This window comes from Pagrus pagrus (genome assembly GCF_965226575.1).
Source record: "Pagrus pagrus genome assembly, contig: HAP1_SCAFFOLD_98, whole genome shotgun sequence".
Lineage (NCBI taxonomy): Eukaryota > Metazoa > Chordata > Actinopteri > Spariformes > Sparidae > Pagrus > Pagrus pagrus.
In genome coordinates, this window is record NW_028175365.1 from 135415 (window position 1) to 207503 (window position 72089).

The 72089-nt window shown below is 43.0% G+C and overlaps 3 long non-coding RNA genes across 4 annotated transcripts; 1 reads left to right on the forward strand and 2 right to left on the reverse strand.

Moving 5' to 3' along the window:
* Window positions 1-7776: 7776 nt before the first annotated feature.
* LOC311253967 lies at window positions 7777-11570 on the reverse strand. The gene is made up of 3 exons (XR_014622103.1): window positions 11499-11570; window positions 9916-10059; window positions 7777-7934 (listed from the first exon to the last, which is right to left on the reverse strand). It is a non-coding gene; the product is annotated as an uncharacterized lncRNA (long non-coding RNA).
* Window positions 11571-13177: 1607 nt separating this feature from the next.
* Window positions 13178-14768, reverse strand: LOC311253964. The gene is made up of 2 exons (XR_014622100.1): window positions 14456-14768; window positions 13178-13743 (listed from the first exon to the last, which is right to left on the reverse strand). It is a non-coding gene; the product is annotated as an uncharacterized lncRNA (long non-coding RNA).
* Window positions 14769-31579: 16811 nt separating this feature from the next.
* Window positions 31580-36228, forward strand: LOC311253965. Of its 2 annotated transcripts, XR_014622102.1 has the most exons (4): window positions 31580-33253; window positions 34405-34550; window positions 34673-35783; window positions 36089-36228. It is a non-coding gene; the product is annotated as an uncharacterized lncRNA (long non-coding RNA). The 2 variants fall into 2 exon arrangements; XR_014622101.1 differs by having other exon boundaries at window positions 34405-35783.
* Window positions 36229-72089: the final 35861 nt, after the last annotated feature.

The following is a 72089-nucleotide window of genomic DNA, read 5'->3' on the forward strand; positions in this document are numbered from 1 at the left end:
CTTTTCAGCCTTAGGCGACTGTACAGTGCTAAAACAGCCTGCTATCGCTCTGAAACGCTCATTTTTGACATAAGCCACTTTTCAGCCTTAATGAATTAAATTCCAGGTAAAAACTCCTTTGCCATGAAGAAGATCCAAATTCAACCAGTTCAGGCTAGTAAACCTGTTTGAAAGACCTTTTTTCAGTGAAATGCAGCTTAGTGCAAAAACAGGCTGCTCTTGCTCTGAAACGCTCATTTTTCACATAAGCCACTTTTCAGCGCTAAAACAGCCTCCAATCGCTCTGAAACGCTCATTTTTGACATAAGCCACTTTTCACCTTTAATGAATGAAATTCCAGGTAAAAACTCCTTTGCCATGAAGAAGATCCAAATTCAACCAGTTCAGGCTAGTAAACCTGTTTGAAAGACCTTTTTTCAGTGAAATGCAGCTTAGTGCAAAAACAGGCTGCTCTCGCTCTGAAACGCTCATTTTTCACATAAGCCACTTTTCAGCGCTAAAACAGCCTCCAATCGCTCTGAAACGCTCATTTTTGACATAAGCCACTTTTCACCTTTAATGAATGAAATTCCAGGTAAAAACTCCTTTGCCATGAAGAAGATCCAAATTCAACCAGTTCAGGCTAGTAAACCTGTTTGAAAGACCTTTTTTCAGTGAAATGCAGCTTAGTGCAAAAACAGGCTGCTCTCGCTCTGAAACGCTCATTTTTCACATAAGCCACTTTTCAGCCTTAGGCGACTGTGCAGTGCTAAAACAGCCTCCTATCGCTCTGAAACGCTCATTTTTGACATAAGCCACTTTTCAGCCTTAATGAATTAAATTCCAGGTAAAAACTCCTTTGCCATGAAGAAGATCCAAATTCAACCAGTTCAGGCTAGTAAACCTGTTTGAAAGACCTTTTTTCAGTGAAATGCAGCTTAGTGCAAAAACAGGCTGCTCTCGCTCTGAAACGCTCATTTTTCACATAAGCCACTTTTCAGCGCTAAAACAGCCTCCAATCGCTCTGAAACGCTCATTTTTGACATAAGCCACTTTTCACCTTTAATGAATGAAATTCCAGGTAAAAACTCCTTTGCCATGAAGAAGATCCAAATTCATCCAGTTCAGGCTAGTAAACCTGGTTGAAAGACCTTTTTTCAGTGAAATGCAGCTTAGTGCCAAAACAGGCTGCTCTCGCTCTGAAACGCTCATTTTTCACATAAGCCACTTTTCAGCCTTATAGGCGACTGTACAGTGCAAAAACAGCCTCCTCTCGCTCTGAAACGCTCATTTTTCACATAAGCCACTTTTCAGCCTTAGGCGACTGTACAGTGCTAAAACAGCCTCCAATCGCTCTGAAACGCTCATTTTTGACATAAGCCACTTTTCACCTTTAATGAATGAAATTCCAGGTAAAAACTCCTTTGCCATGAATAAGATCCAAATTCAACCAGTTCAGGCTAGTAAACCTGTTTGAAAGACCTTTTTTCAGTGAAATGCAGCTTAGTGCAAAAACAGGCTGCTCTCGCTCTGAAACGCTCATTTTTCACATAAGCCACTTTTCACCCTTAATGAATGAAATTCCAGGTAAAAACTCCTTTGCCGTGAAGAAGATCCAAATTCAACCAGTTCAGGCTAGTAAACCTGTTTGAAAGACCTTTTTTCAGTGAAATGCAGCTTAGTGCAAAAACAGGCTGCTCTCGCTCTGAAACGCTCATTTTTCACATAAGCCACTTTTCAGCCTTAGGCGACTGTGCAGTGCTAAAACAGCCTCCTATCGCTCTGAAACGCTCATTTTTGACATAAGCCACTTTTCAGCCTTAATGAATTAAATTCCAGGTAAAAACTCCTTTGCCATGAAGAAGATCCAAATTCAACAAGTTCAGGCTAGTAAACCTGTTTGAAAGACCTTTTTTCAGTGAAATGCAGCTTAGTACAAAAACAGGCTGCTCTCGCTCTGAAACGCTTATTTTTCACATAAGCCACTTTTCAGCCTTAGGCGACTGTACAGTGCTAAAACAGCCTCCAATCGCTCTGAAACGCTCATTTTTGACATAAGCCACTTTTCACCTTTAATGAATGAAATTCCAGGTAAAAACTCCTTTGCCATGAAGAAGATCCAAATTCAACCAGTTCAGGCTAGTAAACCTGTTTGAAAGACCTTTTTTCAGTGAAATGCAGCTTAGTGCAAAAACAGGCTGCTCTCGCTCTGAAACGCTCATTTTTCACATAAGCCACTTTTCAGCGCTAAAACAGCCTCCAATCGCTCTGAAACGCTCATTTTTGACATAAGCCACTTTTCACCTTTAATGAATGAAATTCCAGGTAAAAACTCCTTTGCCATGAAGAAGATCCAAATTCAACCAGTTCAGGCTAGTAAACCTGTTTGAAAGACCTTTTTTCAGTGAAATGCAGCTTAGTGCAAAAACAGGCTGCTCTCGCTCTGAAACGCTCATTTTTCACATAAGCCACTTTTCAGCCTTAGGCGACTGTACAGTGCTAAAACAGCCTGCTATCGCTCTGAAACGCTCATTTTTGACATAAGCCACTTTTCAGCCTTAATGAATTAAATTCCAGGTAAAAACTCCTTTGCCATGAAGAAGATCCAAATTCAACCAGTTCAGGCTAGTAAACCTGTTTGAAAGACCTTTTTTCAGTGAAATGCAGCTTAGTGCAAAAACAGGCTGCTCTTGCTCTGAAACGCTCATTTTTCACATAAGCCACTTTTCAGCGCTAAAACAGCCTCCAATCGCTCTGAAACGCTCATTTTTGACATAAGCCACTTTTCACCTTTAATGAATGAAATTCCAGGTAAAAACTCCTTTGCCATGAAGAAGATCCAAATTCAACCAGTTCAGGCTAGTAAACCTGTTTGAAAGACCTTTTTTCAGTGAAATGCAGCTTAGTGCAAAAACAGGCTGCTCTCGCTCTGAAACGCTCATTTTTCACATAAGCCACTTTTCAGCGCTAAAACAGCCTCCAATCGCTCTGAAACGCTCATTTTTGACATAAGCCACTTTTCACCTTTAATGAATGAAATTCCAGGTAAAAACTCCTTTGCCATGAAGAAGATCCAAATTCAACCAGTTCAGGCTAGTAAACCTGTTTGAAAGACCTTTTTTCAGTGAAATGCAGCTTAGTGCAAAAACAGGCTGCTCTCGCTCTGAAACGCTCATTTTTCACATAAGCCACTTTTCAGCCTTAGGCGACTGTGCAGTGCTAAAACAGCCTCCTATCGCTCTGAAACGCTCATTTTTGACATAAGCCACTTTTCAGCCTTAATGAATTAAATTCCAGGTAAAAACTCCTTTGCCATGAAGAAGATCCAAATTCAACAAGTTCAGGCTAGTAAACCTGTTTGAAAGACCTTTTTTCAGTGAAATGCAGCTTAGTGCAAAAACAGGCTGCTCTCGCTCTGAAACGCTCATTTTTCACATAAGCCACTTTTCAGCCTTAGGCGACTGTACAGTGCTAAAACAGCCTCCAATCGCTCTGAAACGCTCATTTTTGACATAAGCCACTTTTCACCTTTAATGAATGAAATTCCAGGTAAAAAACTCCTTTGCCATGAAGAAGATCCAAATTCAACCAGTTCAGGCTAGTAAACCTGTTTGAAAGACCTTTTTTCAGTGAAATGCAGCTTAGTGCAAAAACAGGCTGCTCTCGCTCTGAAACGCTCATTTTTCACATAAGCCACTTTTCAGCGCTAAAACAGCCTCCAATCGCTCTGAAACGCTCATTTTTGACATAAGCCACTTTTCACCTTTAATGAATGAAATTCCAGGTAAAAACTCCTTTGCCATGAAGAAGATCCAAATTCATCCAGTTCAGGCTAGTAAACCTGGTTGAAAGACCTTTTTTCAGTGAAATGCAGCTTAGTGCCAAAACAGGCTGCTCTCGCTCTGAAACGCTCATTTTTCACATAAGCCACTTTTCAGCCTTATAGGCGACTGTACAGTGCAAAAACAGCCTCCTCTCGCTCTGAAACGCTCATTTTTCACATAAGCCACTTTTCAGCCTTAGGCGACTGTACAGTGCTAAAACAGCCTCCAATCGCTCTGAAACGCTCATTTTTGACATAAGCCACTTTTCACCTTTAATGAATGAAATTCCAGGTAAAAACTCCTTTGCCATGAATAAGATCCAAATTCAACCAGTTCAGGCTAGTAAACCTGTTTGAAAGACCTTTTTTCAGTGAAATGCAGCTTAGTGCAAAAACAGGCTGCTCTCGCTCTGAAACGCTCATTTTTCACATAAGCCACTTTTCAGCCTTAGGCGACTGTACAGTGCTAAAACAGCCTCCAATCGCTCTGAAACGCTCATTTTTGACATAAGCCACTTTTCACCTTTAATGAATGAAATTCCAGGTAAAAACTCCTTTGCCATGAAGAAGATCCAAATTCAACCAGTTCAGGCTAGTAAACCTGTTTGAAAGACCTTTTTTCAGTGAAATGCAGCTTAGTGCAAAAACAGGCTGCTCTCGCTCTGAAACGCTCATTTTTCACATAAGCCACTTTTCAGCCTTATAGGCGACTGTACAGTGCAAAAACAGCCTCCTCTCGCTCTGAAACGCTCATTTTTCACATAAGCCACTTTTCAGCCTTAGGCGACTGTACAGTGCTAAAACAGCCTCCTATCGCTCTGAAACGCTCATTTTTGACATAAGCCACTTTTCAGCCTTAATGAATGAAATTCCAGGTAAAAACTCATTCAGGCTAGTAAACCTGTTTGAAAGACCTTTTTTCAGTGAAATGCAGCTTAGTGCAAAAACAGGCTGCTCTCGCTCTGAAACGCTCATTTTTCACATAAGCCACTTTTCAGCGCTAAAACAGCCTCCAATCGCTCTGAAACGCTCATTTTTGACATAAGCCACTTTTCACCTTTAATGAATGAAATTCCAGGTAAAAACTCCTTTGCCATGAAGAAGATCCAAATTCAACCAGTTCAGGCTAGTAAACCTGTTTGAAAGACCTTTTTTCAGTGAAATGCAGCTTAGTGCAAAAACAGGCTGCTCTCGCTCTGAAACGCTCATTTTTCACATAAGCCACTTTTCAGCCTTAGGCGACTGTACAGTGCTAAAACAGCCTCCTATCGCTCTGAAACGCTCATTTTTCACATAAGCCACTTTTCACCCTTAATGAATGAAATTCCAGGTAAAAACTCCTTTGCCATGAAGAAGATCCAAATTCAACCAGTTCAGGCTAGTAAACCTGTTTGAAAGACCTTTTTTCAGTGAAATGCAGCTTAGTGCAAAAACAGGCTGCTCTCGCTCTGAAACGCTCATTTTTCACATAAGCCACTTTTCACCCTTAATGAATGAAATTCCAGGTAAAAACTTCTTTGCCATGAAGAAGATACAAATTCAACCAGTTCAGGCTAGTAAACCTGTTTGAAAGACCTTTTTTCAGTGAAATGCAGCTTAGTGCAAAAACAGGCTGCTCTCGCTCTGAAACGCTCATTTTTCACATAAGCCACTTTTCAGCCTTAGGCTAAAACAGCCTCCTATCGCTCTGAAACGCTCATTTTTCACATAAGCCACTTTTCACCCTTAATGAATGAAATTCCAGGTAAAAACTCCTTTGCCATGAAGAAGATACAAATTCAACCAGTTCAGGCTAGTAAACCTGTTTGAAAGACCTTTTTTCAGTGAAATGCAGCTTAGGCGACTGTACAGTGCTAAAACAGCCTCCTATCGATCTGAAACGCTCATTTTTCACATAAGCCACTTTTCACCCTTAATGAATGAAATTCCAGGTAAAAACTCCTTTGCCATGAAGAAGATCCAAATTCAACCAGTTCAGGCTAGTAAACCTGTTTGAAAGACCTTTTTTCAGTGAAATGCAGCTTAGGCGACTGTACAGTGCTAAAACAGCCTCCTATTGCTCTGAAACGCTCATTTTTGACATAACCCACTTTTCAGCCTTAATGAATTAAATTCCAGGTAAAAACTCCTTTGCCATGAAGAAGATCCAAATTCAACCAGTTCAGGCTAGTAAACCTGTTTGAAAGACCTTTTTTCAGTGAAATGCAGCTTAGTGCAAAAACAGGCTGCTCTCGCTCTGAAACGCTCATTTTTCACATAAGCCACTTTTCAGCCTTAGGCGACTGTACAGTGCTAAAACAGCCTCCTATCGCTCTGAAACGCTTATTTTTGACATAAGCCACTTTTCACCCTTAATGAATGAAATTCCAGGTAAAAACTCCTTTGCCATGAAGAAGATCCAAATTCAACCAGTTCAGGCTAGAAAACCTGTTTGAAAGACCTTTTTTCAGTGAAATGCAGCTTAGGCGACTGTACAGTGCTAAAACAGGCTCCTCTCGCTCTGAAACACTCATTTTTGACATAAGCCACTTTTCACCCTTAATGAATTAAATTCCAGGTAAAAACTCCTTTGCCATGAAGAAGATCCAAATTGTCGGGGTTCGATACTTTGAAACGCTGGTTTGGAAAGATGATGGCCCAGTCGGCAAACTTTAGTTTGGTGATTTTCTTTTTATTACACCAACAACCCAAAGACAAAAATACCCACAGGTGGCAAAGCAACAAAAAAAACGCAGGAATATTTACAATATGACAGAGTAAAAAAAATATTTACAAGGAACAGGCAGCAACTGTCATACACATGCCACTCAGCCGAATCCTTCCTTCAAGTGAGCCGAGCTCTCTTTAAATACCCCCTTGGCCCCTCCCCCGGGCAAACCAATTAACAAAACACAGGGGTTAAGAAACATAAACTGGGAAACAACCCAGATAGCAAAATTCTTTTGGCCCATATCTGGCCCACACCTGACATGTTCATCCGGTCCACATACCGCATGGAATGATGTCACTTGGGAGGTCCGCTCCTGTTTGCCAAAAGTGGGCCACAACCAAGCCATCACAATGCCAGATGTCAACCAAAAACAGGCCAAATAAACCAGCAATCAACCGAATGTGGGCCACTGTACACTTTTATTCTGGCCCAAGTACGGCATGGGAAGATGGCACAAGGGTGGTCCACAGTTGTTTGCCAGAAGTGGGCCACAACCAAACCAACACAGTGCCAAATGTCAGCCGACACGCAATAAACCAGCACTCACCCAAATGTGGGCCACCACTGTACATTTTTATTCTGGCCCACATCCCACATGGAATGATGGCACATGAGTGGTCCACAGCTGTTTGCTAGAAGTGGGCCACAACCAAACCAACACAGTGCCAAATGTCAGCCATGACCAAATAAACCAGCACTCACCCAAATGTGGGCCACCACTGTACATTTTTATTCTGGCCCATATACCACTTGGAATGATGGCACAAATGTGGTCCACAGTTGTTTGCCAGAAGTGGGCCACAACCAAACCAACACAGTGCCAAGTGTCAGCCAAAAATAGACCAAATAAACCAGCACTCACCCAAATTTGGGCCACTATGCATTTTTATTCTGACCCACCTACCACATGGAATGACATGAGTGGTCCACACTTGTTTCTCACATATGACCCACAGCCTAGTCATAATGCTACATATTAACCAAGAGCTGAATACATCAGAACTGGTTTACAGTCTATGATCTTGTCTAGCCTGTACACATTGGAGTCACAACCAAACCATGACAAAGTTCTATGTCAAATATGAACACATCATATAAATAAACCAGAACTGGTCTGAATTTGTGGCTACTGTACATGTCATTATGGTACCTCCAGATACTGTGTTAAATGGTGGCAATGGTCCAGTCTTGTTGGTCTCAGTCAAAGATGAAGATACCTACTGAAGAATTGAAGAAAAAACCAGACACGAGAAACAACTTGTGAACAGTAGAGAACTATTTTATTTTTTTAACATGTGCCACAAACAACAACACAACACAAACAAAACAAACATGAAGATGAACATGAAAATTCTGACTGCGGAACACTGTTGCGGAACACGCTCACTCATGGCCCCACCATTGTCTCCTCTTCATCTGGCCCTTTAAGAAATGCACAAAAGAACATATTTTGTTGACTCAGTAAAGCAGTACTGTGGTTACTGTATATGGTTGCAGTGCAAAACACAAAACCTTATCAGGAGACCAAACAAAAAAGGCCCTGTAAAGTGATATAAAGTTATACAATATTGTGTTCATCAAACACTCTGACAAACTTCACATTTAACCTGAAGTTACAGTAATAAAACATAATGTATATTTGAGTTTGTCTTCATGTTAAAGGGGAATAGTGCACAGCCATTTGATTTTTTGCTATTTTGCTAACCTTTCCTCAGCATTTGTTGGTTCACTGAAGCCAGCCATAATGCAATTAATGGAGCATATCATATACATGTTGCAATGTGTGTATTTGTGTGGTTCTATCCTTTCATAAAAAGATAATGGATACAGGGTGTTTTGGTGTGTCATGATGCTGCCAGCACGAGAGCTGGGATACTGGGTCGGAGGGTCTGATCTTACAAGGTTGGTTTTCAGCCAAGTGACGCTAGGTGGAAGGCAGAGAGCCTCCATTCTCCCTGGAACAAGCCAGCAACATTACTCTGAAGCTGTTTCATTAAAGCATAAGTAAGCGGAATGTTTGTGTTAATATAAGTCTTATATAGTTATATCTTCCGACAGCAATCACTTATATAGAGTGTTTGGTCCGAAACACGGGTCTGTCAGTCACCCTGCTCTGCTGTAAGCCGAGGAGAAAACTTTCCTTGTATCCTACAACCTTTATCCAATGAGGAGAGAGAACGGCATAAAGGGGCGGTCCTCTCTGTGTGTGCAGCCAAGGGATGCACGCGCATGTGTTGACGTAGGGAAGAGGGCGGGGACTGCTAACTCCATCCGCTGACAGGAAGTTAGCCAAAACGACCGGATCGCTTACTTCTGCTTTAAGTAAAAAGTAGGTAAAAATCTTGAATATTTCCTCTTTAATGACTCTCCATGGGGACCCCCAAGATAGCTGTCAGTCTGGTGGTGCGTAATAGGTATCCACAAAACTGGACATTTACTGGACCAGAGGTCTGTGTGCTATGGCACGGTGCTCTGGCGGAACACTGGGGCCATACTCAGATCTAAAAGCCCTCACAAGAGGAGAGAGTTGGGATAAAAGTTGAGGTGAGGTCTCTCTGTCCTGGTTTATTCTTTATATATTATGCCAAGGTAAGTATTATATTCCATTGCAACATGGCTGAGGCTCTCAGTTGGAAGCAACTCCATCCTACATATTAAACCTATCACATATCAAGTCTGAGATGACAATGAGTCAGCTAGCCTCACTCACACAATCGCTGTGTAGTTACATCAGACCTGCCCACATGGTGGAGCTGAAGACCATGAATGCAGCAGTAAAGGGAAAAGTTTGAGGTTAGATAAGACCACATCTTAAGACTCAAAACTTCATCCACTCATGTTAACATTAGAAGTATGTTTTTGTGTTTGATAGGGGGTTCTTTCATTCCAGCTCAATTTAGCAGGGAGATGGCATGTAATATTAATATATTTAAAAATATATTTCAGCTGTTGCTTCATATTCATTAATTTATTTTGTAGATAGAATATTATACTAAAGTCAAATACAGTTTTCATTAAAGATGTGTTTCTAACTGAAATGTGATTTCCCTACTTTTCAGACCCATGTACTGGCTTTTAAGAAAGGCAATGGGTGACAATTCCAGTTACAGTTTACATTACTGTCCCACCACTGCCAAGTGAAATCTTTACATTTACAAGAAAATGGCTATGCTTGCTGCATGGTGGCTGAACAAGCTTCTAATTCCTAAGTGACCATAGCGGAAAAAATGGCAAAAATCACAACACTGCCTTTTTTAATTGTATTTGCTCATTTAGAATTGGGGAGATTTGTTCTGTACTTTGCGCTCGTTTTTTTTTTACATATGCTGACAGCTTCATCTTGATTTCTGCTGTAGAACAGTATCACACATATATTGCAAAATAGGTATTGTAGCTGACTTACGTGCGAGCTGTGTGGCACGCCTTTTCTCCTCTCTCTCTCTCCTCCCACCATCCCTGTCTCCAGCGAGATGAAGCCACCTTTTTATATAAGCCTCCACCTCCTGGTCTGTTGCAGTGGCCGTCAATTGATTGTTTCTGACCGTTCCTAAAAATTGAGAAAACTGTAAAGCTTTGGATAGATTGCACACAATGGTGAGAAATGGCTAACTGCATGACATGCTATATCCTGCCCATAGTTGGGCAGCAATGAATGTAGTTTGAAAACAGTCTAGCCATGACCAGCCAATTACTAAAATTGTAGGAGGAAAACTCTCGCCTTCAGCTGACGAACTGATTGCAGATTGGTGCATCTTAGAGCAGGGGGCAGATAAATAGCTGGAGAAGATGGTGAAGCACATAGTTTTAGATATTTTTATTATGGTGCAGGTTGCTGACATTTCGGCACAGAGTATGTCTTCTTCAAAGCAAACAGAGCAATTTAAGAATGGCAGCTTTAAACTGGTGCCTTATAAAATGTGATTGGGTGTATATGTTGTTGTATTATAAGTATTTTATAACGAGTATTAGACTATCAGCATTTTTAATTAATTGTATTACTTAAAGCTATGGTCTAAGGTCTGAAAGACGATGAGAAGCCGCCATTAGCAGCACCGTGGAGAGCTCCAGAGCTGGAGGGAGACTCGTCGCTCTGGGCGACCCAGCACAGGGTGCTGTATGTGGGGGAGAGGAGTAGGAAGACCGGGGCCTGTAGCTCCGCGGCGCCGTAGTTCGCAGAGCGACCCCGCTCAGGTTGCCGCTGCGGCTAGAAGCGGCTGTGTGTTGGGGAGAGGATCAGGGAGACTCGACGCGGCACCGGTACCAGTAATAACGGCAGCAACACATTCTGTGCTTCTGTACTGTGCTTCTCTGAATCCTAGTGGGGCTTTCAGCGGCATGTGTTTAAACATGTACCCTCTGACTGTTATAATCATATGGATGCTGTTATAATGTGTTGTGATTGAGATCCTGACCCACCAAACAGCCTGGAAAGTGACAAAGTTACGTTTTTCGTACAAAATTACATAATCACCATCAGTAAACAATACGCTGTCTGACTATTTCACTCGCGGGGAGGGATGCTGTTTTCTGGAGGGAAAGTTCACTGCCACAGAGATTTATTTTTCTTGTCTCACACAGAGTCGTTGAACATGGGTCGGCATGTTCTCTGACCACTTTGCCACCACTTCTCAACTGCCTGCTCTGCATTATAGTCCTCAACCTCAGGGAAATGCAATGATATACGGAGGAGGGAATTGAGCATTTTGTTTGAGAGTGAGCGTTTGACATTTTTTTTTTCACTGTCCCGTAATTGTCCCGGACAAAATATAAGTGTGTCCCAGCAGGAATTTTTATGGTCCCCGCCGGGACATCGTTAATTTCGAGCCCTGCTGCCTGGTCATATTAACCTTGTATAAAAACTGAATGTTAACTAGCTAACATTTTTCGCAGCACTGGCAACCTGACAAAACAATGTGAAGTTCCAACAATAAGAGCTGAATGTTTCCCACAGAAATTCATTCATTTATTTTTCGTTCAGGGACTCACCTCACCGTGACTTCTCTCCTCGATCTCCGGCTCGCGCACTTTTTGCTCCCTTGCTCCCTTTCGTCAATTCGAATATGATGCATTCAAAAGACTCGTAATTTGGAAAACTCCAACTTAAAGCGGAAAAAAACATAACGGAAAGTAGAGTTTGAATAAAGATACGATCCTTACAGACTTAATAGCGTTGACTTAATAAAAAAAAAAAAAAAAAAAAAAAACACTGTCACTGTGGGTGATATGTTCAGGTAAATGTAGGTCAATACATTTTCCAATGTCGACCTGCCAGTCATTTTCTATGTGACACAGAGAGCAGGTGGGAGCGGTTTCTGTTCACAAATGAACTGTCACTCTTGGCCTAGGCTATGCTCTTATTGGCACACTCGGTCAAGGAATGTACAGTATGTTGTGAATTTAATGAATTGAATTGAATTTATTTATTTAAAACAGGGACAATGCACAAAAAAACATTAATCTTGTAAGACAAGAAGAGATGCTTTGAGCCAGGTTATAGTTCCGCCTGTAGTCCCTGGGCAGGTAAAGTTAAAGCAGATACAGTATTAAAATCATTGAAATATGAGTGACATGATGACCATAATATTTTAAAAATAGACAGAATACACTAGTAAAAGCAGGGAACAAGAGCACCAAATCATGAAGTGCACAACAGCACATACTCTCTTACTCTTATCACACATTCAAACAGATAACAGTCCAACTATCCTCCTCTAATAACCACATTCATACACATATTAATAACCAGACACGTATACACACATGTAACTCAACAATGTGTGCAAACTCGCTTCCTCAGTAACCAGCGCTTTGACAAGCATGAGAACATGTAGGGATTTGTACATACACTGAAAAAAGGAACATGTTGGATTAACTTAATTCAATGGTGGACATTGGTTGCACACAGATGTTTTGCTTTGGCAGCAACTTAAACAATTGAGTTAAATTAACACAAGTTATTCATGTTCAATAAACCTGTATATTTTGTGTTGATACAGTGTGATTAAAACATGTTTTGATAAAGTAATTTGAGCTCTTGGAACATTTAAATCCTTCACAATTTCATCACTTCATTTCAACACTATTCAATAACTTTTACTCCAATACTATTTGGTAGCGTAAATACTACATGTTATTTTCATTTTACATGTTCGTATTATAGTCTAGTGTCAATTACACAATTTTACAATGGAGGCCTAAAAACAGATTGTTTGTATTGTTCTCTGAAGATGGTTGCCTGTACCACTAGTAACCTTTCAAAATAAAATGTCTAATTTCACTGCAGTGACAGTAGGTAAAGAATTGAACTGACATTACTGTTCTACTGTAATACAAATCAACAGTGAACAAGTAATGTCAGTTTTTCAGTGTTTTACCGACTCAGCCACAGAATGGAAATTAGACCTTTTCTTTTGAAAAGGCTACAGGCAACCATCTTCGAAGAGAACAATACAAACATTATGTTCAAGGTCTCTATTGTCAAGATTAAATTAAATAACAATTGTAACTGTAAACAATTCGATTCAACTATAGAACTGATTTGAAATGCAAAAACGTTAGTTGCCATTGCCATTTCAACAATCATTTATTTTAATGCCTAATACCTTTCTATTAACTCTCTTAATCATTGACATTACCCATTTTTACCCCAATTAAAAACAGAAATGAACAGTTGCATGTCAAAGCCTTTATTCAAGAGCCATAGGATAAACAGCAATGACTGACCTCATTGTGACATCTTGGTTCAAAACAGAACAGTATCTTAGAAGTATTTAAAATTCCTTACTACAACTGAAACATCCCATGCTGTTGCTGATTGTTCACCTGGAAATTCAACCTCCAAAATGCAGGAGAGCAAGTGTGAGCTTTAATTGTCCTCCTACCTGGAGCTAACCGCCTCACGTGCACAACAACAGTGAGCTCTCCTTACTGGAACAGTTTTGTCTTTAAGCTTTGGGCTTTCCTCGAGAGTTGAGCCACATCCAACTCCATTACCACCTTTTGAATCACTTCAAAAGTATAGCGGAGCTGTGACGGATACCTCATGTTCAAAGAGTAAAAAAGTCCAAACAGGAAGGCTGTTGCAAGGGCTACATTATCCAGATCTTGAAGAACCACCACACCCTCGATGATGATGCCAACATCAGAAAAGTCATTGCCTGGCGTCTCTCTGGTGACATATTCCCACTGTCGTTTTCTCAATGGCACTCAGTGCAGTGGCCTCAGTCATGTCCTGGTTAAAGATAAAACATTTCTTGAAGCTTTTTAAAAATAAATAAATAAAATAAAAAAATTGATGCTTTTGAATGCAGCAATTCTAATGCAATAGTTTATTTAAACCCATGTAAGCAGCATAGCAGATTACTACAGCCAAAGATTGCCCTGCCATGCTGCCATTCATGGTCAATTTCTGAGAGAAAAAATAAAATACAGACATAACAAATTCCAGATCAAATGAAGAAGAGCCTTCAAGCTAATGTAAAGACTGAATTCTCGTCCTCATTTCTTCTGGAAGTTGTTTTCATGTTCCTGGATGATTTTTTATTATTAACCTTGATTTACTCCAGGGCTGTATCCCAGTCCCAATTCTGCCCTTGTCAGATGAGGGTCAGTGCAGTGTAAGAAGATGGTGGATTTTTCCTTCTTTCACTAGATTCACAAATTTGAAGTGTTTTCACACTAGTGTAATCCCTAATGTAAGAGAAACAATATTTTTTCACTCTGTGGCAGAGGGGTCAATATAGGTGGTTTTTCACTTTCATAATGGGGGATTATGGAGAAAAAATGGACTGTTTGGACCATTTGTTTTTAATCTCAGCACTGGAATCACTTTGCCAAGGTGATAAAGATGGCAAATGGACCTAAACGGTCCAAGTAGGATCACAGGGTTAACTGAATACGTTTGGAAATGTAGCAAAGCCACAATCTACTCACAAAACACCCACCATGTACTCCTGCACCAAGACGTCGGGATTCTCATTCAGATAGATGCAGAGTCCTTTAATGAGGGACTCCCTTCCGGCATCAATGTCATCCTTAAGAATTATAACAAAGACAATAGAGATATTTGAACTCAAATTTTCAGTAGCACAGAAGAAAGTGATCAAAGACAAAAACTCTGACTTTTTTAAACAGTCAGCATGTGACACCAGTATCTAAAAACCAACAGTAAAACTACCTGTTTGGACCTGACCTTTATGGACTGGACGTTATATAATCTCCGGAGATGATATAAAAAAAGATACATTTCTCATAGTGCAGTGCAGTGACAGTGAATGCATGATAAAAATGACTGGGTCCTTTCAGTGGAATCAGTACTCACAGGTTCTCACATGAACACCATATCTATGACACAACTAGTCAGGGCATCATTTTTTAAATTACCTCCATTGCATCAAAAAGAGCTGGCCATCTCTCTTGTACATTGCTGATCATGGGAGCATCACAAAAAAAACATAAAAGCTGCTGCCAAACTGTGCTCGATTACATCTGGGTGGTCATTTAGAACACCAGTACTGCTACCTGGTTGAGCATCCTCACCAATGTCATCATCAGACGTATTTGAAGCAGATTCTGGGGAAGCGAGGGTGGCTGATACTACAATTCCTGGTTTAAAATCTTTTAGTGAAAAAGACCTGTGTTTTCTGCTCTTGTGGGATTTAAAAGATCCTAAGATGTTTGTTTGAAATTTGCAATCCAAGAACATGCACGTTACAACCTCATTTATCTTCAAATGTGCATTAACGTGAGTCCAGTAATCCCTCTCAGACACAAGATCCTTACAAGGACACAAATGGCAACTAAATGTACATTTCTCTGACTGATGACGACTAGTTTTAATAACATCTATTCAAATGAATTAACAATGCATTCCACGTTCTAAAAGTGCATGGGCAGCTTGCATGCACACATGGAATACGATTGTTATTCCCATAATGTCTATGTCTGACTCGATAGTACTTCAGAATATGGGACCTACTTGGAAAAACTGAAGGGCAGGTCTTGCATTGCCACATTCACTCTGTCACTGGAACACTTCTAGCTGTGGAAGTAAAAACAAAGAAGGATTAAAGGTAGGGTTGGAGATCCTGGAAAAACAGTTTGAGCAGGACACATTTTAAAAATACACAGACAAAAGTCCAAGCCTAAATTAAGGCTTTAGCTAAATTAATTACATTAATCACCTGTCTGACAATATATACAGGTAAAAGTTGAACCTATGACAGAGTTGTCGTATAAGATACCACAGATGTATTAATGAGGTGGCCAGTGTCTGTGTATGCATGTGCTGAGGGATTCATTAAAATCTGTAATGCATTAACTACTACTAATTACTACTAATTACGGTAATAATAAGAGCAAATACAACATCCTGGTCTCACCACAAAAACTTGAGCCCATGATCCATCAGCTGACTCCAGGTGATATGCAGACTTGAGTTTGCATTATGAGGCATTATCTAGGCATTATGAAAACTGTATTTTAATAAACATACATTAGATGTACTCTCACCGGCAACTTTATTTAGGTACACTGCATAAACCATTGTAAAATATCAAATAATTAATGTGATTCTTCTCTGATGAGAACAGAGACTAATCATGTTCCATGTTCAAACACTGGGCTGACTGTGCAAAGCCAGCAGCTTGTATCCAAGAAAAAGTTAAGTTGCCATTATGAACATTAGGCAGTGGCAGGCCATGGCTACGTGATTATTGCTACCACTGCTCAGACAGAGCAGACGCACACCAGTTAATGTGTCCTTTTTTGTTTGAATTTCCTCTCCTTCTGCTCATGTTCTCATTACACGGTGTTTGGGGGGAGGGGGGTCGCTAACTTAATGCCGCTGATGACATTAGCTTTGTCATCAGCGGTGTTAGCTAGTGTGTTAGCTAGTTAACACAATGTAACTGAACAGTCAGTTGGCAAACCAATTCAAACAGAAGACTAAGGAGCGCCGCAAAGTTAAGTTGAATGTAACATGGACGGCTCCCGCTCAAAAAACAAATTCAAATAAAACATAGTGATAAAATAGCGCGAGCAAATAAGCTCATGGGACTTTACCGAACTCACTTAGTTCAACGTTAACGTTACGTAGTGACTCTCAAGACATTAAACTACATTTGGCTGAGATTTCGACAATATTTAATCAGAAAATCCAGACTTACCGACCGAATCGTGGCGTGGCGTGGCGGACCGTACGGCGAGCTCTTGGACGTGACTGTAAAGTGCGCAAGACGAAATCGCGTGCGGTATCGCGATAATTAACATCGCTACTTTATTGACTCACTTCATCCCAACATGATCTGAACAAATTAATGTACCCTCTCTGCATATTATGTAGTTTCTACACTATATAGTTACGTTTAACTTTAAAACATGAGGCAATTGTGTTCAATACACCCAAGATGCTGACATAAATCCAAGAGTTGGCCAGTCTCCTTTTTTCAGTGTAGAATAAGTTCTGGAAGGACATTCCATTGGCCACACATGAAAATGCATATACTCAAATCAGAGAAAACACAGAATTGTTGGTCAATATATATATATTTTTATAAATTAACTTTCATCAACAAACAACAAATTCATCACAGTCAGCATATTATTTATACTGACAGATAATATTGCACTAAGAGAAGAACAAGTTAAACTTGACTATGCCTACTGTATGTAATTCCTGCTGGTATCAGACGGATAACAACTCTCAGAATTCACCATCCGCTTGTTGTGTTAACTTTTTTCTCTCAGATTTTTATGAACGGTTTTGTTTCTCTTTGTATCATGGGTGCAACATCCGGGCTTGCCATGGGGATGTGTTGTTCATGATAGACATTAGCTTGGATAAAATTCTCACCTCCATAGTGGAGAACACAATTAAGGCAGTTCAGGCCTAAAAGTCTTCAGTCCTCTAACTGCTTCAAGCTCCAGCAAAGAAGCTTGACGGGGGCTCCATTAGTGGCGAGCTTCTTCCAGAATGAGTGAAGGATCAATATTGCAGGTCGTTCATGCTGCAACATTGCCAATCATGCCCATCATGGAACATTTCCACCGAAAAAGGAATATCTACTTGCACTTTGCACTTTGGATTCCTTGTTTTTTCCCCTGTCCGAGACTTAGGCTCGTTGACTCTTTTGTTGCTACTTTATTTCTGTTGGACTTTGATTACCTGTTTATTTACCTCTTTCTAAAATAATAAACTGTTCCATTTGAGTCTGCATTTGGGTCCTGTTATCCCCTATACCCTGAATAGTGGACAGCGGTTCAATGAGAGAAGCAAACTAACTTAACTTAACTTGTCTTGTCTTTTCTTGTCCTGGCACATTTGTACTTCACAAAGTATGGACCCCACAATGTTACTGAACCATATGTGGGCCACTTTAGGCTCACATCCAGATTAGTCGATGCTAACTTGCCGTCTTTCGGCCAAAAATGGCCCAAATGTGTTTCAACAAAGGTGGGCCACCTGTGTGGAACCACATGTGGGCCACTTTAGGCTCACATCCAGATTAGTCGATGCTAACTTGTCGTCTTTCAGCCAAAACTGGCCCAAATGTGTTTCAATAAAGGTGGGCCACGTGTGTGGAGCCATAAGTGGGCCACTTTAGGCTCACATCCAGATTAGTCGATGCTTACTTACCGTCTTTCGGCCAAAACTGGCCCAATTGTGTTTGAGCAAAGGTGGGCCACATGCGTTTTCTCATAAGTGGGCCACATAGGCTCACATCCAGATTAGTCGATGCTAATTTGCTGTCTTTCGGCCAAAACTGGCCCAATTGTGTTTCAGCAAAGGTGGGCCACTTGCGTTTTGTCATATGTGGGCCACTTTAGGCTCACATCCAGATTAGTCGATGCTAATTTGCCGTCTTTCGGCCAAAACTGGCCCAAATGTGTTTCAACAAAGGTGGGCCACGTGTGCTAAACCATATGTGGGCCACTTTAGGCTCACATCCAGATTAGTCTATGCTAATTTGCCGTCTTTCGGCCAAAACTGGCCCAAATGTGTTTCAACAAAGGTGGGCCACTTGCGTTTTGTCATATGTGGGCCACTTTAGGCTCACATCCAGATTAGTCGATGCTAATTTGCCGTCTTTCGGCCAAAACTGGCCCAAATGTGTTTCAACAAAGGTGGGCCACGTGTGCTAAACCATATGTGGGCCACTTTAGGCTCACATCTAGATTAGTCGATGCTAATTTGCCGTCTTTCGGCCAAAACTGGCCCAAATGTGTTTCAACAAAGGTGGGCCACTTGTGTTTTCTCATATGTGGGCCACTTTAGGCTCACATCCAGATTAGTCGATGCTAATTTGCCGTCTTTCGGCCAAAACTGGCCCAAATGTGTTTCAACAAAGGTGGGCCACGTGTGCTAAACCACATGTGGGCCACTTTAGGCTCACATCCAGATTAGTCGATGCTTACTTGCCGTCTTTCGGCCAAAACTGGCCCAATTGTGTTTCAGCAAAGGTGGGCCACTTGTATTTTCTCATATGTTGGCCACTTTAGGCTCACATCCAGATTAGTCGATGCTAATTTGCCGTCTTTTGCCCAAAACTGGCCCAAATGTGTTTCAGCAAAGGTGGGCCACGTGTGCTGAACCATATGTGGCCCAGCCTTGGTTCACTTAAGGAATAACCATTCCCTACTCTGCCACGTATTTGCCAAAGATGGGCCATATCTGTTTTGTGATATAAGGGCCGAATGTAGCATTTACCACATGGGCCAGTTTAGGCTCACATCTGTTTTGTGCGGGCCAGAAGAATGCCTACAGTGCCGGATTGTTGCCTGAAGTGGCCCACATCCGTATGCTATCTGGGAAAGCACAAAACTAACAGAACCCCTTTAAATCTAACCCCAGTACTGTGGCACTAATAACCCCTCATATGGCTGTGCCACTTTTCCCACAGAACACACACATTAACAATATTTCAAAACAATTAACACACATAGTTTAGTCCATGGTCACCTGACCCATGGAAGCGCGCCACAGTGCGCTACTTATGACGTGGCCCGGAACTGCCTCGGTTCGGCCCGTGAACCCGAGACAGACCTCTGCAGCAACAGCAGGTGAGCGTGTGTGTAGGTGTGTGTGTGTGTGTGTGTGTGTACGTGTCGCGTAGGCGCCGAGTGTGCACCCTCGACGACCCACGGAGGGGAGAACAGAGTTCAGGGTAAAAAGTTTATGTCACTGCTGGACCGCGACATGCGGCCGGCGGGGAAACAGGTGATAAGGAGCTTGGCTCCGCCGGAACAATGAGGGCGCAGCGCGCCCCACTGGCACTCTCTGACAGAGAGAGCGCGCCGGTCAGGAAATGACGGGCGTTCAACAGCGCTCCGCCACATTATCCCCCTCCTCCCCGAGGTTGACGATGTGCGGCAACCTGGAGAGATAGTCTGCCACAACATTGGTCTTGCCCGCTCGGTGTCGGATCTGGAACTGGAACGGCTGGAGAGAGAGGTACCAGCGGGTGAGACGACTGTTGTGGTCTTTCATGGAGTTAATCCAGGTCAGAGCCCTGTGATCAGTCTCTAAGTCAAACTCTCTCCCCAGCAGGTAGTACCTCAAACTCTCCAGGGCCCATTTGATGGCCAGGCCCTCCTTCTCCACAGTGGAGTACCTGGTCTCCCGTGGCAGCAGCTTCCGGCTCAGGTACAGCACCGGTCGCTCGTCACCAGGCTCACCTTGGGCCAGGACTGCCCCCAGTCCCACCGCTGAGGCATCGGTCTGAACCAGGAACCGCTGGCTGAAGTCAGGGCTCCTCAGAACTGGCGAAGAGCACAAACAGGCCTTGAGAGCTTGGAACGCCGCCTCGCAGTCCTCGTTCCAGATGACCGGGTTCCTCTGGTCCTTCGCCGTCAGTGCTGTCAGAGGTGCTGCGAGGGTGGCGAACTGTGGGACGAACCTCCTGTACCAGCCGGCCAAGCCCAAGAAGGACCTCACCTCCTTCTTCGTGCGAGGGCGTGGGCAGCTACGGATGGCCTCGACCTTGTCCACCTGTGGTCGGACCTCCCCTCGTCCAAGCCGGTACCCCAAGTACTTCGCCTCCTCCCAGGCCCATTGACACTTGGCTGGATTCAGCGTCAGGCCTGCCTGCTGGATCTGGCCCAGGACTCGCTCCAGATCATGCAGGTGCTGCTCCCAGGTGGCACTGAAGATGACCACGTCATCGAGGTAGGTAGCACTGCAGTCCTCACACCTCCGCAGGACACGGTCCATCAGCCTCTGGAAAGTTGCTGGTGCTCCATGTAGGCCGAAGGGCATCACCGTGAACTGGAAGAGGCCAGCAGGTGTCTGGAACGCTGTGCAGGGACGACTGGACGCTTCCAGGGGTACCTGCCAGTACCCTTTACAGAGGTCCAGGGTGGTGATGAACCTAGCCCGACCAATCCTCTCCAGCAGGTCGTCGATCCGGGGCATCGGGTAGGCGTCGAACTCTGACATGGCGTTGACCTTCCTGAAGTCCATGCAGATGCGCAGGGAACCGTCCTTCTTCCCCACAATGACCACCGGGCTACACCACTCAGACTGTGACGGCTCGATCACCCCCAAGCGCTGCATCTCCTCCACCTCCTTCTGAAGTTTGGCCACCAGGTGCTGGGGCACCCGGTAGGCCCTCTGACGAACCGGCCCCTTGTCTTTCAGCCGGACCACATGCTCCACGAGGTCAGTCTTCCCCGGGTTGGCCGCGAAGAGCTTGGCGACCCGCTGGAACACCTGGCACAGCTGGCTGGACTGGGCGGCAGAGAGGTGCCCGAGAGCAGGCTCCGCAGACTGGCTCAGGTCGGCGAGGGTAGACTCCTCCTCCCCCGCGCTGTCCACCGCCGTCACCAGCAGAGACGCCACGGGAACCCGAGCCTCCCTCCACTCCTTCAGCAGGTTGACGTGGTAAACCTGCTTTGCCCTTTTCTTGTCCGGGTGGTGGATCTCGTAGGTCACCGGGCCCATCTTCCTGAGGACGGTGTACGGGCCCTGCCATTTGGCCAGCAGCTTGCTGTTGGAGGATGGCAGGAGGAGTAGGACCTTCTGGCCAGGCTGGAACTCTCTGTGCCTGGCCTGTCAGTCGTACCACGCCTTCTGGGTCTGCTTGGCCTCACGAAGGTTGACCTCGGCCTCGTCTCGGTACCTTGCCAACCGGTCCCTCATCTCCAGCACGAACTGGACCACACCACGGTCACTGGTGCCGGTTGCGGGAGACTCCCAGGTCTTCCGCAGCAGATCCAATGGCCCCTGTACCTCCCAGCCATACAGAAGCTCAAACGGGGAAAACCCTGTGGACGCTTGGGGAACCTCCCGGTAGGCGAAAAGCAGGTAGGGCAGCCACTGGTCCCAGTCTCTCCCAGTGTCGGCCACAAACTTCTGCAGCATCTTCTTCAGGGTCTGAATGAAGCGCTCGACCAGGCCGTCCGTCTGAGGGTGGTACGGGGTGGTCTTGATCGCCGAAATCCCCAGTGCCGGTGGAAGAGCTGCAGGAGTCTGGAGGTGAAGTTGGTCCCCTGGTCTGTGATGATCTCGTCCGGTACACCAACCCTGGAAAACAACTGAACAAGACAACGCAGAACAGCAGGAGCAGTGACCGTGCGCAGGGGGAAAGCCTCTGGGAACCGTGTGGCGTAGTCACAGAGCACCAGGATGTACTGGTGCCCCCCACTGCTCTTCACCAATGGGCCCACAATGTCCATGGCCACACGCCTAAACGGAGTGGAGATCATGGGCAGGGGTTGTAGGTAGGCTCGGTCGGACTGGCAGACATAGCAAGTTTTCTGACAGGTGGGACAGGTTTTGCAGAAGGTTTGCACATCAACATACATGGAAGGCCAATAGAACCTGGGGGATATGCGCAAATAGGTTTTGTTGCGGCCAAGATGACCTGCCCAAGGCAAGGTGTGTGCCAGGTGCATTATCATCGGCCGGCATGACACAGGAACCACAAGGCGTTTGACCCCCTCCGCCACTGCATACAAAACATCACTGTCAACAACAAAACATTCTTTCTCCCCTTTTGACATATCCAGCCCCCCAACCACCTTGGCGAACAAGGACTTCAGAGTCCCATCCTCCCTTTGCAGGGCCCCAATGTCCTCTGGCACCTCCCACATGCCCTTTGCCAGTCCCTTTGCACAGTCCGGCTCCCGGGACTTCAGCCCCTTTTCAAACCGCCGCTGGCGGCGAGACTTCCTGGGCCCCTTCATGGGCCCCTCAAACAAACTGCTGTCCAGGGTTGAAAAGAGTTCTGGATCGGGCCCCTTTTTCGGCCCTGGGTCGGCTGTCACCCCCGCCCTGGCCTGGGTGCGGGTGATCACATAACCGGACAAACCCTTCCCCAGGTCACTGTCTTTGGGGCCGGCCTCCAGCAGCACGTCCAGCAGCACAGGTAAGTCCCACCCCAGGATAGCAGCAACAGGTAACCTTTCCACCACCCCGACCGTCAGCAGGTAAGGTTGCTCATCCACCACCACCGTCACCTCAGCTGTGGGGTAGGAATGGCTGTCCCCGTGCACACACAAAATGTCTTCCTGTCTGCTATAATCCACCACGCCCGTTGGCACCAACTCCCTTCGGACCTGGCTGGCTCTGGCTGCTGGTCTGGGCTGCGACGAAACCTGGCGACTGGGACCACCGTGATAAGCAGGCGGGCCTCCCCTCTGTGCGTTGAGGTACTGCAGCGCTAGCTTGCCTGCAGCTAACCCATCCGTTGGCTTGTGCTCCTTCACCCAGGTGCGGATGTCTGTTGGGAAGACTCGCAGCAGCTGCTCCAAGATGACCTGCTCACCGATCTGCTCCTTGGTATGCTGCTCTGGGCCGAATCCATCGACGGTAGAGACCCTTTAAGCGGTGGTAAGTTTCTGTTGGGTTCTCTCCCGGTGGAACTGCCATGGCCCGGAACTGCTGGCGATACGTCTCCGGTGAGACGTCAAACTTGGTCAGGAGTGCCGCCTTCAGGTCCGGGTATGAATGAGCCCTCTCCTCGTCCATAGCGGTGTACGCCTCTAGCGCCTTCCCAGTGAGTAGCGGCACCAGGCGACACGCCCACTCACCATCTGGCCAACCACACGTTCTGGCAATCCGCTCGAAGCGAAGCAGGTAATTTCCAATGTCCTCCCCAGCCAGGTACTGGGGAATCTTGGGGTCACCAAAGGGTCTGCTCTCCGGCCTCGGAGGTTCTGTCCCACTGCTCACCCCAAACCTTGCCGCCCTTAAGGGTGAACTGCGGCGCGGTGCAGCAGGTGTAGGTAAGTCCATTCTAAGGCTCATCAGCGACCTCTCAGATGGTGATAGGGACCCAGGTGCAGGGACAGGTGCTACCGGCCTCGGCCCTGCCACTGCCTGATCCAGTTGCGGGGCTGGCCACGAAGCCTGGAGTCCCCTGAGCTCTGCCAGGAACCCCTCCTCTCTTCTCTGCTGTCCCTCCAGGAAGGTCCTCATGACCGCCACCAGCTCCTCTCCTGGACTTGGAGCTCCAGGGCCGGCCTGCCGGACTGGGGCCGCCGCACCCCCTTCGTCCTCCTCGGCTGTGGACCAGGCTCCCTCCTCGCCATCTTTGTCCTGCACTGGTTCCTCCTTTTGTGAGCGCAACCCAGTACCCGTCTTCCTGTGTACCGGATGCGCCCTCGTCGACTGGCCATCCCACTTCTGACACCAAATGTCGGGGTTCGATACTTTGAAACGCTGGTTTGGAAAGATGATGGCCCAGTCGGCAAACTTTAGTTTGGTGATTTTCTTTTTATTACACCAAAAACCCAAAGACAAAAATACCCACAGGTGGCAAAGCAACAAAAAAAACGCAGGAATATTTACAATATGACAGAGTAAAAAAAATATTTACAAGGAACAGGCAGCAACTGTTATCCACATGCCACTCAGCCGAATCCTTCCTTCAAGTGAGCCGAGCTCTCTTTAAAAACCCCCTTGGCCCCTCCCCCGGGCAAACCAATTAACAAAACACGGGTTAAGAAACATAAACTGGGAAACAAAGCACAAAACTAACAGAACCCCTTTAAATATAACCCCAGTACTGTGGCACTAATAACCCCTCATATGGCTGTGCCACTTTTCCCACAGAACACATACATTAACAATATTTCAAAACAATTAACACACATAGTTTAGTCCATGGTCGCCTGACCCATGGAAGCACGCCACAGTGCGCTACTTATGACGTGGCCCGGAACTGCCTCGGTTCGGCCCGTGAACCCGAGACAGACCTCCGCAGCAACAGCAGGTGAGCATGTGTGTAGGTGTGTGTGTGTGTGTGTGTGTGTACGTGTCGCGTAGGCGCCGAGTGTGCACCCTCGACAACCCACGGAGGGGAGAACAGAGTTCAGGGTAAAAAGTTTATGTCACTGCTGGACCGCGACATGCGGCCGGCGGGGAAACAGGTGATAAGGAGCTTGGCTCTGCCGGAACAATGAGGCGCCCCACCGGCACTCTCTGAGAGAGAGAGCGCGCCGGTCAGGAAATGACGGGCGTTCAACAGCGCTCCGCCACACAAATTCAACCAGTTCAGGCTAGAAAACCTGTTTGAAAGACCTTTTTTCAGTGAAATGCAGCTTAGGCGACTGTACAGTGCAAAAACAGGCTCCTCTTGCTCTGAAACGCTCATTTTTCACATAAGCCACTTTTCACCCTTAATGAATTAAATTCCAGGTAAAAACTCCTTTGCCATGAAGAAGATCCAAATTCAACCAGTTCAGGATAGAAAACCTGTTTGAAAGACCTTTTTTCAGTGAAATGCAGCTTAGGCTACTGTACAGCGCAAAAACAGGCTCCTCTCGCTCTGAAACGTCTATTTTTGACTTAAGCCAGTTTTCACCCTTAATGAATTAAATTCCAGGTAAAAACTCCTTTGCCATGAAGAAGATCCAAATTCAACCAGTTCAGGCTAGAAAACCTGTTTGAAAGACCTTTTTTCAGTGAAATGCAGCTTAGTGCAAAAACAGGCTCCTCTCGCTCTGAAACGCTCATTTTTGACATAAGCCACTTTTCAGTCTTAATGAATTAAATTCCAGGTAAAAACTCCTTTGCCATGAAGAAGATCCAAATTCAACCAGTTCAGGCTAGAAAACCTGTTTGAAAGACCTTTTTTCAGTGAAATGCAGCTTAGGCTACTGTACAGTGCAGAAACAGGCTCCTCTCGCTCTGAAATGCTCATTTTTGACATAAGCCAGTTTTCACCCTTAATGAATTAAATTCCAGGTAAAAACTCCTTTGCCATGAAGAAGATCCAAATTCAACCAGTTCAGGCTAGAAAACTTGTTTGAAAGACCTTTTTTCAGTGAAATGCAGCTTAGGCTACTGTACAGTGCAGAAACAGGCTCCTCTCGCTCTGAAATGCTCATTTTTGACATAAGCCAGTTTTCACCCTTAATGAATTAAATTCCAGGTAAAAACTCCTTTGCCATGAAGAAGATCCAAATTCAACCAGTTCAGGCTAGAAAACCTGTTTGAAAGACCTTTTTTAAGTGAAATGCAGTTTAGTGCAAAAACAGGCTCCTCTCGCTCTGAAACGCTCATTTTTCACATAAGCCACTTTTCAGCCTTAGGCGACTGTACAGTGCAAAAACAGGCTCCTCTCGCTCTGAAACGCTCATTTTTCACATAAGCCACTTTTCAGCCTTAATGAATGAAATTCCAGGTAAAAACTCCTTTGCCATGAAGAAGATCCAAATTCAACCAGTTCAGGCTAGAAAACCTGTTTGAAAGACCGTTTTTCAGTGAAATGCAGCTTAGTGCAAAAACAGGCTCCTCTCGCTCTGAAACGCTCATTTTTGACATAAGCCACTTTTCAGTCTTAATGAATTTAATTCCAGGTAAAAACTCCTTTGCCATGAAGAAGATCCAAATTCAACCAGTTCAGGCTAGAAAACTTGTTTGAAAGACCTTTTTTCAGTGAAATGCAGCTTAGGCTACTGTACAGTGCAGAAACAGGCTCCTCTCGCTCTGAAATGCTCATTTTTGACATAAGTCAGTTTTCACCCTTAATCTATTAAATTCCAGGTAAAAACTCCTTTGCCATGAAGAAGATCCAAATTCAACCTGTTCAGGCTAGAAAACTTCTTTGAAAGACCTTTTTTCAGTGAAATGCAGCTTAGACAAAAATAGGCTCCTCTCGCTCTGAAAGGCTCATTTTTGACATAAGCCAGTTTTCACCCTTAATGAATTAAATTCCAGGTAAAAACACGTTTGCCATGAAGAAGATCCAAATTCAACCAGTTCAGGATAGAAAACTTGTTTGAAAGACCTTTTTTCAGTGAAATGCAGCTTAGGCTACTGTACAGTGCAGAAACAGGCTCCTCTCGCTCTGAAATGCTCATTTTTGACATAAGCCAGTTTTCACCCTTAATGAATTAAATTCCAGGTAAAAACTTGTTTGCTATGAAGACAAGGGCGCAATTTCCACTGGGGACAGGGGGGACATGTCCGCCCCACTTTTCAAAATCATGTTTTTGTTCCCCCCCACTTTTTACACTTTGAAAACTAACAGTAGGCACAGGCTGTAATTGCAAAACAACAAGAAACCCTGCGTAAACTGACCGCTCGGAAGCCCCCCTCACACTACGTGCTCAATCAAAGACACAGACAGGACGCGGCACAGCAGCAAAAAGATGAAAAGGAGCCGACAGCTCAACTTAAAGTCCTTATTTGGAACGGGACTAAAAAGGAAGAAAGAAAATGTGGGTTGATTAGTCATTACTGGTATTTCTAACTTTACTCTATACACTATTGTAGCTAACGTTAGCTAACTAATATGTTAAACCAGGCGCTTAGCCATCTCTGTTTAAAACGTGTATGCAGCGCACTGATCACACAAGGAAGAGAGGAGGTGAAAAGAGACAACAACACCGTTACCTGTTGTATACTGGCCTCAGGCTGTACGATCGCTAAAACGCTGACGACCAGTGAGTAACGAGTTTGAAAGTAGCCTCTAACTTAATCAATCAATCAATCAATCACATTTTATTTGTATAGCACTTTACAATAGCCAGACGGTACCCAAAGTGCTTTACATCAAAACAATAAAATAATACATAAAAGCAATACATAAAAAACACAGGAAAGTGCTACAGTGCTGCAAGAAAACACAAGAAAGTACTACTAGTGCTGCAGGGTGTTAAAGGCCCTCCAAAAGTGCATTAAGTAAAAAACAGGCAAAATAAGTACACCTAAGAGCAGGACTACCCTAGTCAGAGTTAAATGCCAATCTAAAAAAGTGTGTCTTCAGCTTCGATTTAAAAAGGCTGAGGTCAGTAGTGGTGCGAATGTCAGGGGGCAGTCTGTTCCACAGCCTGGGAGCTGTGACAGCAAAAGAACGATCGCCCCACTGTTTAAGTCTTGACCTTGGTACCTCTAACAGGAGCTGGCCGGAAGAACGGAGGGCCCTGCCATGATCGCGGACAGTTAAAATCTCTGACAGGTAGGAGGGAGCCAGGCCATTAATGGAGTAAAAAACAAACAATAAAAGTTTAAAATCAATTCTAAAACGAACTGGAAGCCAGTGGAGTGACGACAGCACAGGGGTAATGTGTTCACACCTGGACGTGCCTGTTAAAAATCGGGCAGCAGCGTTCTGAACAAGTTGGAGACGCGAGATTAAAGACTGGCTTCATGAACGCAGCTCAAACCAACCCGGTGCCTCAGCAGGATGACCAAGCCTTGATAAATACACCGGATCCGCGCATCCTCATGCATTTCAGCCGGGTCGCTACCGGAGCTAAATTAAAAAAATAAATAAAAATAAAAATAAAAGCGCTCCTTGCGGTGGAGCTGAGAACAGCGGAGTTTCCTCTACTACAGCTGAACAGCTGACATGTGGTCAAGACGTACAGACCTGTCACAGTCTCACGGTGCATTTCATAATTATAAACTTCAACCTCAGAGCTCTCTGTCCTCAGACTGTCCTCACCTGTCCTGAACATCACACAGGGACAACATGGAGCCATGGAGCTGCTTGTGTGATTGGTTACTGAGTTGAGTTGATTTGTGTCTGACTGTCAGTCTGTGACCAACACTGTCTATGGTGTTGAAAGCTCAAGCAGGTTGATGTCTGGCTGAGTCAGTAGCTACCATGTCTTTGGTACAACACAAACATTAAATGGACACAGACAGTCTACAATTAACATGGTAGCTACATGGCTTAGACATGGTAGCCACTGACTCAGACAGTGACCTGTGTGTGTGTGTGTGTGTCAGAGGGGGTGATCTGTGGCATTGTCTTCTGCAGAAATATTTAGTGTGACTAGCATGTTTAAATAATGGAATAAATGCAATGTTTAAATAACTATCACAAGGGCCCATCGAGAATGCTCCTCCCTCTCTGTGCTGAGACCCACGCTCCGCCACTGGCAGTATGGCTAATGACAAAATAGTAGGCTAGGGTTAAATAGAAATGGCATGATTTAAGCTCTACGCAGGCAGAAATCGAGCGCACTGTGGTGTAGTGAAGAATGAAAACCAACTTGTAAGCTCAAGGGACTTTACTCAACATCTTCAGCAGGAAGTACAGCTTCATAACAACAGCTCCTTCTTCTTCTCTTCACCTACATACATAGTCCTGTCTTATTCAGTGGTGCCATCTAGTGACACTCCAACGTAACAGCGTTACAGAACACAACACGCGCTATGCGTACACAAATTTGCCGTTCCTACTTGTGTCCCCCCCACTTCTGAAACTAAAGTTTCGCCCATGGTTAAGTATATTTCTCCAGGAAAGTTTCTTCTGCCTCTCAAGTTTATAATTACAGTTTATAATTCAAGAGAAGGTCCGAACAGTCTGATGACATTATTTTGCATATGAATTAGCCATGTGCTTCTGTTCCTTCGCAGACCATGTCAATAACACCCGAAGACATAGTGTAGTCGGATTCTCTGAGCACCGCAGACAGTTCAGTCCTTTTGAATTCTCATTCACATCTTTCTTTGACCTCATGACGCTTTCCAACAAGGTCAAGGTGTGGTTTGGTAAACACTAGGAGGTCATTTTTGACTATGCGCGTTCCTCCCAAAACGGCGCTGACGTCCCCTGCAGAGTTTAATCTTGACATTTTCAATACGTCTTTGTATAAAATCACAATCGAGTAAGTCGACATTTAAAAAAAAAGCGTTGAGCATGGAAATGTAATTTGTTACATACTGGTTGAAATAAAATCCATGGTGACTACAGCTGTGGCTAGTGGTTGTGGCTAACCTTGCATGCCACCATATGCACAAAGGATTGTGCCATGAGAACAGCTCATGGCAGTCTATCACAGATGTTAATCATTAAAATCTGAATCACTTTCACTGTTTGTTTCAATCTCGTAATTTATGTATTTTGTAACTTTACAATCGACCTAATACGGCTTGGCTTTATTCGCGGACGTCATGCTACGAGGATACAATAGACGATAGTAATTAAGGTTTCAAACATTTAGTAAATGGGGTAATTTGAATGTCGACAAGATAACATGCAAAAATTAATTTAAAAAAAATAGTATCGCAAACATACCTCCAGTCCTCAGTCAACTTCTCTGCACGATCTGCTTCTCCGATTGCATTCACAGGCAGTGGGAAACTTCACTACTGTTATGGCCTCAAATTGAAAGGAAACTTTTATCAAATGTTTCAATGTAAAAATACTACAGATTGAGGTAATTACTCCCATATTAAATAATTACTTCAAATATAGTTTTAAGCAGAGTGAATACTACGAAAACTGCCTATTAAAAATGAAATAATCTTAATATTCTCAGTCATGCAAGCCATGGGATGGTTTTGATTAGTAAAAATGAGTTAAAATATTTTTTTATCTTCAAATAATTTCAAATCATAAAGGGATTAAGAAGTTAAACATGTATTAATAATCATTATTTATTCAGTTCCAGGAAATCAGTAATTCCTGCCTGCCTTGAACGCAGCAGTGTTTTTGGAGGGAGTTTGGAGGTGCAGGTGCATTGAAAGCTCCCCTCCCCCACCCTGACTTGCACCTGACCTGACTGTGAACTTTCAGAGGAGCATGTAGTATGGCACTTATTCAATCTGAGATACAGAGCAGCACAAGTCTGAACTTTTTAAATGCTGTTTATCTTTAATAGGGATTTTCACATATTTTATACCAGATATGTATATTTAAATTACTATTGAAAATAAAATAAAAAATACAATTAGAATTTTTCTTTTCTATTAAATTTTGTAACTTGTAAGAAATGACTTATAATGGAAGGCTGAATATTGAGACAATATTTGGGAAAGACTGATATTTTAGCTCTGGCAGCTCATTGTAGTGACACTGAAGGTCAGTTTCTAAGCCTGTTGAGTGGCATCCTATGGTGGCATCCCCTCCCCCACCCTGAGTCCTCTCTTAACAGCCTTAGCTTTGAAGTCTGTCTTCTCCCTCTCACTAGAGAGATTTCTGATGCTGCTCGGGAAATTGCCTCCATACAGAATTGGGGGAGCATACGTCAGTCCGACCACCCAAAAGTCCGACTACCCATTAATCCGAGTTACTTTACAGTGTTAGGGTTAGGCTAAGGCAAATGTAATCAAATAATGCCCTATTTGCATATTTAAATATATATTCATGGAAACCTCCAATACAAAGGATGTTCTTATTCATGTCAGTGATCAACCTGTGAAGTTTCATGGATATATCTCTTAGTTTAAATTTTTGCCCTATTCACCTCAATTATACTGGGGCTAATATTGTGGTGGCCATATTGGATTTCCAGCAAAAAATTAACTTGCTTGTCCATATAGGTTGTAATCCTACTGGGTCATAGATATTTTTCTGGTGGCCAACCTTTTATAACATTGCAAATGCAGCACCCCGGGTGGATCATCTTATTTGTCCTCCAACATGTCAATCATTCTGAGGAAATGCTCACGTCACGCTGTCATGCATGCTCTTTCCTGGCTCGTTTCCACTAGCTGCACGTGCACTTTGATTATTTATGTGTCCCATGAAATGTCTGCGAGGACTTTTACCCCAGTTGGTGTGACAGTGGAGCATTACCGGCGGCCCGGTGGATGGTGCAGCGGGGGCTCCACCGGCCGGGACCGCACAGTAAAGCCGGGGGCATGGAGGGGGTGAAAGGGGAGGCTATACAGTAGGATATACAGTAACATGTTTTAATAAAAGTATTTTAAACATGCACAGAACAGTAACACTCTTGCATAAAAGGTATGCCCCAGTGGTCAGCATAATCCGACTCGAAGCAGACTGGTGCATTTGTGTGCAGATTAAGAGGAATAACAGAGTTTGTCATCCTGAATGTGTACAGAGTGTTTTGAATAGGAAAGCTAAGTAGCTTTAGAAAGCTCTAATCATTATGGGACAAAAATATTTTTGTATGACACTTATAAGTGAGCAACATAAAAATCTGGCTAAATCCCTTCAATCCTGTTTTTTCACCTTTAATACCCCCTGTCTCTTTGGCTGCCATGCAGCCCCCTTTCACCTTAGAGACCCCAAAATTTGCATGGAGGTTGTCTTGGGGCCCCTACACAAGAATACGAAAGCAAAATATAAGTCATTTAGAAAAAAGGTCCTTTTCAAAAACCCAAGGGTGTTACACCCTCTGACATACTGACAAATTTATAGCATTTTTTTTATAGAGGTCGTGGAAGTCTGAGCTTTTGATATGTTGTTCTGTAGCCCCAGATGAGTAGATAAGCATTGGTTTGGCTTTGATTAAACATCTACTTTTTGGTAGGCGGGCCTTCAAACTTTCACATTTTTAAACCAAATGAGGCTCACCATTCCAACAAACTGAATGACTTGAAACTTGTTATCTATTCCAAAAGCTCACAACTGCTGGCCACTAGGAAAACGAAGAACGCTCCAATTATGGGACCAAAATGTTCTTGTATTACAATTTTAGCTGAGCAACATACTCAAATCGTATTCATTTAGAATAAAGTTTTGATATTTTTGTTAAACAGTTTTACATGTCTTTTTTGGCCTTAAATGGCCCCCTTTGACCCTAGAGACCCTAAATTTTGCACGGTGGTTGACCCCCCAATACAAGTGTGCCTAAGGATTTTTCATATTGCAGGTTATACTGGTTTACAAAATAAATGTAATGTGTGAAAAATACCATTTGAAAAGTTGAGTGAGGATTTGAAATGTTTTTTCAAGACACAAGAGCACAAATTTAACCGAAAAAGTGAGCACAGCGCCTAAAAACTCTCTCTGTCTCTCTCTTTTTTTTTTTCCAACATCGCGTCATATTACGTCACAAGAGGGAGTTGTATGCTAGCAGCTGCCATAGCTTAGTGTGGGAGCAGATGGCTATTTGTCAGAGCGGTCGTCTTATCGTGAGTCAGTGTGTTTACAGCAGGTTTGGATTGCGTTATCATGGACATGGTAAATTATTCAGTTTGTGGTGGTTTCACAAACTCCAGCCTGTCACGACATCGAGTCCACCGGTCCACCAGAAAAAAAACGGTGCTATCTTCCGTGCCTGGGTGCGTGTTGTGCAGCTGAAGAGACGGGGCTTGACCTCTGCGTCAGCTACGAAAAACTCGGTTGTGTGTCGCTCAGTTTAAACCAGAGGGTTATCACTCCAGCGATCTGATGGAGTTCAACTGGGATTCCGAAGCAAGAACTGTGCGACCCCCCGCCCCCCTCTCCCCTCCAACCCCCGGTGCGGTGCGGTGCCTTCGGTGCCGACAGCCTCATCCGGACCGCTGTCTGTCAGCAGCTGCTGGTGCTGCCGCCCCGGCAGGAGACAGTAACGGATCAGACAGAGACTCAGCTGAACGTGAACAGCCACTTGTAAGTCTTGTTTTATAACATTTGCGTGAGCTAGAGTGGGTGACATCATCGCTAGAGTGGAGAGCAGCTGCAAAAACTTGAGAAAAAACTCTCTTCATCTTGATTTGGGTCCCACAGCTTTTACTTCACATAGACAATATATACATAGAAATGTAGGAAATCTTGTTGGCTTTCAGGTGATGTTCTTATTTCAGATGTAGGACTTAAACTTTTGGCTGTAGAAGCCCTCGAGCGACAAGCACTCCAGCAACTCCCCCATAAGCTGCAGTGTTAACTTTGAGCCTAAATTTCTGGAGTGGAGCAGACGGTACCGGTTTTGTCTCTCGCTCTGGCTCCCTCATTTTTCACTTTACAGAAATAAAAAAGACATCACATGGTTCAGCAATGTCTCCTGTTACTCACTGTATACATATTTTGGCCATAACCATTACACTTTTTTCTAAACCTGCAGGAGTTTGGGAGGTGTTTTCCCATTCATTCTTATGGGGACATTTTCAACTTTGATTCTGCTATTGCTCCAGCATATGCAGCTACAGAAACTGTTTGGCTGTCAAACTGTTCAGCTTTTTAAGCTCTTTCAGCCTATTACTTTTCAGCTTTTCAGCCTTTTCATCCTTTTCAAATATTCAGCTTCATGTTCAGCTAGAGAAACCATCCAATTATCAAAATGTTCAGCTTTTTAAGCTCTTTGAACCTATTACTTTTCCGCCTTTGACTTTTCAGCTTTTGAAAAAAGACAGCTTTTTCTGCAAATTCTTGACCATTCATTCTCATAGTTGTATGCATTTTTTATGCATTAGGCAAGTGTTTTCCAGCACATTCAGCAGATTTCCGAAATCAATTCAGCCGTCAGCATTCACGCTGTATTTTCGCAGGAAATACAATTTTTCGAGTTATATATGCTATCTATATGCATACAGGCGGTACAACTCCAACACTATCTGACCTCCATTTTTAACACACTTGAACACATTCTGTGACAGAGCTGTTGTATGGGATTGCAGGTTGGACAAGGGTATATGTAGTAAACCAACCATTGAATGTATTAAGTTACATATTTGTATAAAGATTGACCTCTTATTATCCTAGCTTTCCAGGCACAGCCCAAGATGTGTCATGGTGCAAATTAATAGGTAATTTTCTTTTTTCAGGGCTACTGACAAGTTCATTGTGTGCCAAAGCCAGCTTATGTCTCTATTTACTAACTGCTCAGCCTGTTGTGGAGAAACTGAAGTAAGTAACTCCAACGGAAAGAAACATTGAGACGCAGGAGGGAACTTGTGCAAAAATAAAGCAGGTAAGGGTCTTCTTGTGATTTCTGATGAAAAAGTATCATAACTTGTATTTCAGTTTGTATATCTTGTGTTATTTATGTACTGTAATCTTCTGCCTTTCACATATGTCTTTCATGTCTGTCAGCATTTTTGGCTCCTCATGGATTCTCTGAGAGTGCGAGAGTGCAGCACTGTCCTGTCCTCGTCTGCTGCGGCTCCCCTTTCCAGATCCCTCCAGAAGATCAACAAGGAGGAAGCTGTTGGCATATTCACTGCCAGCATTCATGATTTGATACAGGACATTGATAACTCTGAGGCTTTTCATACTCATAACACTGTTTTTTTTTTTTTTTAAATGGGTCAGATGGTATATTTCTTTTGATTATTAATGGATAATAACCGTTTTTTACAATCTGGACCTTATTTCTAGCATAAAATACGATCATTTACTCACCCAGATAACTTTGGTGTCATTACAAGTCGTTCCAACGAAATTAGATCCAGCTGAGAGCCGCGTATATCTGTATAATGCAAGTACACAGGGCAGTGCAATGTAGCCTCTAAATAACACATTATCTGCCGCAAAATTCGTTAATTTCACCAATATTTTGTTATGATACGCTACTGCTATTCCCCTCTGAGTCCGGGGTTAGCTGTTGGTCTGTAGGTTGACCTACTAACCTCTGATCTGGATGATGTCATCTCCGACTGCGGCGCGCCTTGTTGCTATCGCTAATGCTACGGTTCGTTTCTGCGTGTGTCCGACTTGTCTGAACAAAATGAGCAGCTGGACGAAGTTCAGCTTCCTCTCCGCAACCTAGACTTACTAAAGCTCTGGCTAGTTGCACTAAAAATGGACCCGAATGCCGAAGCGGAATGATTATTATCAGAATGAGCCGGGCAGCGGTCGGAGATGATATCGTCCAGGTCAGAGGTCAGTAGGTCAACCTACAGACCCCGGGTGTTGATAACCGCTAACCCCCGGACTCAGAGGGGAATAGCACTAGCGTATCATAACAAAATATTGGTGAATGAAAGAGTTTCGCGGCAATTTTTTATTACTTACTAGTATTACTTTTTTTTAAAGAGAGTAATTATTGATAATGGCATTGACATACTGTCATCATATTCTCACACTTTTGATCTGTCTCCCTTCAGGGACCAAAGCTCCTCTCAACAGCAGCAGCAAGAAGCACCAGGTACCACAAGATCAAGGAGAGCCTTATGAACAAGAGTAGCAGAGGCTGTCAAAAGAGGTATCTGCATTCACTACTGACCAATGATGTAGGCATACTCAAGTGTAGGAACCAAGTGATAAAGTCACAATCTCTTTTTCAGTAATTCAGTAATGGATGGTAGTCATTTGTTTTACTCACCCATTACTTGTCCATTATACTCACACAAGGATACAGTAATAAGTCTGCATGAATAATAAAATGCATACTTTGGAACTGTGAGACAGTAGATACAGTAGATCATGGCCACATTCATGCCAACACCAGTAGAATTTTTTTTTTTACAATTGTGTGTTACTGACTATACATTTTTATCATTTTAACAGATCTGTGAAACAATCCTGGGCCATGCCAAAGACAGGTTCTCCTTCACCAGCTACCTTGTGAGTGCCGTGCTGCTAGAGGCAGAGCTGTTTGACCGGCATCTGAAAACATTCCCTGAAGAGGCTCTGAATACCACCATGAGGGCATACCCTATGCTACACAAGGAGAGGCTCAGGACTGAGCTTTCTCTCATCTACGAAAGTCCAGACTTCAGGGGCTCCTGCAGTGCACTGGCTCTGTACCAGGTTCTACAGAGCTACAACCTCCAGGAAACCTTCTCTGAGACTGTGGCGCTGTTGAACATCCTCATAATCACTCCAATGACAACAGCTGAAGCTGAGAGGTGTTTCTCCACCTTAAAGAGGTTCAAGACATTCCTGAGAAATACAATGGGACAGGAACGTCTGAATGCATTGGGCCTGCTTTCCATGGAGAGGGAACTTGTCAGGAACATGCCTGATTTCAATGAGAGGGTGATTGATCGCTTTGCTTGCTTGAAAGAGAGGCGAGCTAAATTCCAATACAAGTGATGAGTGAGTGTGTTCTTAAATGGTGAGTTGTGTTATGTTGTACTCTCCAAATGTTGAATTGTAAATAGTTGTATTGATTGCATATTGCCAGCCAAATATAAACTGAATATGTTCTGGAAAATTTTGATTAATTACAGTTTTGATGATAGTGTAATTTGATTTGATTATCGCTATGGCATCCATGATGGCTATAAATTGTAGACTGTGCTAAATGTGATTTCATGGGCAAACTATTAGATGACAATGTATCTGTTAATGTGTGTTTTATTGTGGAACCAAATTTATTGTATTTGAGACATTTAAATAGCCTAGCTATACAAAAAATACTGAATAGTATGAATATTTTATGTCTGGTGTTGCCATCTAGTGGTTGAACAGGAACACCAAATTAATCAATGAAATGTGACACTGTAAAGCTGGCTATCTGACTTTTATTTATTATTATTTTACCCATTGAATGGGTCACCTTAGCCATCATTGCAACTTTTGCCTAGTGGTGGTGAAACCGAAGCTTTCTGAAGCACTGAACCACTTTGACAAAGTTGCCTGGAAAATGATGCACTGCTTCGAAGCATTCGATACAGTCAAAATAGTGACATCTGCTGGCTGTTGAGGGGAAGAATTGACGTCATGACTTTCATGAGTCAGTTTTTAATAAAATGTATGTTCTCTCACCAAACTTGTGTCATAATGTTACTGTAGTCAATCTAAATATTCTATATATTCTGTCATTGGTAAGTATCAGTACTCCGACATGTATTAGATAATCAATACTAGTTTTTTTATTGCATGATACATGGTAGTAATCTGTACGATGTTGTGATGTAAGCATATCCGTAGCTAATGCGTATACAGTAAGCTAAGCCACCAGTCTCTGACCAACTCTGCACTGACTGTCCTGACACCACAGCTCAATTTCTCTCTCCTCTGGCCATCAATTCTCCTCCTGGTGTCTCTCTGCTCTCTAATGTGCATAATGGACTCCTAGTTATACGGTTGTGGTCTGTCGTATTTGTAATTATACACATGTAAAGTTCCCTCGGGGTCAGAACCAGCACCACAATCCATTGTTTTCCTATTGTTCAAACCGACCGCTCTCCCTCTGCCTACGTCACTTCCGTTAAGGGTTTTTCGATGCGGAAGTAAAATTTTCTCCCAAAAACGGAAGTCTTATTTATAAATTTATATTTATAAATATAATTTTAAGAAAAACTTGTTCCTACATTATATTTCTAAGCATTGGTTTAAGGGGGGGGGTCTAACCTGCAATATGCTCTTTAAGTCTTTTAGAATGTGAAAATTTATAAAAATAAAGGGGTTTATTTGAAGACCTCACATGCACCAGGATGACCTTTCAAGTTTCTGAAGGTTGTATGGGCTGGGGACTTTACAAACTGCAGAGGCCATGTCAGGATTTCAGCCTTCTCGGACAAAGCTTTGATCATTTATTAAAGAAAAGGGACTGTCCTGCCTTTTTAAAATTCAAATGTGTTGGGGCGGTGTTTAGTTCAGTTGGTAGAGCACCCGCCCCATGTGTAGAGCAGGCGGCCCTGGTTCGAATCCCACATTCAGCGGCCCTATCCTGCCTGTCATTCCCCCTCTCTGCCTCCCATTTCCTGTCACTCTCTGAACTGTCCTATCAATTAAAGGCATAAAAGCCCCAAAAATATACTTAAAAAAAAAACAATTCAAATGTGTAAAACCTGTCTCTTTTTTTTTAAACCTTAAATAGTCCCCTTTGACCCTAGTCAAAGTCACTCTAGGGTCTAATAAACTCACACACAATTGGCCCATGTATCGCGTACCATCACATAAACGGTATCATCATTGCCAGACTTGGCCCACATCTGGTTAACATACTATTTGCCTTGTCAGAAATAGACAAGAAGTGCCGGCTTGATGCCAGATCTGGCCCAGACCTGTCTGCTACGTATCTGGGCCACATACAACTAACCACAAATGGCCCACATTTGGCATGCCATTACATAAACGGTGCCATCATTGCCAGACCTGGCCCACACCTGGCTAACATACTATTTACCAGGTCAGAAATAGGCCAGAAGTGCCGGCTTGATGCCAGATCTGGCCCAGACCTGTCTGCTACTGTACAGACCTGGGCCACATACACCTAACCACAATTGGCCCACATTTGGCATGCCATTACATAAACGGTGCCATCATTGCCAGACCTGGCCCACACCTGGCTAACATACTATTTACCAGGTCAGAAATAGGCCAGAAGTGCCGGCTTGATGCCAGATCTGGCCCAGACCTGTCTGCTACTGTACAGACCTGGGCCACATACACCTAACCACAATTGGCCCACATTTGGCATGCCATTTCATAAACGGTGCCATCACTGCCAGACCTGGCCCACATCTGGCTAACATACTATTGCCATGCCAGATGTAGGCCAGAGGTGCCGGCTTGATGCCGGATCTGGCCCTGACCCGCTTGCTATGTGGGGCTGGCATTTCTAACAAGAAAACGGCTTGAAAACAATCTCACTGCACACACCTCTGCTGTGTGTGTGACTGCGGGCACAGCGGGGTTGGTTGCACCATGAGACATGAGAGGGGGGGATTCAATTACATTTTATAAAGATTAAAACACTTTGTTTTATGCTCTAGTCGACTGCCTATACCCCCTATGCCAAGAGCCGGCCCTGCAACCTCCTCTAGGACAAGTATCCAACATTTTAAACTGCCTCATTAAAACAGGTAACACACAACTGAACACCTGCTAGGCTTGCTAGCACAATGTTTCCTTCTGGAAGCGTGGCAAAGCACATAAAAAATAGGGACCCGCCATTTCTGCTATTTTTTTCGACACGCACCCAAAATACAACTAAATGTTAGTATATTAACAATATATGAACATTCAAAACTTACAGTAAGTCCAGTGAGGCTGACTGTTGCCACGTAGGTCCAACTTTCTGCAGTCCTCCGTGCTGCCTGTCTTCGGTGCTCCCCCCCTTTTATTGCATTTTAACATGTACAAGGCCTATTATTCCACCTATTTGAAATAATAGAAATAAGAAGACTTTACCATTCTTATATGTAGGCCTTAATTCTATTAACTTGTACTTAAGTTGTGTTTTTAATTTATGCTTACTTAATAAAGAAATATTTCAATTTAATCAAACATTATTAGTATAAATTACTCAAAAAGAAAGAACATGTTACACAAACTTGACATAATTAAGTTAGTAGAACTTTTTTAAAACTTTGAGTATGCAGTACTTAATCTATTTAATTAATTTGAACGTTCGGGTTTACAGTGTAGCATAAGCTGTATTTGACTGAAAAAAGGTCTTTCACTGAAGTTTCCTTGCCTGAACTGGTTGAATGTGGATCTATTTCATGACAAACAAGGTTTTACCTGATCTTTAATTCATTGAGGGTGAAAACTGGCTTATGTCAATTTTTAGCATTTCAGAACAATAGTAGCCAGTCCAGGCTAGGAAACTTGCTTGAGAAACCTTTTTGCAGTCAAATACAGCTTATGCTACTGTACAGTGCACAGAGCACACAGTACAAATACACATAACAAAGTAGAAATATACAGAAAACTGTAGAAATACACAGTGGAAATACACAGCACACAGTATAAATATACAGTAGAATTACACATCACAGTGGAAATACACAGTAGAAATATAGATCACAGTAGAAATACACATCACAGTAGAAATACACAGCACACAGTACAAATACTATAGAAATACATACAGTAGGTACTACTTCAAAGTGGCCATTTCACTCGCGGGGAGCGAGATTCACGCAACGCGTGAAATGTCAGTGACAACTGTAGCCACTAGGTGGAAGCATAGTACTGAATTGCAGCTGAAACGATTTTGGGACAATTCCACATTTGACCACAATGTAGCTGCAATGGAGAGTGGCGCTGTTTTAGGCTACAGGTAGAGTGAATGGAGAGGGGGACTGCTAAACCGTATCATATTGATTCAGACTGATTGTTTCACAGCGGTGGGACACCTCAGTTATCTGGGTGACCTTGGATAATCACTTGTGCTTTCTTTGTTTTACAGTAGAGCTAAACTACATTAGTCGTTTTTTAAGGAACATTTGTTTACTGGTAAAATTGCCGACCTGAATTATTGTCCCAGTCCGCCCCCGTGAGCATATATCACGGCCTGACTGGATGTTGCTTAAATATAAGAATAGCCAATAAAAATATCTGATACCCTAAAGACATCTGAGGTTGTGATTTCGCTTGCTCGCTCGCTGCAGCCATGGCTAATAAGCGGAGGCAGAAACAATTACGCACAGCCTACAGAATTTTCTACGTCCATACAAGCATTTAAGAAATTATTCTTATCAGTTCCATAATTCAGAGAGGATTTTTACTCAACGAAAAAATTTATAAAGATCATCTTTTAGGTTGAAGACACGACAGCAGCACGTATGTCCAGACGCTGGTGTGTGTTATGACTGACGTATAGCTCCCCTGGTAGAGCAGCTCCCTCAGAAAGCAGAATCTGCCGCTAGTGTGAGTTCGAATCTCAGTTTAGGCTGTAACTTTAGTTAATGTGTTTTCTTTTCTCATCATCATCATCATCATTATGATCACATATAGCTCCAAGTTTGAGCAAATAAATGAGCAAATGAGCATTAATTCTCTGCCGGGCCGCGGCACCAGCTTTCCTGCTTGTGTACATAAAATACATTAAATTCTGACACCACAACTGTAGCGTACCGAATATCAATAGATGATAACCAGAAAAAAAACGTTCTATTGATCTGATTCACCGGCTTCATGGACGTCGGAACTATTTTCTGAGAGGGGGGGCGGGGGAAGCACGCACTTTTATCAATGATTAAGGATTTGATTTGAAGTTATTTTATAATGGCGTGCAGTTATAAGAGAACTAGATGGATGAACACGGCATCTTTATTGTTAAGAAAATGAAACTCCAGGAAGCTCCCCACTGCGTAAAAACGCAGCGCAGCCAGGAGCTGCACCTCCGGGCTGAGGGCAAAATTGCAGCGGGTTGCTCTCTGGATGTGTGGAGACAGAGTGATCAGCCGTTGGATCTCCGCACGGGGCAGCCGGTACTTTGCCTGGACAGCCCGGTCTGACAGCACGTCCAGTGGGGAGAAGTGCTGACGCACGTATGCATTTATGTAAACCGTCTGGCTTCGCGCACGGCGACGCTGTTGGTTCGCAGCGAGAATGTGCTGTATTGTAGCCATCGTTTCTCACACGCGCGGACTTTGGCAACGCATTTATATACTGTAGAGTAGCAGGTGAAGCCTCTCTGGATGAGGTTCAGTTGAGTTTAATTACATCTGTTTCCTTGATATCTGTGAAATGCCACAGGGTTGTTGTATTTTTATGTGTAGCAGCCTACTATAAACTCATATGCAGATATGTGTGGAAAACTTAAACGTGTAATTCAATAACAAGGTTTTTTCTTCTTCTTCTATTAGCCTATGTTTCTTGCGCCAGTGGTCCGCAGCTATGAGCGCATTTCAACATTGAGCATTGTTTTATTATTTCGAAAAGTGGAGGATGTAAATTTCCCTGACGCGGCTTGATCACTGAGCATTTGGCTGTAAGAAGGCTGTTAAGAGTGGGTCAGCTCGATCTTACATTTCCTTCTTAGTGAAAGATCTTCTTAAGCTAAGAGCGACTCTGGAAAACACATCCTTCTTTCACAGCGTTCTTAAGAGCGCTCCTAAGAAGATCTTAGCACTTAAGAGCTCCTTAACGAATCTGAGAAACGCGGCCATTGGCAGGGCCAGACACAGCTTAATGAGCTTCTCCACCTCCGAATGCAGGATGGACACATCCTGGATGGTGCTTACTTCTCGTCCCCTACACACATTCCTCAGTATGGGGGAATGCAAATGTTAAGGCATCTGGAACAAGTTGCTTAACTGGAAAGACCACATCCATCCCCCACACTTTTGAAAAGCTTGCTACGCCAGCGCCCCCACCCCCACCCCCGCGCGCTGAGGACAGCAAAGAGGTCTGCAACAAATACATTGATCACTTGGCCAAGGGATCTCCTCCTGCAGGGAGACGGCTTCAGGGACTCAGTCCGCTTTAAATAACCTTCTGTATATCCGACTACTGTGAAGCTGCTGATTATGTATTTTAATAAAGCTAGAGAAAACTGTCTGACATGACGTGGCGTCGTTCTTCTTTCTATAAGCCTGTTGTAGAAAATATAAGGAATAGAAAGCACAAATATTTGTGTTAAATTCTGACACCACAACTGAAATAAAGAAAGCCGGTCATAGACGTCGGAACTCACGCACCCCATCAGCCACCCTACCCACGGGAAGATACGAGAAGTAAGCACCATCCAGGATGTGCATATGGACCTGGTGCGCTCCGAGGCGGAGCGGCGTTTTGATCAGGAAGGACTCCGCATAGCTGCAGGGCGAGAGCAGGCAGTTCTTGAGGCGGCTCAGGGGAAACGAGTGGATGTGGGTTCCTCGGAACTGACCCCCTTTCCACGAGAGAGGTGGAGAAGCTCATTAAGCTGTGCCTGGCCCTGCCAATATCTGTCGCGGCATCCGAGCACTCTTTCTCAGCCTTGCGCAGGCTGAAAACCTGGCTGCACACCATGACGCAGGAGAGACCAACACATTTGACCGTTATGAACGTTCACAGTGACCTTATGGATGAAAGCGATGTCTCGACCCTGCTTAAAATCTTCATCAGTGGGTCAACTGAGAGAAGGTCCACTTTTGGATATGCATGAAAGCCCTGAGTCAGGAGCGCAGACTTTTCTTTTTTTCATTCAAGGGTACAAATAATGCCGTTATGTTCCTTAAATGGCTTGATTTAGTGATCAAAGTTTCATTTTCTTAACAATAAAGATGCCGTGTTCATCCATCTAGTTCTCTTATAACTGCACGCCATTATAAAATAACTTCAAATCAAATCCTTAATCATTGATAAAAGTGCGTGCTTCCCCCGCCCCCCCTCTCAGAAAATAGTTCCGACGTCCATGAAGCCGGTGAATCAGATCAATAGAACGTTTTTTTTCTGGTTATCATCTATTGATATTCGGTACGCTACAGTTGTGGTGTCAGAATCTATGTACACAAGCAGGAAAGCTGGTGCCGCGGCCGGTGGAGAATTAATGCTCATTTGCTCATTTATTTGCGCAAACTTGGAGCCATATGTGATCATAATGATGATGAGAAAAGAAAACACATTAACTTAAGTTACAGCCTACACAGAGATTCGAACTCGTATCAGCGGGTGATTCTGCTTACTGAGGGAGCTGCTCTACCAGGGGAGCTATACGTCAGTCACAATGTTTTCATGTGCCTTATCTTTCACCGACCCGCTGCCCCAGCTGACACACCAGCGTCTGGACATACGTGCTGCTGTCGTGTCTTCAACCTAAAAGCTGATCTTTATACACTTTTTCGTTGAGTAAAAATCCTCTCTGAATTATGGAACTGATAAGAATCATTTCTTAAATGCTTATATGGACGTTGAAACTTCTGTAGGCTGTGCGTAATTTAAAAGGCTTCATAGTGAAAAAAAATCATTCATCTCATCCGCCATCAACATCATCAACAACTCACTAAGTTTGTCCTTGCTAGAGGGACCCTGTAGCGACAGGCTGAAGGAAGGAGTTGGAATGAGGTGTGGAGTGGGTGAGGTATTATTAGCTACATTCTTGTATTGAAGCAACAATGAACAGAAACATAAATCAGGCAACTCTGTCCATTCCCGTTCATGGTCACTGCTCCCTGCTGCTGCATGTTGTCGTCCTCCTGCTCACAGATGCCACCTGGTGGTTGTTTGGGCACATTGCCGCTTCTCATGAAAACACAATTTATCCGCCACTAAAAAGGTGTGTGATTCTCGCGTGATTCAAGCGAGAATCACGCGTGAACTCGGCCACAACGAAGTAGTACCTACTGTAGCACACAGTCAATATACACAGTAGAAATACAGAGCAGACAAGAGAAATACACAGTAGAAATACAGAGCCAACAATAGAAATAAACAGTAGAAATACATATCACAATAGAAATACACAGTAGAAATACACAGCACAGAGTTGAAATACACTTTAGAAATACAGAGCAGACAATAGAAATACACAGTAGAAATACACATCACAGTAGTAATACAGAGCAGACAATAGAAATACACAGTGGAAATACACGTCACAGTGGAAATACACGTCACAGTAGAAATACACATCACAATAGAAATACACAGTAGAAATGCACAGTAGAAATACACAGCACACAGTACAAATACACTAGAAATACATAAGACACAGTCGAAATATACAGTGGAAATACACATCACAATAGAAATACACAGTAGAAATACACAGCAGACAATAGAAATACACAGTGGAAATACACATCACAGTAGAAATACACATCACAATAGAAATACACAGTAGAAATACACATCACAATAGAAATACACAGTAGAAATACACATCACTGTAGAAACACACAGAAGAAATACACAGCACACACTGCAAATACACAAGAAATACATAGCACACAGTCAAAATACACAGTAGAAAAAAGGAGGAGACAATAGACATACACAGAGAAATAGAAATCACAGTAGAAATACACATCACAATAGAAATACACAGTAGAAATACACAGCACACAGTGCAAATACACTAGAAATACATAGCACACAGTCAAAATACACAGTAGAAATACAGAGCAGACAAGAGAAATACACAGTAGAAATACACAGCACACAGTAGAAATACACAGTAGAAATACACAGCACACAGTAGTAATACAGAGCAGACAATAGAAATACACAGTGGAAATACACGTCACAGTAGAAATACACATCACAATAGAAATACACAGTAGAAATGCACATCACAATAGAAATACACAGTAGAAATACACATCACAGTAGTAATACAGAGCAGACAATAGAAATACACAGTGGAAATACACGTCACAGTAGAAATACACATCACAATAGAAATACACAGTAGAAATGCACATCACAATAGAAATACACAGTAGAAACACACAGCACACAGTAGTAATACAGAGCAGACAATAGAAATACACAGTGGAAATACACGTCACAGTAGAAATACACATCACAATAGAAATACACAGTAGAAATGCACATCACAATAGAAATACACAGTAGAAATACACATCACAGTAGTAATACAGAGCAGACAATAGAAATACACAGTGGAAATACACGTCACAGTGGAAATACACATCACAATAGAAATACACAGTAGAAATGCACATCACAATAGAAATACACAGTAGAAACACACAGCACACAGTACAAATACACTAGAAATACATAGGACACAGTCGAAATATACAGTAGAAATACACATCACAATAGAAATACACAGTAGAAATACACAGCAGACAGTAGAAATACAGAGCAGACAATAGAAATACACAGTGGAAATACACATCACAGTAGAAGTACACATCACAATAGAAATACACAATAGAAATACACAGTAGAAATACACATCACAGTAGAAATACACATCACAATAGAAATACACAGTAGAAATACACATCACTGTAGAAACACACAGAAGAAATACACAGCACGCAGCGCAAATACACAAGAAATACATAGCACACAGTCAAAATACACAGTAGAAAAAAGGAGGACACAATAGATATACACAGAGAAATACAAATCACAGTAGAAATAGACAGTAGAAATACACATCACAATAGAAATACACAGTAGAAACACACAGCACACAGTACAAATACACTAGAAATACATAGGACACAGTCGAAATATACAGTAGAAATACACAGCAGACAGTAGAAATACACAGCAGACAATAGAAATACACAGTGGAAATACACATCACAGTAGAAATACACATCACAATAGAAATACACAATAGAAATACACAGTAGAAATACACATCACAGTAGAAATACACATCACAATAGAAATACACAGTAGAAATACACATCACTGTAGAAACACAGAAGAAATACACAGCACACAGTGCAAATACACAAGAAATACATAGCACACAGTCAAAATACACAGTAGAAAAAAGGAGGAGACAATAGATATACACAGAGAAATACAAATCACAGTAGAAATACACAGTAGAAATACACATCACAATAGAAATACACAGTAGAAATACACATCACTGTAGAAACACAGAAGAAATACACAGCACACAGTGCAAATACACAAGAAATACATAGCACACAGTCAAAATACACAGTAGAAAAAAGGAGGAGACAATAGATATACACAGAGAAATACAAATCACAGTAGAAATACACAGTAGAAATACACATCACAATAGAAATACACAGTAGAAATACACAGCAAACAGTAGAAATACACTAGAAATACATAGCACACAGTCGAAATACACAGTAGAAATACGCATCACAGTAGAAATACACAGTAGAAATACACAGCACACAGTACAAATGCACTAGAAATACACAGCACAGTCGAAATACACAGAGCAGACAAGAGAAATACACAGTAGAAATACAGAGCCAACAATAGAAATAAACAGTAGAAATACACAGTAGAAATACACAGCACAGAGTTGAAATACACTTTAGAAATACAGAGCAGATAATAGAAATACACAGTAGAAATACACATCACAGTAGTAATACAGAGCAGACAATAGAAATACACAGTGGAAATACACGTCACAGTGGAAATACACATCACAATAGAAATACACAGTAGAAATGCACATCACAATAGAAATACACAGTAGAAACACACAGCACACAGTACAAATACACTAGAAATACATAGGACACAGTCGAAATATACAGTAGAAATACACATCACAATAGAAATACACAGTAGAAATACACAGCAGACAGTAGAAATACAGAGCAGACAATAGAAATACACAGTGGAAATACACATCACAGTAGAAGTACACATCACAATAGAAATACACAATAGAAATACACAGTAGAAATACACATCACAGTAGAAATACACATCACAATAGAAATACACAGTAGAAATACACATCACTGTAGAAACACACAGAAGAAATACACAGCACGCAGCGCAAATACACAAGAAATACATAGCACACAGTCAAAATACACAGTAGAAAAAAGGAGGACACAATAGATATACACAGAGAAATACAAATCACAGTAGAAATAGACAGTAGAAATACACATCACAATAGAAATACACAGTAGAAACACACAGCACACAGTACAAATACACTAGAAATACATAGGACACAGTCGAAATATACAGTAGAAATACACAGCAGACAGTAGAAATACACAGCAGACAATAGAAATACACAGTGGAAATACACATCACAGTAGAAATACACATCACAATAGAAATACACAATAGAAATACACAGTAGAAATACACATCACAGTAGAAATACACATCACAATAGAAATACACAGTAGAAATACACATCACTGTAGAAACACAGAAGAAATACACAGCACACACTGCAAATACACAAGAAATACATAGCACACAGTCAAAATACACAGTAGAAAAAAGGAGGAGACAATAGATATACACAGAGAAATACAAATCACAGTAGAAATACACAGTAGAAATACACATCACAATAGAAATACACAGTAGAAATACACAGCAAACAGTAGAAATACACTAGAAATACATAGCACACAGTCGAAATACACAGTAGAAATACGCATCACAGTAGAAATACACAGTAGAAATACACAGCACACAGTACAAATGCACTAGAAATACACAGCACAGTCGAAATACACAGAGCAGACAAGAGAAATACACAGTAGAAATACAGAGCCAACAATAGAAATAAACAGTAGAAATACACAGTAGAAATACACAGCACAGAGTTGAAATACACTTTAGAAATACAGAGCAGATAATAGAAATACACAGTAGAAATACACATCACAGTAGTAATACAGAGCAGACAATAGAAATACACAGTGGAAATACACGTCACAGTAGAAATACACATCACAATAGAAATACACAGTAGAAATACACAGCACACAGTACAAATACACTAGAAATACATAGGACACAGTCGAAATATACAGTAGAAATACACATCACAATAGAAATACACAGTAGAAAAAAGGAGGAGACAATAGACATACACAGAGAAATACAAATCACAGTAGAAATACACAGTAGAAATACACATCACAATAGAAATACACAGTAGAAATACACAGCAAACAGTAGAAATACACTAGAAATACATAGCACACAGTCGAAATACACAGTAGAAATACGCATCACAGTAGAAATACACAGTAGAAATACACAGCACACAGTACAAATGCACTAGAAATACACAGCACAGTCGAAATACACAGAGCAGACAAGAGAAATACACAGTAGAAATACAGAGCCAACAATAGAAATAAACAGTAGAAATACACAGTAGAAATACACAGCACAGAGTTGAAATACACTTTAGAAATACAGAGCAGATAATAGAAATACACAGTAGAAATACACATCACAGTAGTAATACAGAGCAGACAATAGAAATACACAGTGGAAATACACGTCACAGTAGAAATACACATCACAATAGAAATACACAGTAGAAATACACAGCACACAGTACAAATACACTAGAAATACATAGGACACAGTCGAAATATACAGTAGAAATACACATCACAATAGAAATACACAGTAGAAAAAAGGAGGAGACAATAGACATACACAGAGAAATACAAATCACAGTAGAAATACATAGTAGAAATACACATCACAATAGAAATACACAGTAGAAATACACAGCAAACAGTAGAAATACACTAGAAATACATATCACACAGTCGAAATACACAGTAGAAATACGCATCACAGTAGAAATACACAGTAGAAATACACAGCACACAGTACAAATGCACTAGAAATACACAGCACAGTCGAAATACACAGTAGAAATACAGAGCAGACAAGAGAAATACACAGTAGAAATACAGAGCCAACAATAGAAATAAACAGTAGAAATACACAGCACAGAGTTGAAATACACTTTAGAAATACAGAGCAGATAATAGAAATACACAGTAGAAATACACATCACAGTAGTAATACAGAGCAGACAATAGAAATACACAGTGGAAATACATGTCACAGTAGAAATACACATCACAATAGAAATACACAGTAGAAATGCACATCACAATAGAAATACACAGTAGAAATACACAGCACACAGTAGAAATACACTAGAAATACATAGGACACAGTCGAAATATACAGTAGAAATACACATTACAATAGAAATACACAGTAGAAATACACAGCAGACAGTAGAAATACACAGCAGACAATAGAAATACACAGTGGAAATACACATCACAGTAGAAATACACATCACAATAGAAATACAAAGTAGAAATACACATCACAGTAGAAATACACATCACAATAGAAATACACAGTAGAAATACACATCACAATAGAAATACACAGTAGAAATACACATCACTGTAGAAACACACAGAAGAAATACACAGCACACAGTGCAAATACACAAGAAATACATAGCACACAGTCAAAATACACAGTAGAAAAAAGGAGGAGATAATAGACATACACAGAGAAATACAACTCACAGTAGAAATACACAGTAGAAATACACATCACAATAGAAATACACAGTAGAAATACATAGCAAACAGTAGAAATACACTAGAAATACATAGCACACAGTCGAAATACACAGTAGAAATACGCATCACAGTAGAAATACACAGTAGAAATACACAGCACACAGTACAAATGCACTAGAAATACACAGCACAGTCGAAATACACAGTAGAAATACAGAGCAGACAAGAGAAATACACATCACAATAGAAATACAGGGTAGATATACACCGCACACAGTACAAATACACTAGAAATACATAGCACAGTCAAAATACACAGTAGAATTACATATCACAATGGAAATACACATCACAGTAGAAATACACAGTAGAAATACACAGCACACAGTGCAAATACGCTAGAAATACATGGCACACAGTTGAAATGCACAGTAGAAATACACAGTATTTAATAACAACCAAATTGTGATAAGACAGAGGCCCATTACTTTTTCTCAGTGGGAGAAGAAAGGCATTCACACCTTAGGGGATGTTTATAATGATACTGGTCTTCGCTCATTTCAGGATCTGAAAGACTGTTATGACCTGCCAGGCTCATCTTTCTTTTTTTATCTTCAGCTTAGGGCGGCACTTAAGGCCTATGGAGTCCCGTGGGGTTAGCCACTGAAACAACACCCCTTTCACAAACTTGTTACGAGCAGAGGAACCTCCCGGGGCTTTGTCTCTACTTTTTATACTTTTCTACTGAAGTCCTCTTACAAGGACCTGCTCTTAGACAAACAGTGGAGAAGTGATTTTGATTGGGACACGGTTTGGTCTGACATTTTGTTGACTTCACGTAATCCAAATCACCAACAAATCCACCTGAATTATGCTCATAGAACTTACCTAACCCCACGAAGATTGCACTTAATGGGTCTGGTGGCTGACTCCCGGTGCACCCTGTGTTCCCTCGGGGCTCCTGGTACATTTCTTCACATGTTCTGGCAATGCCCTCCTGTCGCTAGTTTTTGGAGCCGTGTATCTTCTCACTTATCAAATATTTTTTCTTTGACAATTCCGGTGTCAATAACTACTTTACTCCTGAATGATTTATCTCAGTTTTCAACATCTGGACAGCAGAAAAGACTTATTTTTGCTGGCCTTACTGCAGCTAAGAAATTAGTAGCTATGAGGTAGAAACACCCCGATAAGCTGTCAGTGAACAATTGGATCCTCACATTTCTTGATATTATTTACCTGGAGTTGTCCACTGCTCGTGTGATTGGAGTCAAGGAATCCGAGATTGAGCTGTGGGTCTCAGTGGCAGGGAAACTAAAGGAGCGGATCTAGCCACCTAATTTGCTAGTAGCTTTTGGTTCTGGGGGGCCCAGGGGTGGTGGTGGTGGTGGGCGGGTGGGGTGGTTATTTTATATGTTGTTTTTTTTTTTTTTTTTTACTATTGTGGTTTTCTCATTCTTATGTCTGTCATCATGTTTTGTATTTGTTATTAAAATGCACTGCCTTTTTCAAAGTTTGGAAAATAAAATAAAAATTTCATCACAAGAAAAAAGAAATGCACAGTAGAAATACACAGCACACAGTCAAAATACACAGTAGAAATACACATCACAGTAGAAATACACAGTAGAAATACACAGCACACAGTGCAAATACACTAGAAATACATAGCACAAAGTCGAAATACACATTAGAAATACAGAGCAGACAAGAGAAATACACAGTAGAAATACACAACACACAGTAGAAATACACAGTAGAAATACACAGCACACAGTAGAAATACACTAGAAATACATAGCAGACAGTAGAAATACATTGTAGAAATACACATCACAATGTCCAAATATACTGTAGAAATACACAGTAGAAATACACATCACAGTAGAAATACACAGTAGAAATATAGATCACAGTAGAAATACACATCACAGTAGAAATACACAGCACACAGTACAAATACTATAGAAATACATAGCACACAGTCAAAATACACAGTAGAAATACAGAGCCAACAATAGAAATAAACAGTAGAAATACACAGCACAGAGTTGAAATACACTTTAGAAATACAGAGCAGACAATAGAAATACACAGTAGAAATACACATCACAGTATAAATACAGAGCAGACAGTAGAAATACACAGTAGAAATACACATCACAATGGAAATACACATCACAGTCGAAATACACTTTAGAAATACACAGCACACAGTGCACATAGACTAGAAATACATAGCACACAGTTGAAGTACACAGTAGAAATACACAGCACAGAGTCCAAATACACTTAAGAAATACAGAGCAGACAATAGAAATACACAGTAGAAATAGACATCACAGTACAAATACACATCACAATAGAAATACACAGTAGAAATACACATTACAGTAGAAATACACATCACAAAAGAAATACACAGTAGAAATACACAGCACACAGTACAAATACAGATCAGACAATAGAAATACACAGTAGAAATACACAGCACACAGTGCAAATACACACTAGAAATACACAGCACACAGTGCAAATACACTAGAAATACATAGCACACAGTTGAAATACACAGTAGAAATACACATCACAGTAGAAATACACATCACAATAGAAATACACAGTAGAAATACACAACACACAGTACAAATACACTAGAAATACATAGCACACAGTCTAAATACACAGTAGAAATACAGAGCAGACAAGAGAAACACACAGTAGAAATACACATCACAGTAGAAATACACAGTAGAAATACACAGCACACAATGCAAATACACAGTAGAAATACACAGCACACAGTGCAAATACACTAGAAATACATAGCACACAGTTGAAATACACAGTAGAAATACACACCACAGTAGAAGTACACATCACAATAGAAATACACAGTAGAAATACACATCACAGTAGAAATACACATCACAATAGAAATACACGGTACAAATACACAACACACAGTACAAATACACTAGAAATACATAGCACACAGTCTAAATACACAGTAGAAATACACATCACAATAGAATTACACAGTAGAAGTACACAGCACACAGTAGAAATACACAGCGCAGAGTCAAAATACACTTTAGAAATACAGAGCAGACAATAGAAATACACAGTAGAAATACACATCACAGTAGAAATACACTTCAGAAATATAGAGCAGACAATAGAAATACACAGTAGAAATACAAAGCCTCGTTTGCCATAAAGAAGATCCAAATTCAACCACTTCAGGCTAGAAAACTTAAGTGAAAGACCTTTTTTCAGTCAAATACAGCTTATGCAAATCAAAAATCAAATCAAATAAAATTTTATTTGTATAGCCCAAATTCACAAATCACAGTTTGCCTCAGAGGGCTTTACAATCTGTACAGAGACGACACCCTCTGTCCTTCGACCCTCGATTCGAGTGAGGAAAAACTTGCCCCCCCAAAAAAGGACCTTTTAACAGGCAAAAAAAATGCGGAAGAAACCTCAGGGAGAGCCACAGAGGAGGGATCCCTCTCCCAGGACGGACAGACGTGCAATAGATGTCGCATGTACAGAGCAGATCAACGAGATCACAATGTATTCAATTATAAGCGATGGTTGACAGGAGTGAAAGTACATAAAGATGTATTACAGCAATAATAATGAAATGCACATGGAAATGTGATTACTAGTGATAACAGTAGTAGTGATTAATGGTAAGGATGGTATGTAGTAATGCATTACAATAATAGTAGTGGAACGTATGTAACAGAGATGTGACTAATATTAGCGACAGTAGTGGTGGGTGTCAGGCAGGGTCATGGCAGTAGGCGCATCCACGATCAGGCAGGGCCATAGCAGTAGGCGCATCCACGATCAGGCAGGGCCATAGCAGTGGGCGCATCCAGTGGGCGCATCTATGCTACTGTAAGTGCAAAAAAAGCGACTTTCTCGGTCTGACACGCTGAAAATTGACATGAGCCAGTTTTCACCCTTAATGAATTAAATTCCAGGTAAAGCCTCGTTTGCCATAAAGAAGATCCAAATTCAACCACTTCAGGCTAGAAAAGAAGTGAAAGACCTTTTTTCAGTCAAATACAGCTTGTGCTGTTGCCCAGCAGCCAGCAGCCAGTCAGCCCAGCACAGGTGCTGGCAATGATGACGACGAGCAGCCCAGCTGTTCCACATCATCATCTACTCTGCCTGAGTATTAGAGGAGGCTGAGAGGGGGCGCCCGTTGCTTGAACGTCGACTATTGTGGTCAGGTTAGCCGGCTGTGTACTAGCAGCACTCGTAAATCTTCGAATAGACTGTATTGTATATCTTTGCTAATCCTGTTCTCCTCTTTGTTTGTTCCAGGCTCCCTCCGTTAAAACCAGTGTCTCCTCGCTCCGTCCATGCCTTCCAGGCCCCTCACCTTCACCCTCACCTAACCACCACGTGGACCCTCCACCCTCTCTCCTCTCCCTGGATACCCAATCTCTCCCTCCTCTGCTCCACTCCCACGTAAAGTTGTTTAATAAAGTTGTTAAACTTGAAGCACGGTTCTGTGTCTTTGTCTCTGGGGTACCTGGCACATTTGGCTACTGTAACTTTAGAGCCTAACAGAACGTTCAAGTCACCATGAGCCAAGCCGGGTCCCCAGGGGCAGGGAACCAGACTCCTGCAGATTTAGGAGGTTTGATTGCCAAACAGGCCCGTGACCTTGCCGAGCTGCAGCAGGAGTTGAAGAAGGCCTTTCTCACTGTGCAAAGTCAGATAGCAGTGCTTGAAAGTGCCTCCCGTTCCACAGTAGGAACTGTGGCGTCCCTTTCCACCCAAGTGAGCGCCATCTCCGGAGCGTTGGCCGACATTCAGAAATCCCTGGATACCCTTACAGCCCGAACACCGGTCAGCGGACTTCCAGCTCCCATCGCCAACACCAGTCCCAGCCCTCCCATTGCAGTGGCGGGTTCAGCGGCCTCCCCAGCCCAGTCGCACCCCCAAACTGAGCCCAACTTGGTCAGCCCTAGGCCGTTCGACGGAGACTTCATCCACTGTCGGGGTTTCCTCGCTCAATGTGAGTTACTTTTCACTCATCAGCCGTCTAGATATTCTTCCGATGGGTCTAGGATTGCCTTGGTCATGTCTCTTCTGATTGATGAGGCTCTCAGTTGGGCTATAGCTGCAGTTGAAGGCAACCTTTCTCTTGCTACTGACTACGCACAGTTTAAGAGGGAGTTTCAGGCAGTGTTCGATCACCCTGTAGACGGGAAGGACGCCGCCAGTCGTTTGCTGGTAATCCGTCAGGGGTCTCGCTCTGTGGCTCAGTATACCCTGGAGTTCCGAATCCTGGCAGCGGAGAGCCGATGGGACACCAATGCCCTTCTCAGTGTTTATCGCAAGGGGCTGAGTGATGCCATCAAGGATCTCGTTGTCCGTGACTGCCCAGAAACCCTCAACGACTTAATATCCCTGGCCCTCCTAATGGACTCCCGGCTTCAGGAACGTCGCGCAGACAGAGCCCATTGAGGCTCTCCTCGCCAACCCTCCCACCACCCAGCTACGGAGGTTCCAACTCTGTTCTCTGCTAGCCGAGCTGAGCCCCCTCCTTCACCTCTGCGTTCCCCAGCTCCTTTGGCTGATCACGACTCACACCAGAGGAGAGAGAACAGACTGAACAACAGGCTGTGTCTCTACTGTGGTGAGTCAGGTCATTTCATTCGCTCTTGCCCCACTCGCCCAAAAGATCCTGCTCGCTGGTAGGGGCTATACTGGTGAGCAAGACTATTTTCCACCAGCCCAAGAAGAATCCCAACCGCCTCTTCCCTGCTACGCTGGCCTGGGGCACAGAGACACTTTCTGTCAGCGCCCTCATTGATTCTGGTGCGGATGAGTGCCTCATGGACGTTTCCTTTGCCCGCCAAGCAGGTGTCCCCTTGGTTCCCTTGGACCACTCGTTGCTCCCCCAGGCCATAGACGGACGTCCATTAGGCGCTATCTCCTATTCTACCAGGCCCCTCATGCTCACCCTTTCAGGTAATCACACCGAGTCAATCTGTTTCTTTGTTCTACATGCCTTGGTGTTGGGTCGACCTTGGTTGGAGAAGCATGAGCCCCATATCTCCTGGGCCTCCGGCCGGATCCTGGGATAGAGCACTACCTGCCATGCAACCTGCCTGCGTTCCGCACTGTCCCCGCCCTGTGGTTCCCAAGCGGTGCCCTCTCCCCCAGACCTCACAGGTGTTCCCCCCGAGTATCATGATCTTGCCCCAGTGTTTAGTTAGGACAGGGCTATGTCGCTTCCCCCTCACCGGCCGTATGATTGTGCCATCAATCTCCTACCTGGGACCCCCTTCCTGAAGGGACGGCTTTACAACATCTCTCTTCCAGAGAAGGAAGCAATGCGCAACTACATTGCGGAATCCCTGCATTCAGGCATCATCAGACCCTCGTCTTCCCCCCTTGCAGCAGGCTTTTTCTTTGTGGCTAAAAAGGATGGCGGCCTGAGACCATGTATTGATTACCGTGGGCTAAACAAACTCACTTTGAAGAATAAATATCCTCTTCCCCTTATCAGCTCCACCCTCGAGCCACTTACTCATGCCAAAGTTTTCAAGAAGCTTGACCTCCGAAACGCCTACCACTTAGTCCGGATCAGGGAGGGCGACGAATGGAAAACGGCCTTCAACACCCATCTTGGCCACTTCGAGTATGCCGTTTGGCCTGTCCAATGCCCCGGCCGTTTTCCAAGCCCTTGTGAACGACGTGCTGAGAGACATGCTTAACATCTTTGCGGTGGTGTACCTGGACGACATCCTCGTCTTCTCCAAGTCTTTGGAGGAACACCACCAGCATATCCGCCTGGTTCTTCAGCGGCTGTTGGAGAATTGCCTGTACGTCAAGGCTGAAAAATGTGTGTTCCACTCTGACTCTGTTACGTACCTGGGCAATGTACTGGAGAATGGACAGACCCGGGTGGATCCTGCCAAGGTCAAGGCAGTAGAGGAATGGCCACGTCCCAACGACCGAACTCAGCTAAGGCGTTTCCTGGGGTTTGCTGGCTTCGTCTGCAGGTTCATCAAGGGTTTCAGTCAACTAGCAGCCCCTCTCAATTCCCTCACTTCCCCTTTCACTCCTTTCTCCTGGACAGCGGAGGCGGAGGCAGCTTTCTGTAAGCTTAAGAGCCTGTTCGTTTCAGCTCCTGTGCTGGTCTACCCCAACCCAACAAGGCAGTTTGTCGTCGAAGTAGATGCCTCGGATACGGGCATCGGGGCAGTTCTCTCTCAACGGTCTGAGGGGGACCAGAGAGTGCATCCTTGTGCCTACAACCCCGCTGAGTGGAACTACGACGTGGGTAATAAGGAGCTACTGGCGGTCCATGATGCACTGAAAGAGTGGAGACACTGGTTGGAGGGAGCGAAGCTGCCATTCATAGTGTGGTCAGACCACAAGAATCTGACCTACTTAAGGACAGCAAAGAGGCTTAACTCCAGATAGGCCCGCTGGGCCCTATTTTTCAGCCGGTTTGATTTTGCCCTTAGTTACCGCCCGGGTTCCAAGAACATCAGGGCTGATGCTCTCTCCCGTCAGGTCACTGGGGAACTACCTGAGGTCCAAGAGGTGCCGAACACCATCCTTTCCCCCACCCGAGTCGTGGGTGTAGTCACCTGGCCTATCGACTCCATGGTAAGGCGGGCCCAGCGAACCCAGCCTGATCCGGGCAATGGACCCCGAAACAGACTGTTCGTTCCCACCTCTGTCTGCCCACAAGTGTTGGAGTGGGGTCACTCCAGTCACATTGCCTGCCACCCAGGGGAACGCCGAACAGCAGAATTCATCAGCCGCAGATTCTGGTGGCCCTCCCTCAACAAGGATGTTAAGGAGTTTGTAGCTGCCTGCACCGTCTGCGCCCGGAGCAAGGCTTCCCATCGTCCTCCAGCGGGCCTGCTTTAACCACTCCCCGTCCCCACTCGGCCATGGTCCCACATAGGTATGGACTTTGTTACAGGGCTCTCGGTATCCCAGGGCAATAATACCATCCTGACTGTGGTTGACCGGTTCTCTAAGGCTGTCCACTTTATTCCACTCCCCAAGCTTCCTTCCGCTGTAGAGACTGCAGACCTCCTCACCCTCCATGTTGTTCGCCTGCATGGAATTCCCTCAGACATTGTGTCTGACCGTGGTCCCCAATTCGTCTCAAAGGTGTGGCAAGCCTTCTGTAAGGGAATCGGGGCCACAGTCAGCCTCTCCTCTGGCCACCATCCACAGACCAATGGGCAAACAGAGCGTGCCAACCAGACACTTGAGACGGCCCTTCGCTGTGTCACCACCAGCAACCCTTTGACCTGGTCCAGATACCTGCCCTGGGTGGAGTACTCTCTCAACGCCATGGAGAGCGCAGCAACTGGTATGTCCCCTTTCCAATGCTCACTGGGTTACCAACCCCCTCTGTTTCCCCAACAGGAGCTGGAGGTGGCAGTCCCATCCACCAGGGTCCACCTCCGCCGGTGTAGACGGGTCTGGAAGGCGGCCCGGGCTGCGCTTCTTCGTACCACCGCACAAGCCCAGCGTGGGGCCAACCAGTGGAGGGTATGCGCTCCTGTCTACCAACCTGGCCAGAAGGTTTGGCTGTTGGCCCGGGATCTGCGCCTCCAGACCTCTCAGACCTCAACCCGCAAGCTGAATCCCCGGTATGTTGGCCCCTACTCTGTGGAACGCGTCATTAGCCCTTTGGCAGTACGTCTGATTCTCCCTCCTGCTCTCAAGGTTCACCCAGTTTTCCACGTCTCTCAGCTTAAACCTGTGGCCACAAGCGCCTTGTCTCCTGTTTCAGCTCCTCCGCCTCCCGAGTCCTGGCTGATGGTGACCCTGTGTGGACAGTTCACAAGCTGCTCGCCGTCCGTCGCCGTGGTCGGGGATTCCAGTACTTAGTGGACTGGCAAGGCTATGGTCCCAAAGAACGATGCTGGGTGCACTCGTCTTACCTCGCTGACCCCTCCTTGTTGGATGCTTTCTACAGGGACAACCCAGGTGCCCCTGAGCGGTCATCCGGTGCCTCCCCTCAGGGGGGGGGTACTGTTGGGGCTGCCCAGCAGCCAGCAGCCAGTCAGCCCAGCTCAGGTGCTGGCAATGATGACGACGAGCAGCCCAGCTGCTCCACATCGTCATCTACTCTGCCTGAGTATTAGAGGAGGCTGAGAGGGGGCGCCCGTTGCTTGAACGTCGACTATTGTGGTCAGGTTAGCTGGCTGTGTACTAGCAGCACTCGTAAATCTTCGAATAGACTGTATTGTATATCTTTGCTAATCCTGTTCTCCTCTTTGTTTGTTCCAGGCTCCCTCCGTTAAAACCAGTGTCTCCTCGCTCCATCCACGCCTTCCAGGCCCCTCACCTAACCACCACGTGGACCCTCCACCCTCTCTCCTCTCCCTGGATACCCAGTCTCTCCCTCCTCGGCCCAGCTCCACTCCCACGTAAAGTTGTTTAATAAAGTTGTTAAACTTGAAGCACGGTTCTGTGTCTTTGTCTCTGGGGTACCTGGCACATTTGGCTACTGTAACTTTAGAGCCTAACATGTGCTACTGTAAGTGCAAAAAAAGGGCTCTTCTCGGTCTGACACGCTGAAAATTGACATGTGCCAGTTTTCACCCTTAATGAATTAAATTCCAGGTAAAGCCTCGTGTGCCATAAAGAAGATCCAAATTCAACCACTTCAGGCTAGAAAACTTAAGTGAAAGACCTTTTTTCAGTCAAATACAGCTTATGCTACTGTAAGTGCAAAAAAAGGGCCTTTCTCGGTCTGACACGCTGAAAATTGACATGAGCAAGCTTTCACCCTTAATGGATTAAATTCCAGGTAAAGCCTCGTTTGCCATAAAGAGGATCCAAATTCAACCACTTCAGGCTAGAAAACTTAAGTGAAAGACCTTTTTTCAGTCAAATACAGCTTATGCTACTGTAAGTGCAATAAAAGGGACTTTCTCGGTCTGACACGCTGAAAATTGACATGAGCCAGTTTTCACCCTTAATAAATTAAATTCCAGGTAAAAACTGCTTTGCCATGAAGAAGATCCAAATTCAACCAGTTCAGGCTAGAAAACCTGTTTGAAAGACCTTTTTTCAGTGAAATGCAGCTTAGGAGACTGTACAGTGCAGAAACAGGCTCCTCTCGCTCTGACACGCTGATTTTTGACATAAGCCACTTTTCACCCTTAATGAATTAAATTCCAGGTAAAAACTCCCTTGCCATGAAGAAGATCCAAATTCAACCAGGTCAGGCTAGAAAACCTGTTTGAAAGACCCTTTTTCAGTGAAATGCAGCTTAGTGCAAAAACAGGCTGCTCTCGCTCTGAAACGCTCATTTTTCACATAAGCCACTTTTCAGCCTTAGGCGACTGTACAGTGCTAAAACAGCCTCCTATCGCTCTGAAACGCTCATTTTTCACATAAGCCACTTTTCACCCTTAATGAATGAAATTCCAGGTAAAAACTCCTTTGCCATGAAGAAGATCCAAATTCAACCAGTTCAGGCTAGTAAACCTGTTTGAAAGACCTTTTTTCAGTGAAATGCAGCTTAGTGCAAAAACAGGCTGCTCTCGCTCTGAAACGCTCATTTTTCACATAAGCCACTTTTCACCCTTAATGAATGAAATTCCAGGTAAAAACTCCTTTGCCATGAAGAAGATACAAATTCAACCAGTTCAGGCTAGTAAACCTGTTTGAAAGACCTTTTTTCAGTGAAATGCAGCTTAGTGCAAAAACAGGCTGCTCTCGCTCTGAAACGCTCATTTTTCACATAAGCCACTTTTCAGCCTTAGGCTAAAACAGCCTCCTATCGCTCTGAAACGCTCATTTTTGACATAAGCCACTTTTCAGCCTTAGGCGACTGTACAGTGCTAAAACAGCCTCCTATCGCTCTGAAACGCTCATTTTTGACATAACCCACTTTTCAGCCTTAATGAATGAAATTCCAGGTAAAAACTCCTTTGCCATGAAGAAGATCCAAATTCAACCAGTTCAGGCTAGTAAACCTGTTTGAAAGACCTTTTTTCAGTGAAATGCAGCTTAGTGCAAAAACAGGCTGCTCTCGCTCTGAAACGCTCATTTTTCACATAAGCCACTTTTCAGCCTTAGGCGACTGTACAGTGCTAAAACAGCCTCCTATCGCTCTGAAACGCTCATTTTTCACATAAGCCACTTTTCACCCTTAATGAATGAAATTCCAGGTAAAAACTCCTTTGCCATGAAGAAGATCCAAATTCAACCAGTTCAGGCTAGTAAACCTGTTTGAAAGACCTTTTTTCAGTGAAATGCAGCTTAGTGCAAAAACAGGCTGCTCTCGCTCTGAAACGCTCATTTTTCACATAAGCCACTTTTCACCCTTAATGAATGAAATTCCAGGTAAAAACTCCTTTGCCATGAAGAAGATACAAATTCAACCAGTTCAGGCTAGTAAACCTGTTTGAAAGACCTTTTTTCAGTGAAATGCAGCTTAGTGCAAAAACAGGCTGCTCTCGCTCTGAAACGCTCATTTTTCACATAAGCCACTTTTCAGCCTTAGGCGACTGTACAGTGCTAAAACAGCCTCCAATCGCTCTGAAACGCTCATTTTTGACATAAGCCACTTTTCAGCCTTAGGCGACTGTACAGTGCTAAAACAGCCTCCAATCGCTCTGAAACGCTCATTTTTGACATAAGCCACTTTTCACCTTTAATGAATGAAATTCCAGGTAAAAACTCCTTTGCCATGAAGAAGATCCAAATTCAACCAGTTCAGGCTAGTAAACCTGTTTGAAAGACCTTTTTTCAGTGAAATGCAGCTTAGTGCAAAAACAGGCTGCTCTCGCTCTGAAACGCTCATTTTTCACATAAGCCACTTTTCAGCCTTAGGCGACTGTACAGTGCTAAAACAGCCTCCTATCGCTCTGAAACGCTCATTTTTGACATAACCCACTTTTCAGCCTTAATGAATTAAATTCCAGGTAAAAACTCCTTTGCCATGAAGAAGATCCAAATTCAACAAGTTCAGGCTAGTAAACCTGTTTGAAAGGACCTTTTTTCAGTGAAATGCAGCTTAGTGCAAAAACAGGCTGCTCTCGCTCTGAAACGCTCATTTTTCACATGAGCCACTTTTCAGCCTTAGGCGACTGTGCAGTGCTAAAACAGCCTCCTATCGCTCTGAAACGCTCATTTTTGACATAAGCCACTTTTCACCTTTAATGAATGAAATTCCAGGTAAAAACTCCTTTGCCATGAAGAAGATCCAAATTCATCCAGTTCAGGCTAGTAAACCTGGTTGAAAGACCTTTTTTCAGTGAAATGCAGCTTAGTGCCAAAACAGGCTGCTCTCGCTCTGAAACGCTCATTTTTCACATAAGCCACTTTTCAGCCTTATAGGCGACTGTACAGTGCAAAAACAGCCTCCTCTCGCTCTGAAACGCTCATTTTTGACATAAGCCACTTTTCAGCGCTAAAACAGCCTCCAATCGCTCTGAAACGCTCATTTTTGACATAAGCCACTTTTCACCTTTAATGAATGAAATTCCAGGTAAAAACTCCTTTGCCATGAAGAAGATCCAAATTCAACCAGTTCAGGCTAGTAAACCTGTTTGAAAGACCTTTTTTCAGTGAAATGCAGCTTAGTGCAAAAACAGGCTGCTCTCGCTCTGAAACGCTCATTTTTCACATAAGCCACTTTTCAGCCTTAGGCGACTGTACAGTGCTAAAACAGCCTCCAATCGCTCTGAAACGCTCATTTTTGACATAAGCCACTTTTCACCTTTAATGAATGAAATTCCAGGTAAAAACTCCTTTGCCATGAAGAAGATCCAAATTCAACCAGTTCAGGCTAGTAAACCTGTTTGAAAGACCTTTTTTCAGTGAAATGCAGCTTAGTGCAAAAACAGGCTGCTCTCGCTCTGAAACGCTCATTTTTGACATAACCCACTTTTCAGCCTTAATGAATTAAATTCCAGGTAAAAACTCCTTTGCCATGAAGAAGATCCAAATTCAACAAGTTCAGGCTAGTAAACCTGTTTGAAAGACCTTTTTTCAGTGAAATGCAGCTTAGTGCAAAAACAGGCTGCTCTCGCTCTGAAACGCTCATTTTTCACATAAGCCACTTTTCAGCCTTATAGGCGACTGTACAGTGCAAAAACAGCCTCCTCTCGCTCTGAAACGCTCATTTTTCACATAAGCCACTTTTCAGCCTTAGGCGACTGTACAGTGCTAAAACAGCCTCCTATCGCTCTGAAACGCTCATTTTTGACATAACCCACTTTTCAGCCTTAATGAATGAAATTCCAGGTAAAAACTCCTTTGCCATGAAGAAGATCCAAATTCATCCAGTTCAGGCTAGTAAACCTGGTTGAAAGACCTTTTTTCAGTGAAATGCAGCTTAGTGCCAAAACAGGCTGCTCTCGCTCTGAAACGCTCATTTTTCACATAAGCCACTTTTCAGCCTTATAGGCGACTGTACAGTGCAAAAACAGCCTCCTCTCGCTCTGAAACGCTCATTTTTCACATAAGCCACTTTTCAGCCTTAGGCGACTGTACAGTGCTAAAACAGCCTCCTATCGCTCTGAAACGCTCATTTTTGACATAACCCACTTTTCAGCCTTAATGAATTAAATTCCAGGTAAAAACTCATTTGCCATGAAGAAGATCCAAATTCAACCAGTTCAGGCTAGTAAACCTGTTTGAAAGACCTTTTTTCAGTGAAATGCAGCTTAGTGCAAAAACAGGCTGCTCTCGCTCTGAAACGCTCATTTTTCACATAAGCCACTTTTCAGCGCTAAAACAGCCTCCAATCGCTCTGAAACGCTCATTTTTGACATAAGCCACTTTTCACCTTTAATGAATGAAATTCCAGGTAAAAACTCCTTTGCCATGAAGAAGATCCAAATTCAACCAGTTCAGGCTAGTAAACCTGTTTGAAAGACCTTTTTTCAGTGAAATGCAGCTTAGTGCAAAAACAGGCTGCTCTCGCTCTGAAACGCTCATTTTTCACATAAGCCACTTTTCAGCGCTAAAACAGCCTCCAATCGCTCTGAAACGCTCATTTTTGACATAAGCCACTTTTCACCTTTAATGAATGAAATTCCAGGTAAAAACTCCTTTGCCATGAAGAAGATCCAAATTCAACCAGTTCAGGCTAGTAAACCTGTTTGAAAGACCTTTTTTCAGTGAAATGCAGCTTAGTGCAAAAACAGGCTGCTCTCGCTCTGAAACGCTCATTTTTCACATAAGCCACTTTTCAGCCTTAGGAGACTGTACAGTGCTAAAACAGCCTCCTATCGCTCTGAAACGCTCATTTTTGACATAACCCACTTTTCAGCCTTAATGAATGAAATTCCAGGTAAAAACTCCTTTGCCATGAAGAAGATCCAAATTCAACAAGTTCAGGCTAGTAAACCTGTTTGAAAGACCTTTTTTCAGTGAAATGCAGCTTAGTGCAAAAACAGGCTGCTCTCGCTCTGAAACGCTCATTTTTCACATAAGCCACTTTTCAGCCTTATAGGCGACTGTACAGTGCAAAAACAGCCTCCTCTCGCTCTGAAACGCTCATTTTTCACATAAGCCACTTTTCAGCCTTAGGCGACTGTACAGTGCTAAAACAGCCTCCTATCGCTCTGAAACGCTCATTTTTGACATAACCCACTTTTCAGCCTTAATGAATGAAATTCCAGGTAAAAACTCCTTTGCCATGAAGAAGATCCAAATTCAACAAGTTCAGGCTAGTAAACCTGTTTGAAAGACCTTTTTTCAGTGAAATGCAGCTTAGTGCAAAAACAGGCTGCTCTCGCTCTGAAACGCTCATTTTTCACATAAGCCACTTTTCAGCGCTAAAACAGCCTCCAATCGCTCTGAAACGCTCATTTTTCACATAAGCCACTTTTCACCTTTAATGAATGAAATTCCAGGTAAAAACTCCTTTGCCATGAAGAAGATCCAAATTCAACCAGTTCAGGCTAGTAAACCTGTTTGAAAGACCTTTTTTCAGTGAAATGCAGCTTAGTGCAAAATCAGGCTGCTCTCGCTCTGAAACGCTCATTTTTCACATAAGCCACTTTTCAGCGCTAAAACAGCCTCCAATCGCTCTGAAACGCTCATTTTTGACATAAGCCACTTTTCACCTTTAATGAATGAAATTCCAGGTAAAAACTCCTTTGCCATGAAGAAGATCCAAATTCATCCAGTTCAGGCTAGTAAACCTGGTTGAAAGACCTTTTTTCAGTGAAATGCAGCTTAGTGCCAAAACAGGCTGCTCTCGCTCTGAAACGCTCATTTTTCACATAAGCCACTTTTCAGCCTTATAGGCGACTGTACAGTGCAAAAACAGCCTCCTCTCGCTCTGAAACGCTCATTTTTCACATAAGCCACTTTTCAGCCTTAGGCGACTGTACAGTGCTAAAACAGCCTCCTATCGCTCTGAAACGCTCATTTTTGACATAACCCACTTTTCAGCCTTAATGAATTAAATTCCAGGTAAAAACTCATTTGCCATGAAGAAGATCCAAATTCAACCAGTTCAGGCTAGTAAACCTGTTTGAAAGACCTTTTTTCAGTGAAATGCAGCTTAGTGCAAAAACAGGCTGCTCTCGCTCTGAAACGCTCATTTTTCACATAATCCACTTTTCAGCCTTAGGCGACTGGACAGTGCTAAAACAGCCTCCTATCGCTCTGAAACGCTCATTTTTGACATAACCCACTTTTCAGCCTTAATGAATTAAATTCCAGGTAAAAACTCATTTGCCATGAAGAAGATCCAAATTCAACCAGTTCAGGCTAGTAAACCTGTTTGAAAGACCTTTTTTCAGTGAAATGCAGCTTAGTGCAAAAACAGGCTGCTCTCGCTCTGAAACGCTCATTTTTCACATAAGCCACTTTTCAGCCTTAGGCGACTGTACAGTGCTAAAACAGCCTCCAATCGCTCTGAAACGCTCATTTTTGACATAAGCCACTTTTCACCTTTAATGAATGAAATTCCAGGTAAAAACTCCTTTGCCATGAAGAAGATCCAAATTTAACCAGTTCAGGCTAGTAAACCTGTTTGAAAGACCTTTTTTCAGTGAAATGCAGCTTAGTGCAAAAACAGGCTGCTCTCGCTCTGAAACGCTCATTTTTCACATAAGCCACTTTTCACCCTTAATGAATTAAATTCCAGGTAAAAACTCCTTTGCCATGAAGAAGATCCAAATTCAACAAGTTCAGGCTAGTAAACCTGTTTGAAAGACCTTTTTTCAGTGAAATGCAGCTTAGTGCAAAAACAGGCTGCTCTCGCTCTGAAACGCTCATTTTTCACATAAGCCACTTTTCAGCGCTAAAACAGCCTCCAATCGCTCTGAAACGCTCATTTTTGACATAAGCCACTTTTCACCTTTAATGAATGAAATTCCAGGTAAAAACTCCTTTGCCATGAAGAAGATCCAAATTCATCCAGTTCAGGCTAGTAAACCTGGTTGAAAGACCTTTTTTCAGTGAAATGCAGCTTAGTGCCAAAACAGGCTGCTCTCGCTCTGAAACGCTCATTTTTCACATAAGCCACTTTTCAGCCTTATAGGCGACTGTACAGTGCAAAAACAGCCTCCTCTCGCTCTGAAACGCTCATTTTTCACATAAGCCACTTTTCAGCCTTAGGCGACTGTACAGTGCTAAAACAGCCTCCAATCGCTCTGAAACGCTCATTTTTGACATAACCCACTTTTCAGCCTTAATGAATTAAATTCCAGGTAAAAACTCATTTGCCATGAAGAAGATCCAAATTCAACCAGTTCAGGCTAGTAAACCTGTTTGAAAGACCTTTTTTCAGTGAAATGCAGCTTAGTGCAAAAACAGGCTGCTCTCGCTCTGAAACGCTCATTTTTCACATAAGCCACTTTTCAGCGCTAAAACAGCCTCCAATCGCTCTGAAACGCTCATTTTTGACATAAGCCACTTTTCACCTTTAATGAATGAAATTCCAGGTAAAAACTCCTTTGCCATGAAGAAGATCCAAATTCAACCAGTTCAGGCTAGTAAACCTGTTTGAAAGACCTTTTTTCAGTGAAATGCAGCTTAGTGCAAAAACAGGCTGCTCTCGCTCTGAAACGCTCATTTTTCACATAAGCCACTTTTCAGCCTTAGGCGACTGTACAGTGCAAAAACAGGCTGCTCTCGCTCTGAAACGCTCATTTTTCACATAAGCCACTTTTCAGCGCTAAAACAGCCTCCAATCGCTCTGAAACGCTCATTTTTGACATAAGCCACTTTTCACCTTTAATGAATGAAATTCCAGGTAAAAACTCCTTTGCCATGAAGAAGATCCAAATTCATCCAGTTCAGGCTAGTAAACCTGGTTGAAAGACCTTTTTTCAGTGAAATGCAGCTTAGTGCAAAAACAGGCTGCTCTCGCTCTGAAACGCTCATTTTTCACATAAGCCACTTTTCAGCCTTAGGCGACTGTACAGTGCAAAAACAGGCTGCTCTCGCTCTGAAACGCTCATTTTTCACATAACCCACTTTTCACCCTTAATGAATTAAATTCCAGGTAAAAACTCCTTTGCCATGAAGAAGATCGAAATTCAACCAGTTCAGGCTAGTAAACCTGTTTGAAAGACCTTTTTTCAGTGAAATGCAGCTTAGTGCAAAAACAGGCTGCTCTCGCTCTGAAACGCTCATTTTTCACATAAGCCACTTTTCAGCCTTATAGGCGACTGTACAGTGCAAAAACAGCCTCCTCTCGCTCTGAAACGCTCATTTTTCACATAAGCCACTTTTCAGCCTTAGGCGACTGTACAGTGCTAAAACAGCCTCCAATCGCTCTGAAACGCTCATTTTTGACATAAGCCACTTTTCACCTTTAATGAATGAAATTCCAGGTAAAAACTCCTTTGCCATGAAGAAGATCCAAATTCAACCAGTTCAGGCTAGTAAACCTGTTTGAAAGACCTTTTTTCAGTGAAATGCAGCTTAGTGCAAAAACAGGCTGCTCTCGCTCTGAAACGCTCATTTTTCACATAAGCCACTTTTCAGCCTTATAGGCGACTGTACAGTGCAAAAACAGCCTCCTCTCGCTCTGAAACGCTCATTTTTCACATAAGCCACTTTTCAGCCTTAGGCGACTGTACAGTGCTAAAACAGCCTCCAATCGCTCTGAAACGCTCATTTTTGACATAAGCCACTTTTCACCTTTAATGAATGAAATTCCAGGTAAAAACTCCTTTGCCATGAAGAAGATCCAAATTCAACCAGTTCAGGCTAGTAAACCTGTTTGAAAGACCTTTTTTCAGTGAAATGCAGCTTAGTGCAAAAACAGGCTGCTCTCGCTCTGAAACGCTCATTTTTCACATAAGCCACTTTTCAGCGCTAAAACAGCCTCCAATCGCTCTGAAACGCTCATTTTTGACATAAGCCACTTTTCACCTTTAATGAATGAAATTCCAGGTAAAAACTCCTTTGCCATGAAGAAGATCCAAATTCAACCAGTTCAGGCTAGTAAACCTGTTTGAAAGACCTTTTTTCAGTGAAATGCAGCTTAGTGCAAAAACAGGCTGCTCTCGCTCTGAAACGCTCATTTTTCACATAAGCCACTTTTCAGCGCTAAAACAGCCTCCAATCGCTCTGAAACGCTCATTTTTGACATAAGCCACTTTTCACCTTTAATGAATGAAATTCCAGGTAAAAACTCCTTTGCCATGAAGAAGATCCAAATTCAACCAGTTCAGGCTAGTAAACCTGTTTGAAAGACCTTTTTTCAGTGAAATGCAGCTTAGTGCAAAAACAGGCTGCTCTCGCTCTGAAACGCTCATTTTTCACATAAGCCACTTTTCAGCCTTATAGGCGACTGTACAGTGCAAAAACAGCCTCCTCTCGCTCTGAAACGCTCATTTTTCACATAAGCCACTTTTCAGCCTTAGGCGACTGTACAGTGCTAAAACAGCCTCCTATCGCTCTGAAACGCTCATTTTTGACATAACCCACTTTTCAGCGCTAAAACAGCCTCCAAACGTTCTGAAACGCTCATTTTTGACATAAGCCACCTTTCACCTTTAATGAATGAAATTCCAGGTAAAAACTCCTTTGCCATGAAGAAGATCCAAATTCAACCAGTTCAGGCTAGTAAACCTGTTTGAAAGACCTTTTTTCAGTGAAATGCAGCTTAGTGCAAAAACAGGCTGCTCTCGCTCTGAAACGCTCATTTTTCACATAAGCCACTTTTCAGCCTTATAGGCGACTGTACAGTGCAAAAACAGCCTCCTCTCGCTCTGAAACGCTCATTTTTCACATAAGCCACTTTTCAGCCTTAGGCGACTGTACAGTGCTAAAACAGCCTCCTATCGCTCTGAAACGCTCATTTTTGACATAACCCACTTTTCAGCCTTAATGAATTAAATTCCAGGTAAAAACTCCTTTGCCATGAAGAAGATCCAAATTCAACAAGTTCAGGCTAGTAAACCTGTTTGAAAGACCTTTTTTCAGTGAAATGCAGCTTAGTGCAAAAACAGGCTGCTCTCGCTCTGAAACGCTCATTTTTCACATAAGCCACTTTTCAGCCTTAGGCGACTGTGCAGTGCTAAAACAGCCTCCTATCGCTCTGAAACGCTCATTTTTGACATAAGCCACTTTTCACCCTTAATGAATGAAATTCCAGGTAAAAACTCCTTTGCCGTGAAGAAGATCCAAATTCAACCAGTTCAGGCTAGTAAACCTGTTTGAAAGACCTTTTTTCAGTGAAATGCAGCTTAGTGCAAAAACAGGCTGCTCTCGCTCTGAAACGCTCATTTTTCACATAAGCCACTTTTCAGCCTTAGGCGACTGTACAGTGCAAAAACAGGCTGCTCTCGCTCTGAAACGCTCATTTTTCACATAAGCCACTTTTCAGCGCTAAAACAGCCTCCAATCGCTCTGAAACGCTCATTTTTGACATAAGCCACTTTTCACCTTTAATGAATGAAATTCCAGGTAAAAACTCCTTTGCCATGAAGAAGATCCAAATTCATCCAGTTCAGGCTAGTAAACCTGGTTGAAAGACCTTTTTTCAGTGAAATGCAGCTTAGTGCCAAAACAGGCTGCTCTCGCTCTGAAACGCTCATTTTTCACATAAGCCACTTTTCAGCCTTAGGCGACTGTACAGTGCTAAAACAGCCTCCTATCGCTCTGAAACGCTCATTTTTGACATAAGCCACTTTTCAGCGCTAAAACAGCCTCCAATCGCTCTGAAACGCTCATTTTTGACATAAGCCACTTTTCACCTTTAATGAATGAAATTCCAGGTAAAAACTCCTTTGCCATGAAGAAGATCCAAATTCAACCAGTTCAGGCTAGTAAACCTGTTCGAAAGACCTTTTTTCAGTGAAATGCAGCTTAGTGCAAAAACAGGCTGCTCTCGCTCTGAAACGCTCATTTTTCACATAAGCCACTTTTCAGCCTTATAGGCGACTGTACAGTGCAAAAACAGCCTCCTCTCGCTCTGAAACGCTCATTTTTCACATAAGCCACTTTTCAGCCTTAGGCGACTGTACAGTGCTAAAACAGCCTCCTATCGCTCTGAAACGCTCATTTTTGACATAACCCACTTTTCAGCGCTAAAACAGCCTCCAAACGTTCTGAAACGCTCATTTTTGACATAAGCCACCTTTCACCTTTAATGAATGAAATTCCAGGTAAAAACTCCTTTGCCATGAAGAAGATCCAAATTCAACCAGTTCAGGCTAGTAAACCTGTTTGAAAGACCTTTTTTCAGTGAAATGCAGCTTAGTGCAAAAACAGGCTGCTCTCGCTCTGAAACGCTCATTTTTCACATAAGCCACTTTTCAGCCTTATAGGCGACTGTACAGTGCAAAAACAGCCTCCTCTCGCTCTGAAACGCTCATTTTTCACATAAGCCACTTTTCAGCCTTAGGCGACTGTACAGTGCTAAAACAGCCTCCTATCGCTCTGAAACGCTCATTTTTGACATAACCCACTTTTCAGCCTTAATGAATTAAATTCCAGGTAAAAACTCCTTTGCCATGAAGAAGATCCAAATTCAACAAGTTCAGGCTAGTAAACCTGTTTGAAAGACCTTTTTTCAGTGAAATGCAGCTTAGTGCAAAAACAGGCTGCTCTCGCTCTGAAACGCTCATTTTTCACATAAGCCACTTTTCAGCCTTAGGCGACTGTGCAGTGCTAAAACAGCCTCCTATCGCTCTGAAACGCTCATTTTTGACATAAGCCACTTTTCACCCTTAATGAATGAAATTCCAGGTAAAAACTCCTTTGCCGTGAAGAAGATCCAAATTCAACCAGTTCAGGCTAGTAAACCTGTTTGAAAGACCTTTTTTCAGTGAAATGCAGCTTAGTGCAAAAACAGGCTGCTCTCGCTCTGAAACGCTCATTTTTCACATAAGCCACTTTTCAGCCTTAGGCGACTGTACAGTGCAAAAACAGGCTGCTCTCGCTCTGAAACGCTCATTTTTCACATAAGCCACTTTTCAGCGCTAAAACAGCCTCCAATCGCTCTGAAACGCTCATTTTTGACATAAGCCACTTTTCACCTTTAATGAATGAAATTCCAGGTAAAAACTCCTTTGCCATGAAGAAGATCCAAATTCATCCAGTTCAGGCTAGTAAACCTGGTTGAAAGACCTTTTTTCAGTGAAATGCAGCTTAGTGCCAAAACAGGCTGCTCTCGCTCTGAAACGCTCATTTTTCACATAAGCCACTTTTCAGCCTTAGGCGACTGTACAGTGCTAAAACAGCCTCCTATCGCTCTGAAACGCTCATTTTTGACATAAGCCACTTTTCAGCGCTAAAACAGCCTCCAATCGCTCTGAAACGCTCATTTTTGACATAAGCCACTTTTCACCTTTAATGAATGAAATTCCAGGTAAAAACTCCTTTGCCATGAAGAAGATCCAAATTCAACCAGTTCAGGCTAGTAA